At 33.5% G+C, this 61,905-nt stretch overlaps 7 protein-coding genes and 1 pseudogene across 11 annotated transcripts; 5 read left to right on the top strand and 3 right to left on the bottom strand.

The window, feature by feature from the left end:
* Nucleotides 1–2,279: 2,279 nt before the first annotated feature.
* LOC148599240 (opioid-binding protein/cell adhesion molecule homolog) lies at nt 2,280–23,649 on the top strand. 2 transcript variants are annotated; one of them, XM_088558936.1, is made up of 6 exons: nt 2,280–2,399; nt 18,013–18,348; nt 20,862–21,140; nt 21,485–21,751; nt 21,937–22,206; nt 22,429–23,649. In XM_088558936.1, the coding sequence occupies exons 1-6, from the start codon at nt 2,309–2,311 to the stop codon at nt 22,812–22,814; spliced, it is 1,629 nt and encodes a 542-aa protein (XP_088415062.1). In that variant the 5' UTR covers nt 2,280–2,308; the 3' UTR covers nt 22,815–23,649. The 2 variants fall into 2 exon arrangements, with proteins under 2 accessions (XP_088415062.1, XP_088415063.1); XM_088558937.1 differs by lacking the exon at nt 21,937–22,206.
* On the top strand, nt 2,640–4,678 carry LOC148599242 (uncharacterized). The gene is made up of 2 exons (XM_088557116.1): nt 2,640–2,841; nt 4,407–4,678. Exons 1-2 carry the CDS (start codon nt 2,640–2,642, stop codon nt 4,676–4,678), a joined length of 474 nt encoding a protein of 157 aa, XP_088413242.1.
* Nucleotides 7,097–9,541, top strand: LOC148599241 (uncharacterized). 2 transcript variants are annotated; one of them, XM_088558938.1, is made up of 3 exons: nt 7,097–7,413; nt 8,003–8,299; nt 8,843–9,541. In XM_088558938.1, exons 2-3 carry the CDS (start codon nt 8,053–8,055, stop codon nt 9,028–9,030), a joined length of 435 nt encoding a protein of 144 aa, XP_088415064.1. In that variant the 5' UTR covers nt 7,097–7,413; nt 8,003–8,052; the 3' UTR covers nt 9,031–9,541. The 2 variants fall into 2 exon arrangements, with proteins under 2 accessions (XP_088415064.1, XP_088415065.1); XM_088558939.1 differs by lacking the exon at nt 7,097–7,413 and having other exon boundaries at nt 7,621–8,299.
* Nucleotides 23,650–24,218: 569 nt separating the features above from the next.
* On the top strand, nt 24,219–28,963 carry LOC148599239 (uncharacterized). Its single transcript, XM_088558934.1, has 2 exons — nt 24,219–27,523; nt 28,089–28,963. The coding sequence occupies exons 1-2, from the start codon at nt 27,292–27,294 to the stop codon at nt 28,697–28,699; spliced, it is 843 nt and encodes a 280-aa protein (XP_088415060.1). The 5' UTR covers nt 24,219–27,291; the 3' UTR covers nt 28,700–28,963.
* An 8,405-nt stretch (nt 28,964–37,368) lies between these two features.
* LOC148599238 (uncharacterized) lies at nt 37,369–43,512 on the top strand. Of its 2 annotated transcripts, none has more exons than XM_088558933.1 (7): nt 37,369–38,541; nt 38,886–38,993; nt 39,209–39,236; nt 40,691–40,731; nt 41,278–41,361; nt 41,979–42,028; nt 42,259–43,512. In XM_088558933.1, exons 1-7 carry the CDS (start codon nt 38,331–38,333, stop codon nt 42,481–42,483), a joined length of 747 nt encoding a protein of 248 aa, XP_088415059.1. In that variant the 5' UTR covers nt 37,369–38,330; the 3' UTR covers nt 42,484–43,512. The 2 variants fall into 2 exon arrangements, with proteins under 2 accessions (XP_088415059.1, XP_088415058.1); XM_088558932.1 differs by having other exon boundaries at nt 37,381–38,541; nt 41,278–41,439; nt 42,259–43,511.
* Nucleotides 43,513–44,727: 1,215 nt separating this feature from the next.
* Nucleotides 44,728–45,306, bottom strand: LOC148599237 (uncharacterized). Its single transcript, XM_088557189.1, has one exon. It carries the CDS (start codon nt 45,304–45,306, stop codon nt 44,728–44,730), a length of 579 nt encoding a protein of 192 aa, XP_088413315.1.
* A 74-nt stretch (nt 45,307–45,380) lies between these two features.
* On the bottom strand, nt 45,381–47,630 carry LOC148599236 (uncharacterized). Its single transcript, XM_088557188.1, has one exon. The coding sequence runs from the start codon at nt 47,628–47,630 to the stop codon at nt 45,381–45,383; it is 2,250 nt and encodes a 749-aa protein (XP_088413314.1).
* A 604-nt stretch (nt 47,631–48,234) lies between these two features.
* LOC148599235 (uncharacterized) lies at nt 48,235–50,267 on the bottom strand (annotated as a pseudogene). Its single transcript, XR_015918071.1, has 2 exons — nt 50,178–50,267; nt 48,235–49,689 (listed from the first exon to the last, which is right to left on the bottom strand). The product of XR_015918071.1 is annotated as an uncharacterized LOC148599235 (transcript).
* Nucleotides 50,268–61,905: the final 11,638 nt, after the last annotated feature.

The following is a 61,905-nucleotide window of genomic DNA, read 5'->3' as shown; positions in this document are numbered from 1 at the left end:
ATCTCGATAGAATATAGGCTCTGCTATACTGTATGAGGAAAAATTCACATAGCATGAATACTACTTATTGCCAGTTTCGGTGTCTGTACTAATTACATACAGAGTATCACTTAGTGTGGTAAAGGTATACAGCTTTGAGTTAGAAAATGTATCCTTTTCTTATGAGATTTTTGTTCATATGTTTTTAAAATAATATAAACATTGTCATGGTCTTTTTGAATATGTAGCACTTTGTATTAATCTTGATGATATTGTTCTTCCTAACGTCAAAATAACTGTATTTGATATTCAGTCACAAACTTCCCATTTTCTATAAGTGCTAAAAATAGTGATAATTGAAACATTAAAAATGAAAATATAATTTCCGTGAGTCATATATGTGGTTAAAGTTGGAACCTTTATCTGTTATCCAGTTTTAGTGCTAATTTCGTAATATTTTTCCACAAAATCTATACGGCCGGGATGTTCAAATTATATAGGTAGGATAGCAGGAATCGAGTATATTTTCTATTTGGTCCCTATGGAAAGCCTTCCTAAACAAAATGCCAATGTATTGGTTAAAACATAACATTAAATTTTATCATATGTGGATGTCACCTTCAAATATGCAAGGGACAGATCTTGTCATATAACAGAATATGTTTACTGAAAGTTAATTAGTGTGACGGTTTACTGATAAATTAAATTCTCACTGCTGAGATAAAGATCCAGATTTATGGAAAGAAGGTCAAGAGTAATCCAGTGATTTTAGACTCGAGGAGATGTAAAATAAATTACAGCGATAAAGGCTAGACAGAGAACAGCAATTGAAATAACCATAGTAGTAAGAAAAAAAAAAGAAGTAAATAAACAACCAGTACTCAAAAAGTAGGAACTTGGTTCTGATGCACCAGTAGTGTTGACTTCTTTTTCTATAGAAGTCAAGGGAATCGTTATTCGACTAAAAATTAAAAAAAGAACAAAATCAAGGGTCAACAACTAGACGTACATTAAGAACAAAAAATCATAAAAAAAACATTGAAGTAAAAGTAAATAAGCTACCCGGACTCAACTTACACTAAAAAGGGAACAAAGCGTACTGGTAGGTTCAGAGTACTGTGCTTTTCAAGAAATACAAGCCTAGGTCTCACTAACCACTTCCGGGTCAAATGGCCACTCCCCTATGTTGTTCCAAAAAAAAAAGAACTTTGAAATATGCATTGTAAGTGCACTTTTGGTGTGTATTATGATAAAAAGTAGTCAAAATAAGGCTGAGAATGTGTACTTTAAAATCATATATTTTATAACCTACAAAATGACGACTTTCAGTATTATGTATTCAAGAAAATTTTGTGAAGAATTTCTACAATCATCGTAGATTAGCATAATGTGTTTGGAAGCCTTATTTTCCAAGCTTCGCAATGGTATGCAACTTTAAGATGTCATTCGTCCTGGGAACTCACAGTGAAACTTTGAAAATTACTTTTTTAACGTGTAAAGTAATGAACACATTAGAAGTGGTTAGTGAGACCCTAGGCATTCATGAAATTATATGCCCTCGGAATTCAAAACATTTGAACAATAGGTTTTCATGGTGCACATGACGATCATTAACGAGTACACCAAGACTAACATAAACGCATGAAATAACGAATTAATCTTTAGCAAAATTAACCTGTTACAGGAGCCTAACTGTGAGAAATCTAGCACTGTATTGGATGTCTGGTTATTATCGATGAACTATGGCATAATGTATGAGTGGTTATATAAATATTCCATTCGCAGGTGATGAAATTATGTCATAGATGACAGGAATGTTAACAATGCAAAATTTGAAGTCATCGTGATTGTCGTACAGTCTTGACTAGAATTCTTGTGCGGCTTTCCATTGATCTTAATATGTAAAAATTTTAAAATGTTTGTAATACCCTGTATATCAAGTTCTGTGGGTATAGATGGACCGTATAAAATGCCCACACCTAGATTATTTAAAAACAAAACTTTTTGATATATAGTCAAAGACAACATAAATCACATAAAAGGAATTAAAGGATTCGGCGCAGCTTTGCAGTCACCCCGTCTTTTCGCTTAATCCTTTTATTCTGTTTTATGTGAAGTCAAGACAATATTTCTTGTCTGTGTTATGGCCTATATTACTTTATAATAACCTTTATACATTTGGTGTCACATATACTGAGAATTTACATTTAGTCACAAACTTCCCGTTTCCTATAATTGCTGAAAATAATGCATTAAAAAACAAAAACAAGGACAATATAATTTCCGCCAGAACCAAAAAAATGTTGTTCTAATTTTCCCATAATGCTGAATGGTGTATTTTGTTTTGGAGATGCGTGTTTCAGTTAATAATTTTCTGTTCAAACAGTTCAGTTTTCTGTTAATTGCCAGCATTATCTATTGTAAGTACAATTATAAAACAATATCAATCTTTTAATAAAATGGGCATAGCGATGAATAAAAGTTTACGTTTTAAAGTAATCATTTAAACAAAGTTATCGTTATAGTACAGTTCCTAGGAGATCAAACTTTGTGAACAGTTGATGGGGTGATATTTATAAATGCGATATATATTTGAATTATTGCACTTAAAATATAGCAAAATCGGACCAGATCTGAGCACCAAAGGATACAGTACGCGTATGCCTTATTTTCATGGTTTAGAGAAGAATCCAAATCTAACGAGGCTAATTGGACTAAAGTATGATAAAGACATCAGACAAAGAACAAATCGTTATGATTTACAAATATACAATGCGGCAATACAGAACGAAGGGGTTTATAAATGCTACGGACTTGGAAACGGTGTTCCAATCGACAAAATGTATCAACTTATATTTAAAGGTATGTTTTTAACATCTTACGTGCACAACTCTTTGTGGACGCCACTATTGGTCATGATATAAATGACAAATATTGTGAACGGTCGGTTAGAGAGAGTAAAAATCTCTTTGGTACATGTACTCACGTTTGATTTACCAAAAATGAACAGTAAGGAAAGAAAAGAATCAACTTGTTCTCTACATATCTGTATTGAGATCTTATCCAATACATATATGATGTAGTACGTTCACAATCTATACTCTTCCTTTTGATGATAAAAGATACCATTCGTAGTCTGCAGAGTATAGATATATATCACAGTTGACCCATTTTTGTAGTGTATATGATGTATACACTGAAATGTTTACGTAACTTACCGTTGTTTAAAAGATTATTATCAAATAATCTTCTAACAAAGGGGAATGTTAAGCATAAAACAACTATCACTACACAAGTTATCACAATGTGATTGACCAAACGATTTGAAATTTCTAACGAACAAATAAAATAAACTATCTTCAGTAAGATTACCGTATTGACAACCCTTAATTACAATTTAATTTTTGCCGTTGGCGGCGGAGTGCATGCCAACCCTTACAGAGCACCTGCTATTAAATAGCCGATGTGGTATGATTGCCAATTAGAGAGTCATCCACCAATTAGAAAAAAACAACGAAAGACTCACTTCATAAAGCCACTACAATTTTTTTCGGGTATTTTAAATAACGATAGCTATGACCTGAGAAAAAACAGTACGCTGACAGTATACTAAGTATTGTTACAAATAATACAACTATGTGTAACGATTACTTTGTCACTGTCCTATACATGTATCTTTATTGTAACCTTTTTGTATATTTCAAGTATATATTGTTAGACATTGTACATCAACAACACTAAAGGAAATACTAAGTCAATTTAGTCCCTAGCTATTAGTTATTCAATGAAAAAAACGAAATGTGTTTGCATGATGGTAAGCCATGTAGAAAGTGTATGACAAAAGCCTTTTTCTCATGTATAAAGTTATTGTCAACATTTTTTAATGTTTATCCTAATATAAAGCTCAAACTTTAGCATGTACAGGCATATTTGCATCCATTGAGTGTTTACTCAGCACTGCTTAACAGGTATTTCGAACGAAAGTTTAAAAAAAAATTGCTAAGGGAATGTTAAAAAAGCATTGATTGAAAATAAAATGGTAGAATGCTGAAATAAGTTAATTTAGTCAAATAACAACACCTTACACACTAGTTATAGTAAATAGCATTCTTTGCTCTAATTTTAATTATATGATACTTGGATATCATTGATATTTAACGCAAAATGTTCCCTCAAAATTCTTTAAAAAATCGAAGTAATAAATGGTGTTTACCAAGTGATAGGAAATTAATTGAATTGGTAAAATTCAAATTGTGAAGTGTTATTTAACTTCAATGATACTTTGATGCCATGTCTGCGTAAAGAAGTTTTTTAGAAGTCACGTTTATTTGGTTCTTGAAGTTGATACACACTTTCGAATAAACATTAAAATCATTAAACATGTCCATAACACAATGTTCTTTTCAAAACTTTTTTTGTGTTTGCAGGAAATCCATCCATTCTACAGATTGATAATATGGTAGATGGTAAAATCAATGGAACTATGAATGAATCTTTAGAACTTGTGTGTTCAGTAAATCCAGTTGTTGTGATATACAATATATCCTGGTACATATATGGTTCTGACATCAAAACAGGGAAGATAAGGGAACTACCGTACCCATTTGTGGCAAGACGAGAAGATCATAACAAGACTTTTACATGTGTAGTTCATGTTAAAGATGGAGATGTACCCTTTGAAAAAAGCGGTGACTCTTGATATAAAATGTTAGTATGTTCAGGTTTTGAATGTTTTATCATTTAAAATCATTTGTGAAAATATTTTTATTAGATTCTGTTTCTATTGTGATAAATATTATATTTTTTTATCTGAAATATTAATACAACATAACTTTACCATTATGCATTATACTACATTTTGTACTAAGAATCATTTTCTCTTTACTATTTTCCTGATCAGTAAGACAAACCGACGCAGTTAAGTCGAATGTTAAAAATAGTAAAATCTTCCAAATTAACAAATATAAATATTCGCCTATGTAACTTTTTCAAGGAACAATCACATGTTATCTCACTATGCTTTTCCTTTTTTCCTTTTTCTATTTCTATAGATCGTCCTGTTGTACACTTCACAAACACACGTACAGTAGTAATAGAAGGACAGGACTCCGAACTTAACTGTTTGGCAGACGGCAACCCGCCTGTAAAACTACTTTATATCATGAAAGTTGGTAATGCAATTGTTCAGGCATCGTGTAAAAAAAGCCAAACTGTAGAATGAGATTAAGTGGTATACGTCTAGACAGGGGAACATACAGATGTATAGCTCAGAATGAAATGGGAGAAGCGAAAGTAAACACAACAGTCAAAGTTATGTGTATGTAAAGTTCATTGTTTTATCATCACTGAACTAGACGTATTTTATATCTCTAAGGATATATTTATATATTTGGCAGTTATTTAATTGTATCGGAAAAAAAAAAAACAGAGCAAACACAATAAGTTGCGTCATATCTTTACTGAGTTTAAGTAGGCTTGATCTCATCCATGCAGGGATATCGGATAATCAATGTTCTTATCGAGTGGATAACCCCGACCATTTTTCAAGTGGTTTTATCACTAAATCTACATGTGTATCATCATGATAGCAATGATATGACATGTTGTGATGTCTGCAGATTTCGCAGTTTTGAGAACAAACAGTAGATCTTTGGTCCTAACACTGGGCTTTGTGGCACTCCATATTTAAGTTGCATATCATTTGAAAGAATATCATCAATTGTCACACTTTGACTTCTGTTTGACAAGTAATATTGTATCCAAGATAGAGTTTTGCCAGATATTCCAAATGAACATTCCAGCCTTTTAAGAAGTATTTTGTGATCAATCACATCAAAAGCAGCTGGTAAGTCAAGCATCAAAAGGACGGTGCAGCAGTTGTTACAGTCCCTGAACCGATCAATTTTAGTTTAGTGGATCGTTTCAGGTACTCTTTCCAAGTCATAAGTTATATCAGGATGGACGCGTAAAAGTGTGGTCTCCGTTGAATGACAGACTCGATAGGCTAATTGAACTCGTTGAGAGATTTAGATTCCACGTGACACTATACGCGATGCTACTATTTTGTATAATATTTTTTTTGACGCAGATATAGGTTTAACACAGGTCGGTAGTTTTACATTACCTCTCTATTTAAGTATGGTTTCTTGTGCAGCGGTCTTAGAGTAACTCTCTTAAACGCTCCTGGTACAGTGGTTTCAACTAACGATTAGTTAACAATACTTGTAATGGTAGTAGGCAAATTATCTAGACACATTTTCAGGAGATAAGTTAGTTTCGGATCAAGTTCAAATGATTTGCATGGTGTTACAATTATGATCTTACGAATCTCTTCACATGACGCAGGTAAAAAAGCATTCAGTCTCTCGCCAGTTAATTTTATGTCCACTCTGAAGACATCTCCAGTGTTATTCTTCTCACTTAATTAATTACAAATTGTTTCTATCTTTCTTAGGAAGAATAATCTGAATTCGTTGGGTAGGTCCTTTTTCACTTAAGAAACGAACGGGTTTGCACACATTGTTTTTTATACAGTTCACGATGTACAGTAAGTTTTGTTTTCTCACCAGACGTTCAGCTTTTCGTCTATTTGCCTTTGCATTTCGAACCTCATCGATATACCACTATGTGTTTGAACGAACTCGTACATGTTGTTCACATGTCGTACAATATTACCAATTCATCAACAGATATTTGAATGTTTTGAACACATGGCCGACATTCTAGTTCACTAATGAAATCGATTGTCACAATCCAGCGATACTTGCGAAATAAAACTTGTTTGGTTTGAATTGGTAGCTACGAAATTTCAAGTTTACAAAAAAAGAGTAAGATTATCACACAATAATATTCCCTGATTATCATACAGATCTTTGATAGATTGATTTGATTGATATGTCTGATAGTATTTTAGGGTTCTCTCTTGTAATAACAACGTCGAGTGTATGCCCACGGATATGGGTTGCATCTTAAATATGCTGAACAAAACCATGGTCTTCTAGTGATTCGACAAATCGCCATGTGTCAAGGTCATTTACATGGACTAGATGATAGTTCAGATCCCCAGTTATAATAATTTCATCGGGGATAATTGTTAGTTTATCAAGAAATTCGCCCCATTCATCGACGAAAGTAGAGTTCCTAAAATTGTGTGTTCGCGATGGTTGGGGAAGATATATAACACATAGTTTGAAATTACATTTACTTGCACTCATGCTACATTGTACAAGTTCGAAATGTATAGAAGTGTTTTGAGATTTGATTGTTTTTACTTCAAGGTTCGTGGTATAGACCAGAGCATCACTGCCACTTTTCTTTCCGTTCCATTGTTAATCGCAAAGCCATCTGGTGTTAGTTCTGACACGACACTTTTGTCTATTCCAACTACGAGCCAAGTTTCCGTTACTGCTAACTAATTAGCATGACTAGATATAAGTAAGTCAGAAGGTGATATCAGTTTTTGACTGATCTGGCATTGAGTGAGACGAGTGTTACTTGTTGTCTATCATTAAAATTTATCGTCCTTACTAGTTGGGAAAGGTTAGATATCCTACAACTATATTATACCATTCTTTAACAAAGGCGAATGTAAGATAATATTAATCAATGACAGTTGTGTGGTTTTTGTGAAGCGTGATATGATGTGTAGAGGAAACCTCAAATGAAGCCAAGTAAACTTTATCGAAAACACACCCATGAAAAAAAATAAATCATAGAATATGCTCATTGCTGTAACTGTATACTTATCGGACATAACATCGAAGTGTCAGCTGTGAGATAAATCAAATACGTTAAAATCCAAACAACATTGCGTGAACGTGAAAATTACACGAAGAGCTTTGGCAAGATAAGCATTTTTTTCTCTTCGAACGACACCTGTTGTATTGAAAGGCTCGTTCATATATTTGTTGCAGATTTTTTTAAATTGTATTCCCATGTTCTGTCGATTGTTTATGGCATGCAGTTTCACTCAATTTCTCGGCATTGAAGATTTTTGTCATTTAAACCAATTTTCTTCCTACAGGTACACCCCATGCTCCTACGATTGAACGCATATTTGTTCATGGACGAAACATGACGGTAGTTTTCAAAGGAGAATTCAATTGTGGGGCACACCAGCACTTTGTGGTTGAATATAGAAAACAACATGACTACAATTGGACCCATGCTACAAGTTTACAAGATACATATCAGGATTTATTTGTATACAGAATACGCGAACTTACACCTGACAGAAAAGACTGTGTGCGTTTATATTCCATAAACTACATTGGCAGAAGTAAAGCTTCAGAAAAGTGTTTATTAGGTAAAGAAATGTCAGGTAAGTAAGATTTCGTACGTATAATGGATATTAGAACAATACGAAAGAGTCAAATCGGAAACGCTATAATGCGGATATGATTTATTAACCAATACTTTGTCAATGACAATTTGTGCATTTTTGCAGTTTCAACAGTGGTTACCGAAACCTTTCTATGTTTCTGGTTATGAAAGTGTATTAGTGCTATAAGTAGGATTGTAATAGAGGCGATATCTTACAGATAAACCTTAAAAACTCGTACTGAATACGAACTATTCAGTTCATACAATATTAAAAATCTTATAGAGGCAGTAGTGAAAATTAACAAAGCTAATGACGGATGTATAATATTTTTAATCGATCACTTTCAGTAAATAATGCATCATTATTTGTTTGGTTTGTGTATACAACTTTGCTATGACGAAGACCCTTATATGTGAAATTGCCATTTCTTTTAATTGAACAGGTTACATGTATCTTCTCCTCTAAGTCATTTAGATTGATAATAATAAATAATCCGAAGTAAATAATATTAACATTTATTTTCTTAAAAATACATTGCAGATGATGACGGTATCGATTTATGCAAGCCAGCAAGCCTTATTGGAATAACAATTGGTTCGGGTGTTCTCTGGGTGTTACTTACATCTTGCCTATTGCTTTGCCACAGATTAGTGAAGACGAAAACAAAAAGGCAAGTTCTTTCCGCAAACATTACCAGTAACATTCTAATAGAAGACCTGAAACTTTAGATTTATCTAGTATCAGTCAACCGGTACATAGACAACCTGGGGTCAGTGATAGAGTGAACGACTATTTAGTTCCTATAACACCAGGTGTTTGTCAATTCACGAGAGACCAAAATGTGGACATTCATGTAGATAGTACAGATAATGACGACTATAGTTCTAACAGTGCAAAATCAAGCTACAAAGCGAGGAATAGTTATATCAATATAAATGCGAATGTACGATCTTCATACCAATCTCTGGTAGGAGACACTGCTGAAGAATATGATACCAACAGTTATGGCGAGCTTAATGAAGATCAGACTACAAACACTCATGACATCAATTTGCGCATATAATGTTATTGGTACTTTGCATATCTATTGAACTAATTTTTTATTTCATTTTGTATTGTTCATATTGTTAATGTCTTTAATTTTAGAGAATTTGTCATTGTACATATATGAATGACGACATTGATTAGGCAAATGATGAATTAAGGGCGGAAATAATAATTTCCTGAATTGACGAAGGTATTAATGAGTAAAGAAATTATCGTGTTGTTTATTTTCTTCTGCATTTTGTATGAGAGTTTTCGTTTTCGTCATCCAGTAATCGTTTTAATACAATATAAACCATCTGAATAAATATATGGTTTGCGTATCAGGCCTTTCATTAAACGAAGTCAATTAACACATCAGTGATTCTATTGTATACGTTCATGTCTCACGACCTTTGGCTGTAGTTTTGGCCTCCTGGAATGTAAGGCCACGAGCCATAATGTTTCTGGTCAGTATGTCTGCCGTTGTCGTCATTCTTCCCTGTGCCATCGACAGATGCAGTGTTCCAATCATACATTCTCGTAGAGAATTGCTTATCTTCCATTCCCGTCATCACACTAACAATAGTTCCCAAACATTGTCATCGAAAAAAACGTATAACAGTAATCAACGGAACATATATTTGAGAGGAAATATCACAGGAATAAAGAACCAAGGATAAACACTAGACCGGTAAAATAGATAAACATGACGTATCAAAAATGCCACGAACAAAGAGAAGAAAGTAAATACTGTGAAAGTACTTTAATTCGTGGAACCCGATTTCCGTGAATAAGGGAAGAAACACAAGTTCGTGGATTCCTGAATTAGTAGTTTGAGGCTTTCAGTATACACATCAATGCAAATCTCTTTTCGTTGGGAACCAAATTTTGTGGTTTGGCATAGCCTTTAATATACTTAAAAACTTAAGACAAATTAAATTTTAAAGGTAAAATGAAATATGTTTATGTCATTTACTAAAAAATTGGGATGATGCACAACGGTCTAGTGAAGATTGCGGGGAAAACTTTTCTTGGGATATCGAAGATGAGATGATTGTTTATTGAACTTGAGACAGCTAATTTCACGGTTAGGCCATTGTATTTCATAACGTCATGACACAGGTACGCTAATATAATACCAGAATGGATAACATCAATAGTCGTATGGTGTTTGGTCGTTTGGGCCTTTGGGTGGTCACTGATCAATTAGACAACGAGTCATTCTGAATTTTGTATGGGCCCCGCAAAAATGAATTTTGAATTTATCATATGTATATACACGATAGTGAAGAAATTTATAAAGGACAAATCCTAATCCATTAATTCTGTTACATGAATAATCCTCAATGATTCTGTATCTTATTAAGATGACTGTGATTTGAGATTTAAAAGTAAAAAATATAACAGGAATATATTGGGTAGGGTTATCGGGGAAGGCGAAGCTGTTTATCGAAAAATAAACATATAGAAAGAACAAAAATCTCTATATTTGAATTTGTTTCAATCAACTAGAGAACAAGTATTCAATAAAAAACCCCGATAAAATAGATTCAAGCCCGATTCAAAGCCAAGGTATAATACCCAATGTTATGACCATAGAAAACAGTTCCACAAGGCTAGGAAACAATATAACGAACACAAGAGTGAGCCAAATCGGCTGAGTATGATTCGGTGCAGTAAACTGTATAAAAAAGTCACAACCAAGGCATACAATAACTTTCAATTGAAATTTGAGACAAACATTCAGAAAACTGCAAAATCAAGCAGTAAAGAATTTTGGAAGATACTTAACAATTGTCTGAAAACAAATAAAAATAACCCTAATGATATTGATTTGAAGGTGTTGACTGAACATTTTAAGAAATTAAACCAAAATGTACATGAGGATGAGAGTGTTGATGTTGATATTAATGTAAATGATATAACCCCAGAAATGGATTAGATACTCAACTCTCCGATTACTAAAGTTGAAATTCAAAAAGTGGTAAAATGTTTGAAGAATGGGAAGTCTAATGGAACAGATGAAATGCTAAATGAGTATATTAAATATTCCATTGACGATGTGAGGCCCATTTATGTTTCTTTATTTATTTTGGTTTTAGATTCAGGGGTGATACCGGAGAGTTGGGGAGAAGGAATTATTATCCCTATTTTTAAGAACAAGGGGTCTACATTTGATCCGTCATGTTATAGAGGTGTTACATTAAATTCATATTTGAGTAAATTATTTTCAGCAATACTGAATAACAGATTGAACACTTTTTTTTAAAAGAATTCGATCTTATAAGCAATGCGCAAGCAGGATTTAGGAAAGGGTTCTCAATCATTGACAACATTTTTATTTTACACTCTCTTTTATCTATTTATTTTTCACTTGGAAAAAAGTTATACTGTACTTTTATAGACTTTTAGAGCGCTTTTGACAAAGTATGGAGAGTAGGTCTATTGACAAAAGATGCATAGATCGAACATACAAGGAAATATATTTAAGGTCATTTATAATATGTACCAAAATATTAAATCTTGTGTGAGAATAGGGGATGATTGTTCTGACTTTTTTGGTTGTGATATTGGCGTGAAACAGGGGGAAAATTTATTGCCTTTCCTATTTTCTTTTTACCTCAACGATTTAGAAACCTTTTCTAAAGAAAATGATGTGATTCAATGCGACAGTTTCACAAGGAATCCATCTAGCACTTCATAGATAAAGATCCCTATTGAAAACAAAGTCTACTAGTGTCAAGTTTCAAGTTTTATCAATTTTCTCTGACAGAAATTACATTGTAACGAGAGGCAGATAACTAACGCATTTACAATATAACAGAGACGGACAAGGTAAATTCATACAAATAAACAGAAAAGTCAGGAACAACGACTGTCCAAGAAAAAAAAATGTACACAAAAACATATGGAACACAAAAAGACACACATACACAAATAAAACTAATTGAGCAACTCGGACTCCACTATGAACTTGGAGATGGACGAAGTCCAACGGTAGAATAAAGGTTCTTTATTTTCTCAAAGAATAACCACCGAATCGCTCATAAAAAAATACCAGAAGCCGAAAGAGAAAACTAGACAAGAAATCGATTCTGATAGTGAAAATGAATATACCATACGATCTACGAATTCCTAAAACCGACCATAAACATTTGGTAGTGATGAGTGTATTCTTATACAGAACCGTTGCAGAAGCCTCAATGTAAGAAGTCTGGCATGATAAGTCTCCATCTCTCTGTTTCTCCAAATGTTTTGCTACTATTAGTTCATAATTCTACATCCATTTCCAATAACAAACATTAGATATAAACGTCTTGCAGACAATAAAAAAGAAGCTAGATATATAAATGGACAATTGTGAAAAGAACAGCCAAGTCGTTAAGGCTTTAAATCCTTTATCTTAATATAAGGTCCTGTTTTACCCTTTTATAGTAAGCTCAAATTAATGGCATCTACTCTTTGCTGACAATGGTGAGTGGTAGAAACAGACTGTTTTCGTCCTCGTGACGTTTATCACCACTCTAAGAGTCTTAAATAATCAATATCAAGAACAATGGTCACAAGTCTAAACAGTGGTGACTTTAGCACAGAAACGTGAAAAAAAAGTCAATTGAATTAAAACAATTATTTCATTATGTTCTTTTACAATCTGAGGTACCTACATTTGTCATGACGTTGTGGGGGATGTTACGCTATATTTGTTTAAAGGTATGCAATTTCTTGTCCATTAATGTTATCAATATATGTGAAGACATTGTGCGGTCATCGTTCGGGTATTAATGCCACCGAATTCCCGATAGTTTATCAACATTTCAATCAACAGGATCATTCAATCCTCTTTATCAAAGTTCATATTCATGTTGAAACCATGTACCATCCTACGAACTGTCATGTCCCAAGTAAAAGCTATCGTTGGGTTGGGAAAGAGAGGATAACTGGACAAGTAAACTAGGTACAGCAATATCTTACAGATGCAATGACAACATTAACAAGACAGGAGACCGTTTAAGCCAATATGAATGTGATGAATGTAATTCACAAAAATCCAAGACGGATAAGGAGCACCCAAGATACATAATGACACCATAGATGGTCTTCTTCCGTTCACATCTTAGAATTCATCACAACTCTACCTTACATCTCTCACCCTACTACACTTCCTTTTCAAGACAAGTCCTTACTCCCCTGTTTCTGAACCTAACTCATACATACCTGTGGTTATCATTTGGGATATTGGTTTCCACAGGCTCTTTAAAACAGTTTGTGTTAAGAGTCAAGCTGAAGAAAAAAACAGTCATTTCTTCCACTACCGTTTATTAACAAAGATCTAGATGCAATTAATCTGGATAAAATCATCCATCACAAAAACGTCACAAAGAAAATTCAGCCGTATTTCAATACCGATTATTTTTATATTCTTATACTCCACCTATTGCATCAAACATTTTCAATTATAAAAGGCTATTGAAGTACTTCGACTTTGAGGACGTCAAAGCTAATCTACCTGAATGTTCTTCCAAACATTTTTCATTCGTTTATGGACCCCCCGATTAAGTCATCATGGGAGATTTAAACATCATCAAAAGCGAATCCGTAAGGTCCTTTCTAAAGTTCCCATGCACTACAAACCAGGCTTCATTAATTGGAATTTTTACTTTAAAGTTCTTATGGATACCGTAGAGGACTACGTTAGAAAAGATTATTATCAGATGTAGATGTACAAAGAGTAATCACGGGAACCAATATTCTAGCAGAAATCAAAAGAATGTAATCCAGGGACAAAGACTAGACATCGAAAACAGACACACGCAACAAAGAACATAAAACAAAAACAAAATAATATACATACAAAGAAACAAAAGTACATGAACAACTCGAAATTCACTCAAAACTCCATGAAAAATGACAACACTAAAAAACTCTATACTCTTTCATCACTCTCCAGTGAAAGTGGAAAACCAAATCTGTGCTTTTTTCGTTGACCATAGACGACGATACATACATAAAACGAAATATGGATTTGTATTTGCAGTTGGATCTACAAAATGTTCCACCAAACCTCTTTTAAAACTTTTAACCTCGATAATCACAGCTGTCAAAGAGTGTCTCCAACCTACCACGACACTTTGAACAAACCTATTTATTAATAGTGTAGGTCCTATTAAAATCGCAAAATATTTACTTATTATGTTTCCCGTAATGCCGCCTAAGGTCATGATATCGGACATTAAACTATTTTGGAAACCTGAGTGTTTCATATTGTTGATACACTTGATATTTCAATGTTGAAAGAGTTGAATAGGAATACTGACATGCATAAAAATAGTACACACAACGTGTTGCGGGGTTGAAATTGGCGATTGCTTGCAATAGCAATACTTGTTTTAATTTCTTTTTAATACAATATGTTAAATGATATTAACACCAGGAACGTGTGATGCATGGAACAAATCCTGTTGTATACTAGTTATACACACAGTACAGATTATCTATTGTACTATCTGAAAGACGCCCATGCCTGCACGTTGGTATTCCATCCCACTTGATAGAGTAATCAAGGGAACCAAGGTTATAGTGATAATCAAACGAATTTAATCCAGGGACAAAGACCAGACATGGAAAACAGACATGCACAACTAAGAACATTAAATAACTAAAATCATACATACGAAGTAACAAAAGTTAATGAGCAACTCGGACTCCACTAAAAACTGGGATCATTGACCAGGTGCATCGGTATATATGTTTAGATGGTTTCACGTTATAACATGTCGCGATGATTGGTTTATCTGTTGATGAAATGTTTTTGTTGTTTTGTATTTTCTGTTAAGTCCAGAAAAAAATGTTTCCTGCTTGCCTTCATCATTAAGTTAATGCAATCGTTTCCACAGACCAAAAACAGCTTCTTGATTCACTATGCATATCTCAATAGAATATAGGCTCTGCTATATTGTATGAGGGAAAATTCACATAGCATGAGTACGACTTATTGCCAGTTTCGGTGTCTGTACTAATTACATACAGAGATTAAAGTATCACTTAGTGTGGTAAAGGTATACAGCTTTGAGTTAGAAAAAGTATCCTTTTCTCATGAGATTTTTGTTCATATGTTTTTAAAATAATATAAACATTGTCATGGTCTTTTTGAATATGTAGCACTTTGTATTAATCTTGATGATATTGTTCTTCATAACGTCAAAATAATCGTATTTGATATTCAGTCACAAACTTCCCGTTTTCTATAAGTGCTAAAAATAGTGATAATTGAAACATTAACAAGGAAAATATTATTTCCGTGAATTATATATGCGGTTAAAGTTGGAATCGCCATCTGTTATCCAGTTTTAGTGCTAATTTCGTAACATTTTTTCCACAAAATCTATACGGCCGGGATGTTCAAATTATATAGGTAGGATAGCAGGTATCGAGTATATTTTCTATTTGGTCCTTATGGAAAGCCTTCCTTAACGAAATGCCAATGTATTGGTTAAAACATAACATTAAATTTTATCATATGTGGATGTCACCTTCAAAGATGCAAGGGACAGATCTTGTCATATGACATAATATGTTTACTGAAAGTGAATAAGTGTGACGGTTTACTGATAAATTAAATTCTCACTGCTGAGATAAAGATCCAGATTTATGGAAAGAATGTCAAGAGTAATCCAGTGATCTTATACTCGAGCAGATATAAAATAAATTACAACGATGAAGGCTAGACAGCGAAAATTGACAAGAACAGCAATTAACTTGAAATAACCATAGTAGTAAGAAAAAAAGAAGTAAATAAACAACCAGTACTCAAAAAGTGGGAGCATGGTTCTGATGCACCAGTAGTGTTGGCTTCTTTTTCTATAGAAGTCAAGGGAATCGTTATTCGACTAAAAATTAAAAAAAAGAACAAAATTAAGGGTCAACAACTAGACGTACATTAAGAACAAAAACATAACGAAAACATTGAAGTAAAAGTAAATAAGCTACCCAGACTCAACGTACACTAAAAAGGGAGCAAAGATAAAGTGTACCGGTAGTTTCAGAGTACTGTGCTTTTCAAGAAATACAAGACTAGGTCTCACTAACCACTTCCGGGTCAAACAGCCATTTCCCCCTTATGTTGTACCAAAAAAATACAATGAACTTAGACATATACATTGTAAGTGCAATTTTTTTGTGTATTATGATTAAAAGTAGTCAAAATAAAGCTGTACTTTAAAATCATATATGTTATAACCTACAAAATGAGGATTTTCTGTATTATTTATTCAAGAAAATTTTGTGAAGAATTTCTACAATCATCGTACCATTAGCATAATGTGTTTGAAAGCCTTATTTTCCAAGCTTCGCAATGGTATGCAACTTTAAGATATCATTTGTCATGGGAATTCACAGTGAAACTTTGAAAATTACTTTTTTAACATGTAAAGTAATGAACACATTAGAAGTGGTTATTGAGACCCTAGACATTCATGAAATTATATGCCCTCGGAATTCAAAACATTTAAACAATAGGTTTTCATGGTGCACATGACAATCATTAACGAGTACACCAGGACTAACATAAACGCATGAAATAACGAATTAATCTTTAGCAAAATTAACCTGTTACAGGAGCCTAACTGCGAGAAATCTAGCACTGTATTGGATGTCTCGTTATTATCGAGGAGCTATGGCATAATGTATGAGTTGTTATATAGATATTCCATTCGCAGGTGATGAAATGATGTCAAAGATGACAGGAATGTTAACAATGCAAAATTTGAAGTCATCGTGTTTGTCGTACAGTTTTGACTAGAATTCTCCTACGGCTTTCCATCGATCTCTTACAATATGTAAAAATATGTGACTAATTTTAAAATGTTTGTAATATCCTGTATATTAAGTTCTGTGGGTATAGAAGGGCCGTATAAAATGCCCACACATATATCATTTAAAAACAAAACTTTTTGATATATAGTCAAAGACAACGTAAATCACATAAAAGGAATAAAAGGATTCGTCGGAGCCTTGCACTAACCTCTTTTTTTTTCGCTTCATCCTTTTATTATTTCTATGTGAAGTCAAGACAATATTTTTGGCTATGTTATGGCCTTTAAGAATCTATATTAATTTCTAATAACCTTTATATATTTGGTGTCCTATTTATACGTCATATATACTGCGGATTTACATTTAGTCACAAACTTCCCGTTTCCTATCATTGCTGAAAATAATGCATTAAAAACAAAAACAATTAAAATATAATTTCCGCCAGAACGAAAAAAAAAATGTTGTTCTAATTTTCCCATAATGTATTTTGTTTTGGAGATGTGTGTTTCAGTTAACAATTTTCTGTTCAAACAGTTCAGTTTTCTGTTAATTACCAGCATTATCTATTGTAAGTACAATTATAAAACAGTATCAATCTTTTAATAAAATGGGCAAAGCGATGAATAAAAGCTTAGGTTTTAAAGTAATCATTTAAACAAAGTTATCGTTAAAGTACGGTTTTTAAAATCCTAGGAGATCAAACTTTGTGAACAGTTCATTTTACATTTCCAAAGTATCGCAAATTATTGACATAGATGGGGTGATATTTATAAATGTGATATATATTTGATTTTTGCACTAAAAATAATAGCAAATTCCAATCTTTAGCATTTCCAAATATTATGAGAAACAAGTTTGTATACTAATTCTAGTAAGCAGCTTCGGATACCCTAAATCAGTATACGTTGATGTTGGTGAAAACATAACGCTGCCTTGTTCAGTCCACAACATCTCCAGCGCTGTATGGAATGGACCATATCTGAGCACGGAAGGATACAGTACGCTTATGCCATATTTTTATGGTTTAGAGAAGAATCCAAATCTAACGAGGCTAATTGGACTGAAGTATAATAAAGACATCAGACAAAGAACAAACCGTTATGATTTACAAATATACAATGCGGCAATACAGAACGAAGGGGTTTATAAATGCTACGGACTTGAAAACGGTGTTAAAACCTACAAAATGTATCAACTTATATTTAAAGGTATGTTTTTAACATCTTACGTGCACAACTCTTTGTGGACGCCACTATTGGTCATGATATAAATGACAAATATTGTGAATGGTCGGTTAGAGAGTAATCAAGGGAACCAAGGCTACAGTGGCAATCAAAACAATGCAATCCAGGGACAAAGACCAGACATGGAAAACAGACATACACAACAAAGAACATAAAGCAACTAAAATCATACATACAAAGTAACAAAAGTAAATGAGCAACTCGGACTCCACTAAAAACTGGGAGCATGGACCAGGTGCCCCGGTAGGGTAAGCGTCCTCTTCTTTTGTAGAAACACCCGCCGAGTTGGTCATAAAAAGTCAAGTCCGGGGTAGACAAACGAGGAAAGGAAAACTATGACCCGTTGAATAAATCAGTTTTCATGGTGTTGATGGATACACCATAACGATACACGAGTTCATGATGACGACCATAAAACGTCTGTAGTGATGACTTCAATCTTGTAGCAACATAACCCTGTTCCAGAAGCCTATTTGTTAGAGTTCTAGCGCGATACGAAAAGTTTACGTAGTTTCGGCAAGCTCTGGCATAACGTATGAGTTGTGATATGAACACTCCATACGCAGGAGCCGAAGGGATGTTGGCACAGATGAAATGAAAGTTGACAATTCTGAATGAAAAGTCATCACGTTTGTCGTACAGTTTGGTCAATAGTTTACCTTGACCATTGATTTCTAAGTGTAGGTCAAGATATGAGGCTGACTTCACAGTGTCTGTAGTATCCTTTATCTCAAGTTCTTTTGGGTAGACGCGATGTATCAAATCCCCGAAATTAGGATTGTTTAAAGATAACACATCATCTATACAGCAGAAACTGAGATTGAAGGATCTAGCATTCATACAAAGTATGAGGAATCCATATACCAAGAACTATATACTTGTATCTAGGTGTACCATCTTTTTTGGAAAAACAACGATGTATAATGTTTTTAAGTCGGGATTTTAACTGAGTATGGGGAATAGAAGTATACAGTGTTGAAAAATCATTGGTTTTAATGCTATTATATACAGAGAGTATACAAGTGAGAGTAAAAATCTCTTTGGTACATGTACTCACGTTTGATTTACTCAATATGAACAGTCAGGAAAGAAAAGAATCAACTTGTTCTCTACATATCTGTATTGAGATCTTATCCAATACATATATGATTTAGTACGTTTACAATCGAAACTCTTAATGATAAAAGATACCATTCGTAGTCTGCAGGGTATATATATATATATCACAGTTGACCCATTTTTGTAGTATATATGATGTATACACAGAAATGCTTACTTAACTTACCCTTGCTTAAAAGATTATTATCAAATGTTAAGCATAAAACAACTATCACTACACAAGTTATCACAATGTGATTGACCAAACGATTTGAAATTTCTAACGAACAAATAAAAACAACTATCTTCAGTAAGATTACCGTATTGAGAACCCTCAATTACAATTTGATTCGTGCCGTTGGCGGCAGAGCGCACGCCAACCCTTACAGAGCATCTGCTATAAAACAGCAGATGTGGTATGATTGCCAATTAGAGAGTCATCCACCAATTTGAAAAACAACGAAAGATTCACTTCATAAAGCCACTACAAGTTTTTTTTCGGGTATTTTAAATAACGATAGCTAAGACCTGAGAAAAAACAGTACATTGACAGTTTACTTAGTATTGTTACAAATTATACAACTATGTGTAACAATTACTTTGTCACTGTCCTATACATGTACCTTTATTGTAACCTTTTTGTATATTTCAAGTATATATTGTTAGACATTGTACATCAACAACACTAAAGGAAATACTAAGTCAATTTAGTCCCTAGCTATTAGTTATTCAATGAAAAAACGAAATGTGTTTGCATGATGGTAAGCCATTTAGAAAGTGTATGACAAAAGCCTTTTTATCATGTATAAAGTTATTGTCAACATTTTTGTTACTGTTCATCCTAATATAAAGCTCAAACTTTAGCATGTACAGGCATATTTGCATCCATTGAGTGTTTACTCAGCACTGCTTAAAGGGTATTCCGAACGAAAGTTAAAAAAGAATTGCTAAGGGAATGTTAAAAAAGCATTGATTGAAAATAAAATGGTAGAATGCTGAAATAAGTTAATTTAATCAGTCAAATAACAACACCTTACACACTAGTAATAGTAAATAGCATTCTTTGCTCTAATTTTAATTATATGATACTTGGATATCATTGATATTTAATGCGAAATGTTCCTTCAAAATTATTTAAATAATCGAAGTAATAAATGGTGTTTACCAAATAATAGGAAATTAATTGAATTGGTAAAATTCAAATTGTGAAGTGTTATTTAACTTCAATGATACTTTGATGCCATGTCTGCGTATAGAAGTTTTTTAGAAGTCACGTTTATTTGGATCGTGTAGTTGATACACACTTTCGAATAAACATTAAAATCATTAAACATGTCCAAAACACAATGTTCTTTTCAAAACTTTTTTTGTGTTTGCAGGAAATCCATCCATTCTACAGATAGATAATATGGTAAATGGTAAAATCAATGGAACTATGAATGAATCTTTAGAACTTGTGTGTACAGTTAATCCCGGTGTTGTGATATACAATATATCCTGGTACATATATGGTTCTGTCATCAAAACAGGGAAGATAAGGGAACTACCGTACCCATTTGTGGCAAGACGAGAAGATCATAACAAGACTTTTACATGTGTAGTTCAGGTTAAAGATGTAGATGTACCCTTTGAAAAAGCGGTGACTCTTGATATAAAATGTTAGTATGTTCAAGTTTTGAATGTTTTATCATTTAAAATCATTTGTGAAAATATATTTATTAGATTATGTTTCTATTGTGATAAATATTATATTTTTTTATCTGCAATATTAACACAACATAATTTTACCATTATGCATTCTACTACATGTTGTACTAAGAATCCTTTTCTCCTTACTATTTTCCTGATCAGTAAGACAAACCGACGCAGTTAAGTCGAATGTTAAAAATAGTAAAATCTTCCAAATTAACAAATATAAATATTCGCCTATGTAACTTTTTCAAGGAACAATCACATGTTATCTCACTATGCTTTTCCTTTTTTCCTTTTTCTATTTCTATAGATCGTCCTGTTGTACACTTCACAAACACACGTACAGTAGTAATAGAAGGACAGGACTCCGAACTTAACTGTTTGTCTGACGGCAACCCACCTGTAAAACTACTTTATATCATGAAAGTTGGTAACGAAATTGTTCAGGCATCGTGTAAAAAAAAGCCAAACTGTAGAATGAGATTAAGTGGTACACGTCAAGACAGGGGAACATACACATGTATAGCTCAGAATGAAATGGGAGAAGCAAAAGTAAACACAACAGTCAAAGTTATGTGTATGTAAACTTCATTGTTTTATGATCGCTAAACTAGACGTATTTTATCTCTAAAGGATATATTTATATATTATACAGTTATTTAATTGTATCGAAAAAACACAACAAAACAACAACAAAACAAACAAAAACAAACAAACAAACAAATAAACAGATATGAATTATTCTGGTTCTATTTTTTTCAGATCCTCCTGATGTAGCTGTTAAACAGGATATGTTTTCATTACATTGTATTGCCAAAGGAGAACCAAATAACTCGACCATCTTGTCGTGGAAACACTACACTGAACAAGGAGAATTTATAAGATCATTCATAGGTTCAGAGTCACTCGTTCTAAATTCTTCCTACAAACGATACATGCTTAATGGCATTTATACGTGTGATGCAACTAATGGAATATTAGACTCTGCCGGAAATTCAATTAAAACGGGAAATGTGTCCGTTCAGTTAAACGGTAAGACATTCCTTTTCACAACGTAATAATATATCTGCATTTACACTATGACAAATTAATTTAGTTTGAAAAATATATAAAACCTTCTTTTATCTGATAGGTGAGACAATGTTATTGGGTAAACATTTAATGAGTTTAGAGTCATCTTGTTTTAGTATCTATATTGTCTAAACTCTTTCGTTCTCTTTCAAACTCTGCAGTCTTTATTTTCTTTCCTTTAAGGTAATCCGGAAATACTGCCAAACCACAAAGTAACTCAGTTTGGAAGGTACAATGAGTCAACAACAATAGATGTCTTTATCTATAGCATTTCACCCATACTCCAGAAAAACGTTTACCGGATTGTACCTGGTGTTGAGGAGACGGCGCAAATAAATGAAGAAAATACTGCTGTGGAAATATACGTCTACGGGAAGAATATTTTTGTCAAAGGATACAGGATAAGTTTAAAGATAAACCGGTTAGAAGAAAAAGATTTTACAAATTATACTTTCCTGATCGATAATGGTAAAGGATACACATACTGTAATATAAGTTTAAAAGCCAGTGGTAAGATTAACAGTTATCTTGAAATTTGTTTAAAAAAGATAATATCTGGTAAATTGTAATATAAAGTTTATAAAAGGAGCATATGACAGATATTATAAGTTTTTGAACCAAACATATGAACGATGGCATTACTTTATTGCATAAAAAGTGGACGTAAATAAATATATACACATATTAATCACTATTTTAGCGTTCTGATAGATAATATATAGGAAATATAACAAGATATGAATCGGAAAAATGTCAACGAGTAAACAAGGGAACAAAGGTTATAGCGGTAATCAAAAGAATGTAATCCAGGGACAAAGACCAGACATGGAAAACAGACATACACAACAAAGAACATGTAGTAACTACAATCATACATACAAAGTAACAAAAGCAAATGACATACTCGGAGTCCACTAAAACCTGGGAGCATGGACCAGGTGCACCGGTATGGTAAGCGTCCTCTACTTTTCTAGAAACACCCGCTGAGTTGCTCATAAAAAGTCAAGTCCGGGTTAGACAAACGAGGAAAGGAAAACTATGACCTGTTGAATAAATCATTTTTCATGGTGCAGATGGATCCACGAGTTCATGAAGACGACCATAAAGCTTCTGTAGTGATGACTTCAATCGTGTAGCAAAATAACCCTATTTCATAAGCATATTTATTAAATTTCTACCGCGATAGGCAAGCTCTGGCATAACGTATCAGTTGTGATATGAACACTTCATACGCAGGTGCTGAAGGGATGTTGCGACAGATGAAAGGAAAGTTGACAATTTTGAATGAAAAGTCATCACGTTTGTCGTAAAGTTTGGTCAATAGTTTTCCTTTACCACCGAGTTTAGAACAAGATATGAGGCTGACTTCACAGTGTCATAGTATTATTTATTTCAAGGTCTTTGGGGCAGTGCGATGTATCAAATCCCCGAAATTAGGATTGTTTAAAGATAATACGTCATCTATATAATGGAAACTGAGATTGAAGGATCTGGCTGAACGATATTCTTTCTTTAGGATCAGATCAGCTATAAAGTCAGCCTCATAAGAGTGAAGGAAAAGGTCAACAAGTAAAGGAGCACAATTTGTTCCCATTGACAAACATATGTGATCGGAAAGCCAGCAGATTTTCATTACTTCGAAGTACTCATATAGTACTGCTCAGTGGCGATCATTTGAACACCGACGAAGGTTGAAAACATATGCCAGTTACAAGTCGGCTAAAAATTATAGAACATGTGTAGTTTTGTTGATAGCTCTTCCGAAATTAAATAAGTACATGTACTTGTTTTCGTAATTGTCTGTCCACTTTACATTTTCATCTTGATTGACACTGGTATGGCCTGTCCGATGACACAGGTCAATTAATATGCTATATTATTATTACATAATATTTGTATAGTGCATTTTCATATTATACCATTATTCTAAGCGCTTCACATGTTAAAAACATATGAAATACATTCACAGTTTATCAATATATAAAAATGAATAGGACATATAACAATTGTGAGCACAATTGATAAAAATTATTAAGTGGAGATATATTTAACATAATCAATCGAAAAACCACAATGAGTAAAATCAATACTTGAGTCCAAAATAAATTCAGTGAAATACAGCAACCGCTCTGAGGTGACATGATGAGATCACCGGTTTAACGGATCGGTTTGACGAATTGATTCCTGATCGTAAACTGATTGGTGATCGATGACTGATCGTAAAATAATAAGTGATCGATGATTGATCGCAATTTTAGTTGAGTGGATCGTTTCAGGTACTCTTTCCAGGGCATAAGTTATATCAGGATGGACGCGTAAAAGTGTGGTCTCCGTTGAATGACAGACTCGATAGGCTTATTGAACTCGTTGAGAGATTTAGATTCCACGTGACACTGTATACGCGATGCCACTATTTTTGTATAATATTGCCCCGTGCAGGTCCGGGTGTTAAAAGAATAGGCCTGCAGCAGCGCTAAGCTTGTCGTAAAAGGCGACTAAATAGTGCTCAGAAACCTAGCCGGGGGCTAGGCGCTCTGCCCACAGAGCAACTGGGATGTGTGCCCCAGGTGGTGGAATGGGGTATCCCTGGCGTGTTACATGATGGGGTTGTCAGGCTATAATACGGAAAACCTGACCGCAAACCATAGTGGTGCACCGTGTTGGGAAAGATGCCACGTTCCTCAGACGTTAAAGAACCCTGCTGTGGTATTCGATAGGAGTAGGAACCTTTGCGCTCCGCCACAGGAGGCTAAATTGCCCGACCTTACCCATCCCCCTTTTTCCAGTGGCAATCAAAATTTGTCGACCCTATTATCCTTGTGACCCATCCTTTTTTTATTTCATGTTCATTTTATCACCCATTTCATGTTCATTGTCTGAATATAGCTGAAATATTGCTGCTCGGACATTAAACCCCAACAAGGAAGAATTCTGTATACTATTTTTTGACGAAGATTTAGGTTTAACACAGGTCGGTAGGTTTACATTACCTCTCTATTTAAGTATGGTTTCTTGAGCAGCGATCGTACAGTAACTCTCTTAAACGCTCCTGGTACAGTGGTTTCAACTAACGATTGGTTAACAATACTTGTAATGGTAGTAGGCAAATTATCTAGACACATTTTCAGGAGATAAGCTAGTTTCGGATCAAGTTCAAATGATTTGCATGGTGTTACAATTATGATCTTACGAATCTCTTCACATGACGCAGGTAAAAAAGCATTCAGTCGCTCGCCAGTTAATTTCATGTCCGCTCTGAAGACATCTCCAGTGTTATTCTTCTCACTTAATTCGTTACAAATTGTTTCTATCTTTCTTAGGAAGAATAATCTGAATTCATTGGCTACGTCTTTTTTTTACTTATTTGCGTGATGAGAACCGTTTGATGTTTATTTACAATGAGATTATTTAGTAAGTTCATAAAGTTGATTTTGGTCGTTACCAATGTTGAATAATAGTCTCTCTTACTTTGGAGAAGACGTTAACTGGTTTGCACAAATTGTTTTTTTTTTCAGTTCATGATGTACAGTAAGATTTGTTTTCTCACCAGACGTTCAGCTTTTCGTCTCTTTGCCTTTGCAATTCGAAGCTCATCGTTGTTCCACTCTGTGTTTGAACGAACTCGTATATGTTGTTCACATGTCGTAAGATATTACCAATTTATCAACAGATCTGTCAATGTTTTGAACACATGACCGACATTCTAATTCACTAATGAAATCAATTGTCATAATCCAGCGATACTTGCGAAATAAAACTTGTTTGGTTTGAATTGGTGGCTTCAAAATTTCAAGTTTACAAAAAAAGAGTAAGATTATCACACAATAATATTCCCTGATTATCATACAGATCTTTGATTGATTGATTTGATTGATATGTCTTATAGTATTTTAGGGTTCTCTATTGTAATAACAACGTCGAGTGTATGCCCACGGATATGGGTTGCATCTTAAATATGCTGAACAAAACCATTGTCTTCTAGAGATTCGACAAATCGTCTCGTGTCAAGGTCATTTACATGGACTAGATGATAGTTCAGATCCCCAGTTATAATGATTTCATCGGGGATAATTGTTAGTTTATCAAGAAATTCGCCCCATTCATCGACGAAAGTAGAGTTCCTAAAATTGTTTGTTCGCGATGGTTGGGGAAGATATATAACACATAGTCTGAAATTACATTTACTTGCACTCATGCTATATTGTACAAGTTCGAAATGTATAAACGTGTTTTGAGCTTTGATTGTTTTTACTTCAAGGTTATAGACCAGAGCAACACCGCCACCTTTCTTTCCTTTCCATTGTTAATCGCAAAGCCATCTGGTGTTAGTTCTGACACGACACTTTTGTCTATTGCAATTACGAGCCAAGTTTTCGTTGCTGCTAAATAATCAGCCTGACTAGATATAAGAAAGTCAGAAAGTGATGTCAGTTTTTGACTGATCTGGCATTTAGTGAGACGAGTGTTTCTTGTTTTCTATCATTAAAATTTATTGTCCTTACTAGTTGGAAAATGTTCGATATTCTGCAACTATATTATACCATTCTTAACAAAGGCGAATGCAAGATAATATTACCCAATGACAGTTGCGTGTTTTTTTTTTTGTGAATCGTGATATGATGTGTAGAGAAAACCTCAAATGAACCAAGTCAAACTTATCGAAAACACGACCATGAACATACATAAATCACAGAATATGCTCCTTGTTGTACATATACACACATTCCGGACACAACATAGAAGCGTCAGCTGTGAGATAAATCAAATACGTTAAAATCAAAACAACATTGCCTGAACGTGACAGTTACACCAAGAGCTTCGGCAAGATAAGCATTTCTTCCTCCGCGAACGACACCTGTTCTATTAAAAGGCTCGTTTATATATTTGTTGCAGATTTTTTTTAAATTGTTTTCCCATATTCTGTCGATTGTTTATGGCATGCAGTTTCACTCAATTTCTCGGCATTGAAGATTTTCAACCAATTTTCCTCCCACAGGTTTACCCCATGCTCCTACGATTGAACGCATTTTTGTTCATGGACGAAACATGACGGTAGTTTTCAAAGGAGAATTCAATGGTGGGGCACATCAGCACTTTGTGGTTGAATATAGAAAACAACAGGACTACAATTGGACCCATGCTACCAGTTTACAAGATACAGATCAGGATTTATTTGTATACAGAATACGCGAAGTTAAACCTGACAGAAAATACTGTGTGCGTTTATATTCCATAAACTACATTGGCAGAAGTAAAGCTTCAGAAAAGTGTTCATTAGGTAAAGAAATGTCAGCTAAGTAAGATTTCGTACGTATAATGGATAATCGAACAATACGAAAGGGTCAAATCGGAAACGCTATAATGCGGATATGATCTATTAACCAATACTTTGTCAGTGACAATTTGTGCATTTTTGCAGTTTCAACAGTGGTTACCGAAACATTTCTATGTTTCTGGTTATGAAAGTGTATTAGTGCTATAAGTAGGATTGTAATAGAAGCGATATCTTACAGGTAAACCTTAAAAAACTCGTGCTAAATACGAACTATTAAGTTCATACAATATTAAAAATCTGATAGAGGCAGTAGTGAAAATTAACAAAGCTAATGACGGATTTATATTTTTAATCGATCACTTTCAGTAAATAATGCATCATTATTTTTTTTGGTTTGTGTATACAACTTCCATGTTTTGCTATGACGAAGACCCTTATATATGAAATTGCCATTTCTTTTAGTTGAACAGTTTACACGTATCTTCTCCTCTAAGTCATTTTGGTTGATAATAATAAATAATCCGAAGTAAATAATATTAACATTTATTTTCTTAAATATACATTGCAGATGATGACGGTATCGATTTATGCAAGCCAGCAAGCCTTATTGGAATAACAATTGGTTCGTGTGTTCTCTGGGCGTTACTTACATCTTGCCTATTGCTTTGCCACAGATTAGTGAAGACGAAAACAAAAAGGCAAGTTCTTTCGGCAAACATTACCAGTAACACTGATGCCCAGTATGAAGAAATTGATGATCTTGCTCTCCATACCATGTCACCTGGAAGTGGCCAATCAGAGCGTCAAAACGTTGAACATTCTAATAGAAGACCTGAAACTTTAGTTTTATCTAGTATCAGTCAACCGGTACATAGACAACTTGGGGTCAGTGATAGAGTGAACGACTATTTAGTTCCTATAACAGCAGGTGTTTGTCAATTCACGAGAGACCAAAATGTGGACATTCATGTAGATAGTACAGATAATGACGACTATAGTTCTAACAGTGCAAAATCAAGCTACAAAGCGAGGAATAGTTATATCAATATAAATGCGAATGTACGATCTTCATACCAATCACTGGTAGGAGACACTGCTGAAGAATATGATACCAACAGTTATGGCGAGCTTAATGAAGATCAGACTACAAACACTCATGACATCAATTTGCGCATATAATGTTATTGGTACTTTCCATATATATTGAACTAATTTTCTATTTCATTTTGTAAAGTTCATATTGTTAATGTCTTTAATTTTAGAGAATTTGTCATTGTACATATATGAATGACGACATTGATTAGGCAAATGATGAGTTAAGGGCGGAAATAATAATTTCCTGAATTGACGAAGTTATTAATGAATAAAGAAATTATCGTGTCGTTTATTTGCTTCTGCATTTTGTTTGAGAGTTTTCGTTTTCGCCATACAGTAATCGTTTTAATACAATATAAACCATCTGAATAAATATATGGTTTGCGTATCAGGCTTTTCATTAAACGAAGTCAATTAACACATCAGTGATTCTATTGTATACGTTCATGTCTCACGACCTTTGGCTGTAGTTTTGGCCTCCTGGAATGTAAGGCCACGAGCTATAATGTTTCTGGTCAGTATGTCTGCCGTTGTCGTCATTCTTCCCTGTGCCATCGACAGATGCAGTGTTCCACAGAGAATTGCTTATCTTCCATTCCCGTCATCATACTAACAATAGTTCCCAAACATTGTCATCGAAAAAAACGTATAACAGTAATCAACAGGACAATAAACATATAGAAAGAACAAAAATCTCTATATATGAATTTATTTCAATCAACTAGACAACAAGTCTTCAATAAAAAAACCCCGATAAAATAGATTCAAGCCCGATACAAAGCCATGGTATAATACTCAATGTCATGACCATAGAAAACAGTTCCACAAGGCTAGGAAACAATATAACGAACACAAGAGTGAGCCAAATCGGCTGAGTATGATTCGGTGCAGTAAACTGTATAAAAAAGTCACAACTAAGGCATACAATAACTTTCAATTGAAATTTGAGACAAACATTCAGAAAACTGCAAAATCAAGCAGTAAAGAATTTTGGAAGATACTTAACAATTGTCTGAAAACAAATAAAAATAACCCTAACGATATTGAATTGAAGGTGTTGACTGAACATTTTAAGAAATTAAACCAAAATGTACATGAGGATGAGAGTGTTGATGTTGATATTAATGTAAATGATATAACCCCAGAAATGGATTAGATACTCAACTCTCCGATTACTGAAGTTGAAATTCAAAAAGTGGTAAAATGTTTGAAGAATGGGAAGTCTAATCGAACAGATGAAATGCTAAATGAGTATATTAAATATTCCATTGACGATGCGATGCCCATTTATGTTTCTTTATTCATTTTGGTTTTAGATTCAGGGGTGATACCGGAGAGTTGGGATGAAGGTATTATTATCCCTATTTTTCAGAACAAGGGGTCTACATCTGATCCGTCATGTTATAGAGGTGTTACATTAAATTCATATTTGAGTAAACTATTTTCAGCAATACTGAATAAGAGATTGAATACTTTTGCAAAAGAATTTGATCTTATAACCAATGCGCAAGCAGGATTTAGGAAAGGGTTCTCAATCATTGACAAAAATTTCATTTTACACTCTCTTTTATCTATTTATTTTTCACTTGGAAAAAAGTTATACTGTACTTTTTTAGACTTTTAGAGCGCTTTTGACACAGTATGGAGAGTAGGTCTATGATAAAAGACGCATCGATCGAACATACAGGGAAAGATATTTAAGGTCATTTATAATATGTACCAAAATATTAAATCTTGTGTGAGAATAGGGGATGATTGTTCGGACTTTTTTGGTTGTGATATTGGCGTGAAACAGGGGGAGAATTTATTGCCTTTCCTATTTTCTTTTTACCTCAACGATTTGGAAACCGTTTAAAAAAAATGATGTGATTCAATGCGACGGTTTCACAAAGAATCCATTTAGCACTTCTTAGATAAAGATCCCTATTGAAAACAAAGTCTGCTAGTGTCAAGTTTCAAGTTTTATCAATTTTCTCTGACAGAAATTACATTGTAACGAGAGGCAGATAACTAACGCATTTACAATATAACAAAGACGGACAAGGTAAATTCATACAAATAAACAGAAAAGTCAGGAACAACGACTGTAAAAGAAAAAAACATTTACACAAAAACATATGGAACACAAAAAGAAACACATACACAAATAAAAGTAATTGAGCAACTCTGACTCCACTATAAACTTGGAGATGGACGAAGTCCAACGGTAGAATAAAGGTTCTTTATTTTCTCAACGAATAACCACCGAATCGCTCATAAAATAATACCAGAAGCCAAAAGAGAAAACAATACAAGAAATTTATACTGATAGTGAAAATGAATATACCATACGATCTACGAATTCCTAAAACCGACCATAAACATTTGGTAGTGATGACTGTATTCTTATACAGAACCGTTGCAGAAGCCTCAATGTAAGAAGTCTGGCATGATAATTCTCCATCTCTCTGTTTCTCCATATGTTTTGCTACTATTAGTTCATAATTCTACATCCATTTCCAATAACAAACATTAGATATAAACGTCTTGCAGACAATAAAAAAGAAGATATATAAATGGACAATTGTGAAAGGAACAGCCAAGTCGTTAAGCCTTTAAATCCTTTATCTTAATATAAGGTCCTGTTTTACCCTTTTATAGTAAGCTCAAATTAATGGCATCTACACTTTGCTGACAATGGGGAGTGGAAGAAACAGACTGTTTTCGTCCTCGTGACGTTTATCACCACTCTAAGAGTCTTAAATAATCAATATCAAGAACAATGGTCACAAGTCTAAACAGTGGTAACTTTAGCACAGAAACTTGAAAAAAATCAATTGAATTAAAAAATAAATTATGGATGTTCTTTTACAATCTGAGGTACTTACATTTGTCATGAAGTTGAGAGAAAGCAAGTTGTAAGGGATGTTACGCTATATTTGTTTAAAGGTATGTAATGTCTTGTCCATTAATGGTATCAATATATGTGAAGACATTGTGTGCATACCTGGTTTTATACAGAAATATTTAGAATTCACTTGAGTTAAGTTTTTTAGATTTTTATGTTTAAGTGTACCCAATCACATGATCAGTCTGCTGTCGATTTATTCCAGTACATATATTCTGAGTTGGTCAAACAAATCAAACCGTGTACTATCACTTTAAATGATATATTTGACTACAACGATGACGAACCATTAAATCAAAATTTTCAAGTAAAAATTACAAAACATGCAACATTGTTATAAACGTCTCTTTCTTTCTTTAGTATCCTTGCAAATCTTTCACACAAGAAATCATGATGGCCTAAGTTGCAAATCGACGAGCTAAATCTACGGATTATAATGCAACTAATACGGTCTAGTATATGTCACTGAAACACTAGACGGATTAATCAAACGACTGTGCGGTCATCGTTCGGGTATTAATGCTACCTTATTCCCGACAGTTTATCAACATTTCAATCAACAGGATCATTCAATCCTCTCTATCAAAGTTCATATTCATGTTGAAACCATGTACCATCCAACGAACTGTCATGTCCCAAGTAAAAGCTATCGTTGGGTTGGGAAAGAGAGGATTACTGGACAAGTAGACTAGGTACAGCAACATCTTACAACTGCAATGACAACATTAAAAAGACAGGAGACCGTTTAAGCCAATATGAATGTGATGAATGTAATTGACAAAAATCCAAGACGGATAAGGAGCACCCAAGATGCATGATGACACCATAGATGGTCTTCTTCCGTTCACATCTTAGAATTCATCACAACTCTACCTTACATCTCTCACCCTACTACACTTCCTTTTCAAGACAAGTCTTTACTCCCCTGTTTCTGAACCTAACTCATACAGACTTATCATTTGGGATATTGGTTTCCACAGGCTCTTTAAAACAGTTTGTGTTAAGAGTCAAGCTGAAGTCATTTCTTCCACTACCGTTTGTTAACAAAGATCTAGATGCAATTAATTTGGATAAAATCATCCATCACAAAAACGTCACAAAGAAAATTCAGCCGTATTTCAATACCGATTATTTTTATATTCTTATACTCCACCTATTGCATCAAAAAGTTTCAATTATAAAAGGCTATTGAAGTACTTCGACTTTGAGGACGTCAAAGCTAATCTACCTGAATGTTCTTCCAAACATTTTTCATTCACTTATGGACCCCCCGATTAAGTCATTATGGGAGATTTAAACTTCGTCAAAAGCGAATCCGTAAGGTCCGTTATAAAGTTCTCATGCACCACGAACCACGCTTTATTAATTGGAATTTTTACTTTAAAGTTCTTATGGATGCCGTAGAGGACTACCTTAGAAAAGGTTATTATCAGAGGTAGATGTACAAAGAGTAATCAAGGGAACCAATATTCTAGCAGAAATAAAAAAAAATGTTATCCAGGGACAAAGACCATACATCGAAAACAGACACACGCAACAAAGAACATAAAACAAAAACAAAATAATATATACAAAGAAACAAAAGTACACGAACAATTCGAAATCACTCAAACCTCCATGAAAAATGATAACACTAAAAGACTCTATACTGCTACAACACTCTCCAACGAAAGTGGATAACCATATCTGTGCTTTTCTCATTGACCATAGACGACGATACTTACATAAAACGAAATATGGATTTGATTTTGCAGTTGGATCTACAAAATGTACCACCAAACCTCTTTAAAAACTTTTAACCTCGATAATCACAGCTGTCAAAGAGTATCTCCAACCTACGACGACACTTTGAACAAAACTATTTATTAATATTATAGGTCTTATTAAAATCGCAAAATATTTACTTATTAAGTTTCCCGTAATGCCGCCTAAGGTCATAATATCGGACATTAAACTATTGTGGAAACCTGAGTGTTTGATATTGTTGATACACTTGATATTTGAATGTTGAAAGAGTTGAATAGGAATACTGACATGCGTTAAAATAGTACACACAACGTGTTGCGGGGTTGAAATTGACGATTGCTTGCAATAGCAATACTTGTTTTAATTTCTTTTTAATACAATATATTAAATTATATTAAGACCAGGAACGTGTGATGAATCGAACAAATCATGTTGTATACTAGTCATACACACAGTACAGATTATCTATTGAACTATCTCACAGACGCACAACCTGCTGGTCTGCATGCCATTCCACTTGAAAGAGTAATCAACGGAACCAAGGTTATAGTGGTAATCAAAAGAATTTAATCCAGGGACAAAGACCAGACATGGAAAACAGACATGCACAACTATGAACATTAAATAACTAAAATCATACATACACAATAACAAAAGTTAATGACCAACTCGGACTCCACTAAAAACTGGGATCATAGACCAGGTGCATCGGTATATATATGTTTAGATGTTTTCACGTTATGACATGTCACAATTAATGGTTTATCTGTTGATAAAATGTTTTTGTTGTTAAGTCCAGAAAAAAAATGTTTCCTGCTTGCTTTCATCATTGAGTTAATGCAATCGTTTCCACAGACCTAAAACAGCTTTTTGATTCACTATGCATATCGCAATAGAATATAGGCGCTGCTATATTGTATGAGGGAAAATTCACATAGCATGAGTACTACTTATTGCCAGTTTTGGTGTCTGTACTAATTACATACAGAGATTAAAGTATCACTTAGTGTGGTAAAGGTATACAGCTTTGAGTTAGAAAATGTACCCTTTTCTCATGAGATTTTTGTTCATATGTTTTTAAAATGATATGAACACTGTCATGGTCTTTTTGAATATGTAGCACTTTGTATTAATATTGATGATATTGTTCTTCCTAACGTCAAAATAATCGTATTTGATATTCAGTCACAAACTTCCCGTTTTCTATACGTGCTAAAAATAGTGATAATTGAAACATTAACAAGGAAAATATAATTTCCGTGAGTCATATATGTGGTTAAAGTTGGAACCTTTATCTGTTATCCAGTTTTAGTGCTAATTTCGTAATATTTTTCCACAAAATCTATACGGCCGGGATGTTCAAATTATATAGGTAGGATAGCAGGAATCGAGTATATTTTCTATTTGGTCCCTTTGAAAAGCCTTCCTAAACAAAATGCCAATGTATTGGTTAAAACATAACATTAAATTTTATCATATTTGGATGTCACCTTCAAAGATGCAAGGGACAGATCTTGTCATATGACATAATATGTTTACTGAATGTGAATTAGTGTGATGGTTTACTGATAAATTAAATTTTCACTGCTGAGAGAAAGATCCAGATTTAAGGAAAAAGGTCAAGAGTAATCCAGTGATCTTAGACTCGAGCAGATGCAAAATAAATTACAACGATAAAGGCTAGACAGAGAAAATTGACAAGAACAGCAATTAACTTGAAATAACCATAGTAGTAAGAAAAAAAAAGAAGTAAATAAACAACCAGTACTCAAAAAGTGGGAGCATGGTCTTGATACACCAGTAGTGTTAGGTTCTTTTTCTAAAGAAGTCAAGGGAATCGTTATTCGACTAAAAATAAAAAAGGTACAAAATCAAGGGTCAACAACTAGATGTACATGAATAACAAAAAACATAAAAAAACATTGAAGTAAAAGTAAATAAGCTACCCAGACTCAACTTACACTAAAAAGGGAGCAAAGATAAAGTGTACCATTAGTTTAAGAGTACTGTGCTTTTCAAGAAATACAAGCCTAGGTCTCACTAACCACTTCCGGGTCAAACGGCCATCTCCCCCCTATGTTGTACAAAAAAACACAATGAACTTAGACATATACATTGTAAGTGCAATTTGTGTGTGTATTATGATTAAAAGTAGTCAAAATAAAGCTGAGAATGTGTACTTTAAAATCATACATGTTATAACCTACAAAATGAGGATTTTCGGTATTATTTATTCAAGAAAATTTTGTGAAGAATTTCTACAATCATCGTACTATTAGCATAATGTGTTTGGAAGCCTTATTTTCCAAGCTTTGAAATGGTATGCAACTTTACGATGTCATTTGTCATGGGAATTCACAGTGAAACTTTGAACATTACTTTTTTAACATGTAAAGTAATGAACACGTTAGAAGTGGTTAGTGAGACCCTAGGTTTCATGAAATTATATGCCCTCGGAATTCAAAATATTTAAACAATAGGTTTCCATGGTGCACATGACAATCATTAACGAGTACACCAGGACTAACATAAACGCATGAAATAACGAATTAATCTTTAGCAAAATTAACCTGTTACAGGAGCCTAACTGTGAGAAATCTAGCACTGTATTGGATGTCTGGTTATTATCGAGGAGCTATGGCATAATGTATGAGTTGTTATATAAATATTCCATTCGCAGGTGATGAAATGATGTCATAGATGACAGGAATGTTAACAATGCAAAATTTGAAGTCATCGTGATTGTCGTACAGTCTTGACTAGAATTCTCCTACGGCTTTCCATCGATCTTAATATGTACAAATATGAGACTAATTCTAAAATGTTTGTAATATCCTGTATATCAGGTTCTGTAGGTATAGATGGGCCGTATAAAATGCCCACACCTAGATTATTTAAAAACAAAACTTTTTGATATATAGTCAAAGACAACATAAATCACATACAAGGAATAAAAGGATTCGTCGGAGCCTTGCAGTAACCCCGTTTTTTTTTCGCTTCATCCTTTTATTCTTTCTATGTGAAGTCAGAACAATATTTTTGTCTATGTTATGGCCTTTAAGAATCTATATTAATTTCTAATAACCTTTATATATTTGGTGTCCATTTGATACGTCATATATACTGAGAATTTACATTTAGTCACAAACTTCCCGTTTCCTATAATTGCTGAAAATAATGCATTAAAAAACAAAAAAAAGGAAAATATAATTTCCGCCAGAACCAAAAAAATGTTCCCATAATGCTGAATGGTGTATTTTGTTTTGGAGATGCGTGTTTTAGTCAATAATTTTCTGTTCAAACAGTTCAGTTTTCTGTTAATTGCCAGCATTATCTATTGTAAGTACAATTATAAAACAATATCAATCTTTTAATAAAATGGGCATAGCGATGAATAAAAGCTTAGGTTTTAAAGTAATCATTTAAACAAAGTTATCGTTATAGTACAGTTCCTAGGAGATCAAACTTTGTGAACAGTTGATGGGGTGATATTTATAAATGCGATATATATTTGAATTATTGCACTAAAAATATAGCAAAATCCAGTGGTAAGGTTAACAGTAACATAGAAAATGTGTATCTTGCAAAACAAAATAAATATTTTTTTGGTTAAGAGTAATACAAAATTTATAAAATGAGCATATGACAAATGTATTTTATATTAAAAACTTCATGAACCAAAGATTATATATATATATATATATATATATATATATATATATATATATATATATATATATATATATATATATATATATATATATATATATACATAATAATAAATAAGTTAAAGTTCTAGTAAGTAACATCTAGGCAATAAATATAAATAGTTAAGAATCAGATGTCAAAGAGTAATCAAGGGAACCAAGGATATAGCGGTAATCAAAAGAATGTAATCTAGGGACAAAGACCAGACATGGAAAACAGACATACACAACAAAGAACACAAATTAACTAAAATCATACATACACAGTAACAAAAGCAAATGAGCAACTCGAACTCCACTACAAACTGGGAGCATGGACCAGGTGCACCGGTAGGGTATGCGTCCTCTGCTTTTCTAGAAACACCCACCGAGTTGCTCATAAACAGTCAAGGCCGGGGCAGACAAACGAGGAAAGGAAAACTATGACCCGTTGAATAAATCAGTTTTCATGGTGCAGATGTATACACCATAACGATCCACGAGTTCATGATGACGACCATAAAACTTCTGTAGTGATGACTTCAATCTTGTAGCAACATAACCCTGTTCCTGAAGCCTATTTGTTAGAGTTTTAGCGCGATACAAAAAGACAGGGTAGTTTCGGCAAGCTCTGGCATAACGTATGAGTTGTGATATGAACACTCCATACGATGGTTCCGAAGGGATGTTGCTGCAGATGAAAGGAAAGTTGATAATTCTGAATGAAAAGTCATCACGTTTGTCGTAAAGTTTGGTCATTAGTTCGTAGGATGGTAATTTTTTTTTCTAAGATACGAACTTTCATGGAGAGGATTGAATGATCTTGTTGATTAAAGTGTTGATGAACTGTCGGGAATTTGGTGGTGTTAATTCCGGAACGATGACCGCACATTCTTTTATGTAATCGTTCTTGCGTTTATCCGACATATATTAAACCACATAAGTTGCATTCTAATCCATATATTAAGTTTGTTGATTAAGTCATCGTGATTTCTTATATGGAGGTTTTGTTTGTAAGGGAACTGGAGAAGTAAGGGTTGGTTTTAAGAATGTTGCATGTTTTGCAATTCTTAATACCACATTTTATATGGTAAAATCCAAACAGCATGGCCTGAACGTGAAATCAGGCAACAAAATCGATCTCCATAGACAATAAAGCGAACCGAATAAAATAAATTGCATTTTAAACTGCAAATGAGGAAAACACTAGCACAACAAGACCTAAATCACTGGCAATGTAAGGAAGTTACATCATTATATCCGGCAGGATAAACTTGTCTTTCTCCGCCAAAAACGTTTTATTCATACAGAATGTCCCCACGTCCCTACAATTAAGAGCACTGTCGTGGAGGGAAGAACTATCAACGTCATCTTCCAGCGAACTTTTGATGGTGGAATGCCTCAACAATTTGTAATAGAATATAGAAAATACCATGCTCAATATTGGACCCAGGCCACCATTCTGGATGATACATTGAAAGACTCAAACTCATACAGAATACTCGATCTTGAATATGACACAAACTATTGTGTTCGATTATATTCCGTAAATGATATGGGCAGAAGTAATATTACAGAAGAATGTTCAATAATTACAGATTTATCAGGTAAGTAGGATGTCTTAACAATTTAAGATAGTAAAAGGTAAATCAGAAAAAATGAACATTATGTCGGGTTTTAGGCATCATGTTTCCGACCACCCATATAGAGAACATCGCCTCATTCAGCTTATTTTATGTTGACGATCTTAAGATTAGGCGGCAACGAAGAGAATGCCTTGCAGGGTGTCTTATCGATTGATGAAAATAAATGGAACCGTTTCCAAAACGGGATGTCGTAATCGACACCCCAGATACATTAGTATCGTATGTTAGAAGGTTCGAAATAATGATTATGTTTTTCCTGTTGCTAATGAACATATTTCTTTTTCAAAATATTTCTGTATATTCAGGACATGTAACATCAAATACAGCATATAATCGAGGAATGTTTTCATACATTGTGATCGCTGTTGGTACATTGTTAGTTCTGGTTTGCATGACAATGTTATATAGAAACGGTAAGTATCATTTTTTTAATTTCTAAACATAACTCATTGATTCTTAGTGGCGAGGTAAATGAGATGTTTCCTAAAATTCTAGAAATATAATTCTAATTTGTTATTATTTTAAATACATTGTTATCTTAGCAGATTAATAGTTTGTTGATAGCTATGGATGCATTCAAGTAAGAGCATTTCGACAATTTATGTTGTAATCTCTATGTCTCTTTCAGGAAGACAAATACGGAGCTGGTTTGTAAGGTACATGTCATTTTTGTGATAAATCCTAGCTATTTATAGATTTACGGATAGTTTGTTATTACCCATTGTCCTACATAACAATTGACTCTGCGCTTTATATTCCGCACACACTGCCTAGATGAAAAGTTTACTATTTGATAAGCTTATACCAGGGCTGTCATCAAAAAAGCAAAATGAGATTCCACGTGATTTTGCATGCCATAAGGTCATAAGATTGGTGTGTATGCCCATAAACAATATATTCTTAAAAAAATCGTGTCTAATCTTCAACTAGAAATCTTGTCATTCACAAATTATAACATTGAGTTGATTCACTAGTAAATCGTTGTTATGGTTTCAATACACATATAATGTCTTATATGTATGAGTTAAAAAGAACCGTTATTTTGTTACACAAATATAAATATAGTCACGAAAAAAAAAAACGAAACTATATTCAGATTATCATAAATAATTCAAATGAAGGGCAATTAAAGAGTAATTCAGGGAACCTAGATTCCAGCTAAAATCAAAATAAAGTAATTCGATATACAGACATATACAACAAAGAACATAAAATAACCAGAAAAAAATACATACAAGGTAACAAAAGTAAATGAGCAACTCGGACTCCATTAAAAACTGGTAGCATTGACTAGGTGCACCGGTAGGGTCATCATCCTCTGCTTTTTCAGAAACACCCACCGAGTTGCTCATAAAATTCAAGCCCGGGATAGAGGAAAGGAGAAAGGAAAACTATGACACTTTGAACAAACCAGTTTTCATGGTGCAGATGGATCCTCCGTCACGATCCACGAGTTCATGATGACAAGCATAAAACTTCTGAAGTGATAAGTTCACTTTTGTAGGAAAACATAATCCTGTTCCAGGTTTTCAATTTGTTTGCTATACCCCCCCCCCCCAAAAAAAAAAAACAAAAACAAAAACAAAAAAAAACCAAACAAACAAACAAAAAACAAAAAAAACAGGAACTCATTATTTTATATTGACATAAGGTTCGAATTTCTGCAAATTTGTCAGGTAAAAACACTAATCAACCTTCTATTAACAATCTTTTACAAATTCCTCTTAAACCTATTATGATATCACATTGTTGAATGAAACGGGTGTCAGCATTAAAAAAAATGGTATGTTATATTTTTTTCATGAACATAATAATGATCTGAAAATATTTAAATTCACTTATCAAACGCATTTGTGTAACAATTACTACTAGAATTGCTTTGTATAGCAGTTTGAAATTGATATTTTATTATTTTTATGGGTTTATTTGTGTCCATTTGATGATTCACTCCAGTAATTGTGAATGTTTTATCATGTATTCAAGCCATCTAAATTGAGGGAGGGTACATCCTCTTGTAAACATTTTGTCTGAATCATATTATTGTATTCATATTAATCTAAATGCCTGAATTGAATCATTGCTACACATCAGTTATCTCATTTGTTGCCAGAAATTATTTCTCTAACGATGTTTTCGCCGCGGAAATACACGGTAAGTGTTTAACATCTAACTGTTATCAATAAAATATTTGAATATTTGTCTTCCTCCCTTGTGTATTCTTGTACGTTTTTGTATAGGCAGGCATTAGATAACATGAACTAATATACACACTATAATAAGTTTAATTTAATTTCAAATTGCAAATATTCCTGCTATAATGAAGTATAAATACAAAAAAAACAAGGAAGCACGATAAACCAAAAAAAAAAAAAAAGAAAAAAAGGAAAGTTGTATCATTTGTCTGTTTTATTTCTTATTTTAATTATTTAATTAATCATAAACGATTCTTAGCTAGACGAAGACTGAGTAGACCTTATTGTAACACATACAAGTTTTTTTTATTTCTTATTTATTTGACTCGTTAGAAACTATCGTATTTCATACTCGATTGTGCTGATGAACCTATGAATACATGTTGTAGTTTATTGACTTGTATTATATTAAATGTTCTAAAATATTTATAATCACCGATATTATTATAATGTAATGAATTGAATAAAATGTTACTTATGTTAATTTGTAATATTTTATTTAAAGATCAAGGAAATGATGTAGTGGTTGATAACCAATTACACGATGCCAATGATTCCTTACATGTACCAAGAGTATTGCAAGGACAAGGTATTTTGACAGGAGAGGCAGTTGAAAATCTTCTGTATCAGTCACATGGTTCTCTACACAGAGTTTTGCTTCAAGAAGGTTTGCTCAAATACATATATTTAACCTATCAAAGCATTATCGTTATACGTTTAATGTATCTTTTTGGGACAAAAAGGCTGTATGTTTTCTCCTGCAGTAATAAAAAGGGAATACAAGTAAACTATATGTTTAGACATATATAGACACATTTATATTTTTTTCCAAGAAAAGTTGTAATAGCATTCTTTTTGGTATAGAAGGTTTTTGTCAAAATATGATTCAAAAGGGTGTACGAAAAGCATGAGGCAGACTAGGTGCAACATTAGTGACCATACATACTCATATTGTATTACATATAAAAAAAAACCGTAACAACCAAAACTGGTCAAAAGCGTTTCTTTCAAAAAGCCACATATTGCGACTTTTGTGAATTTGTTATTCTGAAACAATAGTTCTTGAAACAAGGTAATTACGATTGTAGCCTCATCAAGAAACAGTATTTAAATGGTAGACTTTTCTAAATTATTCGGTAGAGTTTGAAATGCTGTTGCACTTCAATTGAGATATTAAAACAGTTCAGAATAATTTGTTTATTACAGGAGACCATATTTCTAATGAAAATGAACATATTCAGGAAGAGCTGCAAAGGGTATAATCTTTTTAGTTTTGTTACACATTTTCTATCATGTTTACTACTTTCATGATTTAAATGCTGTATTTCCTATTTTCAATTTGCACATGGGTCTTTAGTGAAACTTTAACTCCAGTCGAACATGTTAGAAAGTGAGATCGAAATAGTAATAAACCATCAACTTCATATTAGTTTCGTATTACATCCAACCTCGAAACATCCATTTTCACATTTTCTGTCAATTTCAGCCAAAACAAAATCTAATTTATGTAGAGTTGGAGTTAAGCGAAAACAACCGGCGGTTTGAGTTTCGGCAGGAAGACAGAACCATCTATTCTGAAATCAATCACTCAGTAGTTGGGCCACCACCATTGTCATCTAGTTCTGAAGACGAGGACGATGGCAATGGAAATGGCAATGATGACTTCATGACGCTTGATGAAATAACCGAAATGATGGAAGACCGTAGTTAAATCAACCATAATGACAAAAGAAAATATTGTCCTCTACACAATATTTTCCAATGTGAAAGTTGGCTTTAGAAAACTTTACATATAATAACCAAGAAATCAATGCTACCATTTGTAAAAATCTAATTGTCATTATTATTTCAAACACTGCACCTGAAAATAGTTCTGTATATCTTTGATTGTCATTAGAGTATCAGTTTCATATTTTCAAAAAACTCATCTCTTCAAAATATTTGTTTCAAAAATTTTTGATTTTATTCTGCATGGACGGGTATCGTCCATGCAGCGCCATGCAGTGAGTTACCTGAATTTAACCCTGATCCAACATGCAATCAAATCACTCGTAATAGAAACTGATCGATATAACTTTAAAAATGGCTTCACATAACGTCTATTTTTTGCTAAAGACTCTAAATATAATCTACAGTTTTCAATTTTGCTCATATTGAATCATTTATGACATTCTATAAATATCAGATACTATATCGGATCGTCCATTACACTGTGTTATTGTTTACCCTTCCATGGTTGTTATATGTTAAATCCATTTTCATTGGTGCTTCGTACCTGGAGAAGTAACCAATCGGAATTGGCCACCCACTAAATATGAATCAGTGATGTCATGGGTTTGAGGGAGCGAAGGTAGACTTTATTCTAGACTTCTCGTTTTATAATGTTGACAATTATTATTTGAGAGACATAAAGCGTCTAAGGAACATTTATTGAAACGGCTACGAACAATTGCCAATAAAAATGCTTAAGCGAATTCTCCGAAAATAAAAAAAATAAAAACCATGGAAACGGAACGATTACATTTCTTCAAAATAAAATTTAAAGGGAATTAAACGACACAAACACAACTTAATGACCAATTTCTCCTGGCTCTGGGCGGCAAAGAAAAATAAAAAGGCGAGGGTGAAGAAACTTTATTAGGCCTTCATCATTCCCACCTATGTGAGAACAAACATGGAAACTGGAATAACAAGCACATAATAAAATTCACCTAATTACACACCCAATTCTCTCAATAAAATACCCGAGCATGTACCATTATAAAACCCCCTTGCGATATAAAACGTTAACACATTTGATATCCTATATTCAAGTGTTTGCTTTGTCCAATAACACACACACACAAATATATTTCCGTGTATTCCACCTCGTAGCCAGACAGGTACAGACAGATAGATAACCATCTATGGGCCTCAATCAAAAAAAAAACATTTGAAGTTCACTTTTATTTGATGAATGCACATAGTGTGTGGTAAAAAGCTGAAAATATACAAAAAAAGGATTTTCCTAAATAATTGTCCAATCAAAATTATCATACATTCAAAATATCAAAGATATTTATCAGAATCAAAATACAGATAACAAATAATACATCACACAATATTTTAAAGAAAAGTGTTATGAAATAAACTTGAATTATCTCCCTTTATGATGCAGGGGTAAGATCAATTTTTCAAACAGGAAAGTCTCCCCCTCAAAGTATCTCAAAATATCTCAAAACTGGTGAAGGGAATGTGGGATGCATAAATAATTATGATATATCATATTTCACGTCACAACATCATTAATACTGCAAGTGGAATGAAAACAACTCAAAATACCTATCATAAACTATAAAGGCATGGCTTATCTAGGCAAAATGTAAGAAAACAACATGTGTGCCAGTTGTGTAAAAAATATCATTAATTTCTCTTTTCCCATCAAAAATATGTATGCAACTATAAAATGTAAGCATTAAAGATAATAATAAGACTTACATAGTGGTCTGTCATGAAAAGATTGACACAAAAATCATGATGGAAAACGCATTGGTTCAATGCTCTGACTTATGTGGTTCACATTTAATCTCAAACCCGGAAACAGGAAATGACTCAAAAATGAAAGTAAAAGTACAATATCCAAAATAGAAATCAAGCGTACCCTATGGTCATGAAATAGGACATAGGAATTGGTTAATTATTAGAACATCTAAATATATCAAATGTTAGATATACCCAATGAAAATATAACTAAACAATACCTATTGGGACAAGGGAAAAATATCAAAATTGTAATTGAGAACATTATACTCCCCGTCTGATATGAAAATATCACTACTTAAAATTGAATACAAAGACACAAAGAAAAATCCCAAACATATAGTTTACCTAACTATAGTTAATCATAAAAAAAATCAAAAACCATAATACAACAAATGTAAAAAATAAAGTCCGTGATTCACAGTTCTCATAAAGTTCACACCTCATTATGGCTTAAAAGAATAGTTTGTGTGATAGGTCTCACATACACACGAGGTTGACCATCTTTTATTGTCCTTAACAAAACTTTTCGAACGTGACTGTCTTTACTTGGAAACACATGCTCGACAATAGCAAGAGGCCAAAAGTTTCTATGTTGTTCATTGTCTTTTAGAATCACAATGTCACCTTCTTTTATATCGATTTGAGTCTGTTGCCACTTCCTTCTAAGTTGTAATGTTTGCAAATATTGTCGTTGCCACCGAGTCCAAAATTGGTCTGCCATAATTTGAACTAGTTTCCACTGTGAAGTATACACATCTCGGATGTTTCGATTGTTAAAGTTTTCAACACATGCATCTGTTTTAGTAGTTAATAGAGAATTAGGTGACAAAACATCAGGAAATCCTGCATCAGTTGAAATAGGAATCAACGGACGAGAGTTCATTATGGCTGTTGTCTCTGCCATAAATGTACTTAGAACCTCATGTGTTAGCTTCTTGTGTTTATTTTCATACAAGATTGAATCAATGATGCGACGTTCTATTCCAATGAGTCTTTCCCAGGAGCCACCCATGTGAGACGAATATGGTGTGTTCAACCTCCAAACAGTACCTTGATTGTTGAGAAAGGTCTGAACTTCTTTGTCTTCTACACATATTGTAGGGATACCAAGTTCTTTGGCGCCTCCAACAAAATTTGACCCTCTATGTGAAAAGATGTCCATGTAGGACCTTTAGTCCATCTTTCAACGAGAGTCAATTTTGCTGTGTTTGAAAATCTTGTACCGATAACAGCGGTGTTCTTTTCTGATGCAACATAGGACCATTGTGACGGTTTTGAGACTTTATGTATTTTTTCAACACGATTTGAAACATAAGTGAAGAATCTTTGAGTTGTATTGCAAATATAACCTAAAGTTATTTGACTATCTGTGTAGTAGTGAAATACATCATGAGATAGATTCATATGATCACAAATAGCTTCTCCTAGCTCAGTAGCAAGTACAGCACTACATAGTTCCAATCTGGGTATTGTGTGACCCTTTACTGGTGCAAGTTTTGACTTTCCCAAAATGAAACCTAAAAAAGCAGTACTATCATTGTCAATTGCTTTCAGATAGGCAACTGCAGATATTGCTTGTTCACTCGCGTCACAAAAGATGTGGATTTCAGGATTGTGTACAGACGATATTGAAATAGGAACGATCATGCGTGGGATTTTAAAGCTATCTAACGATTTAAGTGATGCAAGCCACAAGTTCCATTTTTCCTCATGATCAGGACTTAGAGGTTCATCCCAATCAGTGCCAGGGGGAATAACTTGACGGAGGAGAATCTTTCCACTAATAGTAACAGGTGCAATGAAACCTAATGGATCAAACAAACTATTGTTTGTTGATAGCATGCTTCGACGGGTAGCTGGTCTGTCAGTGATATGGTGTTGAAACACAAAACTGTCAGATTGAAGGTTCCAAGATAGTCCTAAACTTTGATGAATAGGTAACATGTCATGACACAGATCTAGATTTTTAAGCTCTTTACCAAGATCATCATTTGGGAAGGCTTTCATAACTTCTACACTGTTAGATACGATTTTATGAAATCGGATGTGTCCATTTTGCTTCAATCCGTCCTGCGTTCTTTTCACAAGATCAATTGCATATTTGGCATTTGTAACAGAGGTTAGACCGTCATCAACATAAAAATCATTCGAAACAAAGTTTTTGACGTCATTCTCAGAATTGGAAGCGGCAAGTCGTAAACCATAAGTTGCTATAGCAGGAGAAGGTGTATTGCCAAATACATGAGACGTCATTCGGTACTCAATGAGTGGTTGATTGAAATCATTGTTCTGGTACCAAAAGAATCTCAAATAGTCTCTATGATTCTCTATTACACGGAAACGGTAAAACATTTGTTCAATATCGCCAGTTATGGCTACTTCATTCAAACGAAAACGCGAAAGAATACCAATCAAGCTATTGGTAAGATCAGGTCCTGTCATTAAAAGACTGTTTAGTGATACACCCTCATAAACAGCTGATGAATCAAATACACCTCGGATTTCATTCGGTTTCTTTGGGTGGTACACCCCAAATAAAGGAAGATACCAACATTCTCCAGCAAAGGTAGTTGGTGCTGTTTCTGCTGCACCGCTCTTTAATACTTTATCCATAAAGGTCATGAACTGATCACGCTTCAAAGGATTTTTATGCAAGTTTCTAACAAGTATCAGTGCTCTTTTGTGGGCTTGTTGGCGATTGTTAGGTACAGGTGGTTTAGGTTGTTTGAACGGTAGTGGTGCTGTCCAGAAACCTGTTTCATCCTTAACAAAACTACTTTTCATCAGAGAAACAAATTGCTTATCTTCTACAGAAAGATCAATTTTGTTGTCATGTGGAGTTTTTGCAAATATTTCATCCTGAATATCAAGTTTAGGTTGACTGATTTCAAAGTTGTACTCACATAGTGGAAATGTTGTATGCCTACCATTGCTGAGAACATTTGTCTTACGAACATTAATAGAAGATGGTGCATGTACCTTACCAAGACAGACTTCTCCAATGACAACCCAACCAAGTGGGAGTTTCTGTGCAAAAGGTTGACCTTTACCTCCAAGGATTTGATCTTGAACATGGTGGATTTCAGGAATGTCACGCCCTATAAGAAGTTCAACTTTGACATTAGTATCTAGTTCAGGTAAGTATTGAGCTATTCTACTGAGATGTGAGTGTGCTGAGGCAACGTCAGCTGTTGCTATTTCAGGTAAGTTATTAGGAATACATTCACATTCAATTACGTCAGGTAGATCAAAAGAGCATTTGTTGCTTACTGATTTGACAACTAACCCGTTGACAAGCCGACCAGTTAAGGTGGATTTACCGGAACATGAAGACATATTAAATGTTTCTGATGTACCTACAACACCAAGTTTATCTAATAGATTAGGCGACGCAAGAGATTTATTGCTCTGGTCATCTATGGCAGCGTATACTCTAACAGAGTTTTCGGGTGCGGTAACGCAATAAAAATCTACGAGAACCGTTTTTCCACATGAACGTCCACCAAGAAGATTTCCGCATAATGTAGTACATTTTGTAGAAACAATGTCTTTGACTGACTCCCCGCCATGATTGTCTGAAGTTTCATTGTGTGAATTCAGTGACTTATCTATATGCAGTGCAGTGGGGTGACGTGTATTTCCACAAATCTGACATTTAACAGAAACCTTACAGTTTACAGCTACATGTTCACTCGATTGGCAGCATTTGAAGCAAATGTTCTTTTCACGAAGAAATTTCTTACGGTCTTGAAAGGTAAGCTTTCTAAAGCTGCGACAATCATTTAAAGAATGACCCGCTTTATGTAACGGACAGCGTACTAAACTACTTGAGGTAACGTCTAATCTTCTAGAAACAACAGAAGTACGAGGTTTGGTAGTGCCTACTTGATTAGTGCTGGTGTATGCAAAAGCTGGATCATTTCGAATATTACAGGTATCTCTAATGAAGCTGACAAAAACACTGAACGGAGGGAATATAACAGAATGTGATTTTTTTGTAAGCTGAAGCAACAGTTGTCCATTTCTCTTGCAACAAGTGTGGCAGTTTAGAAATAATAGGGATAACACCAGATGATGTGTTGTAATAACTGAGCAAAGTAGCGTATTGTGGATTTAACATCGCTGATTCTATCTCCGTAAGAATGTCTAACAAATCATAGAGTTTTACATGTTCTTTAACAGTGATTGACGGAAACGAGTTAAGCTTTCGTTTTAGGGCACTTTCTATCATTTCGGGTCTTCCGTATCGTTCAAACAAACGTTCATAAATTCGCTGAAGTCCTTTAACAGGATCATGAGCATTGGCAACACGGATACTTGATGCGAATTTCGAAGATTCAGACCCTAACCACTTTACAAGAAGATCTATTTCTTCAAATGGAGAAACGCCTAATTCTCGGGTAATACTTTGAAATGAAGCTCGCCAAGATTCATATGACTCAGGTTTATCGTCAAATTTCACAAATCTCGACAGCAGAAAGTCTTTTCTGAAAATAAGTTTCGAAATATCGGACATGGCATTATTTGTAGTCTGACTTTGTGGTATTTGACTGTTTTGTACGCTATTCAAGAATGGCAACTGTTTCTGTTGAGAATCCATTTCTACAGTGTTTGTTTTTGGTAACTTGAGATTTTGCACATATTCATACGTGTCTTTTTGTTTTGTATCACCAAGATTGGAGAATACATCTTTTTGTTCCTCATCACCTTGTTCTAGAATGCGTGCTTCTGTTTCGGCTGCTGCTACTTTACTTTCCTGTTTTATTACAATGATATCTGCCTCTAAGGCTGCTTTTTGCTTCAAGAGTTCGCTTTCTTTTTTAATGTATTCTAAGCGTACCTTTTCGGATTCAGCCCTTGCTCTTTTATGACTTGCTGTAGTACCCGAGGATGATCCACTAATTTCTGACATTCTCTCTACCATATCTAACTTCTTATTCTTGATTTCTAAAATTACTTTTCGAAAAGTTTCATTACATCTTTGAAAATTGTCACTATGATCAACCAAGATTCACTAGTGTTTGCTCTTTGAAGGAAACCTTTATATTCCTCTGATCTTCTACAAAAGTTTTTGTACAATGTTTCAAGATCTTTTTGAAATTGTCTTATATTGTCTATTGCATCTAATGATGGCACTTTCAGAATCAAATTTTCGATTTTGTTCCATAAACTGTCACATTTACCTTCAAAGTCTTCTCTCTGTTCTTCGAACATGGCTTTACCTTTGGCAGTTTTTCTGCGTAGTCTCTTCTCTGACATAAATCCGGTATCTTTTTACTATTCCGCCTCGTAGCCAGACAGGTACAAACAGATAGATAACCATCTATGGGCCTCAATCAAAAAACATTTGAAGTTCACTTTTATTTGATGAATGCACATAGTGTGTGGTAAAAAGCTGAAAATATACCAAAAAGGATTTTCCTAAATAATTGTCCAATCAAAATTATCATACATTCAAAATATCAAAGATATTTATCAGAATCAAAATACAGATAACAAATAATACATCACACAATATTTTAAAGAAAAATGTTATGAAATAAACTTGAATTATCTCCCTTTATGATGCAGGGGTAAGATCAATCTTTCAAACAGGAAAGTCTCCCCCTCAAAGTATCTCACAATATCTCAAAACTGGTGAAGGGAATGTGGGATGCATAAATAATTATGATATATCATATTTTACGTCACAATATAATTAATACTGCAAGGGGAATGAAAACAACTCAAAATACCTATCATAAACTATAAAGGCATGGCTTATCTAGGCAAAATGTAAGAAAACAACATGTGTGCCAGTTGTGTAAAAAATATCATTAATTTCTCTTTTCCCATCAAAAATATGTATGCAACTAAAGCATTAAAGATAATAATAAGACTTACATAGTGGTCTGTCATGAAAAGATTGACTCAAAAAATCTCGATGGAAAACGCATTGGTTCAATGCTCTGACTTATGTGGTTCACATTTAATCTCAACCCCGGAAACAGGAAATGACTCAAAAATGAAAGTAAAAGTACAATATCCAAAATAGAAATCAAGCGTACCCTAGGGTCATGAAATAGGACATAGGAATGGGTTAATTATTAGAACATCTAAATATATCAAATGTTAGATATAACCAATATAAATATAACTAAACAATACCTATTGGGACAAGGGAAAAATATCAAAATTGTAATTGAGAACATTATACCGTGTTTTTATTTATTTGTTTCTAAATACCTGGCGTACAAAAAGTAATATTTCGAATGTGATTAAAATAAAAAAATAAGGATCCGCATAAGCTACGATAAGTAGAAAAAAGTAACAATGCTGCTTAATATGCTAAACATTTATTTTCCTTGGGGGCAACACGTTAGGCATTCTATGTCTATCGTAAAAAAAATACAGACAAAATCAATAAAAGAGGATATCATTTTTTCAAGCAAAAGACTTGAATAAAATGATCAGAAAAAACACTCCTTTGAACAGGTGACACTTCATTTACATTTGTATGGTCGATCATTAATCAACCGCTTAGTGACTCTAGGTACATCACACTGCAAAAAGGGGGCGGGGTTGAAATGAATGAAAATATAGTATTCTATTCCAAAGGCATATAAAATTATAATTTAGTAAAATGAACTCTCGTATGAAGCAGCCACTTTGAAACAGTCGGGCGGTAATTGATTAGTTAATATTATGTTTAGAATCGTAGTCGGGAATGGCCAAGCAATCCGGGTGGAATTTGATCCCTTTTCCGCCCAACATCCCTCCATAGACTCTATATTGGTGGCATAAATAAGAATACTTGAAAAATTAACAATGAATAAGTCAGAGCGGATCCAGAATTCAACTCTTTTCATTTAGTAGAAGTGTCGTTTTTAACTTTTTTAACTTTCAAAACGAAGGAAGCAATTTAATACCCATGCAAAATTTATCGCAAGACACAACAAAAATCATAGCAATCAAGGTGTAACAGTAAATACTCAAAATGATCCAAAATCAGCAATTCAATAATTATGGTATTTATGTTATATACATCTAATTTTAGCGAAGAGATTCTGTGTCATTTTTACGTCCAATAAGATTTAAGATCTTAAAACAGATTGTAATGATGCGAAGTGTCCTCAAATGTTGATTTATATGAATTGTCACGAAAATCAGTCTACATGCAAACACTACATTTGTGGTTTATAAGGAATGACTTTTTTTCTGAAGATAATTAACCTCAATCACATGGTTCACACTAAACAACGTGTGTAGCAGGTTATATTCAAGTGTGCACCGAGGGCATTTAGGTTATTTGAAATAGACCGATTAATTATATAATAGTCATTCATAATATAATTAATTTTAGTATCAGAATTAAATTTTACGAGTAAATCATCAAAAAGGTTGATGACGTCACAGTCATATTCAAATATTTGATCACATGTTTGTATCCAATTAGAAAGTGTGTTACATCTGAAATTAAATATCTTTTTTTAAATATCCCTTTTGCAAGTAACATTCATATTCAAAAAATGTTTTGCTTGTTCCTCTAAGTTAAAGGACGCACTATTTGCGATTAGCATCAAGCTGTTTGGATATTTACGAATGAGGACTTGAAAAAATAGTACTCGTATTTGCTTTGTAACTGCAATTTGTTTTTTTTTTTAAATATTTTTTTTGGCAATTAAGTGCCTTCATTTTACACACTCTTTCATTAATAATTTAATCAGCAGGCATATTTAGTATAAATTGTAAGGTACAAAATATAGTAAAATATAAAATATAAAATATATACAAAATATACTAATATAGCATTATTACTGATATAAGTAATCTTAAAAAAAGAACAATTACATATGATGCCGCCTGAAATTCATCACAATTGATTTTTGACACAACAAATGAAAATATATTTAGAACAAATCCTTAATACAAATCAATTAGGGCCCACACTAGCGTAATAATTATATATGTAATAGCAAAACTAAATGAGGTCCCAAATTTTAATTTGTTTTAAAACATTACTTTATATAAGAACTTATTACCGACGATTATTTTGATAAGAAATGAACAAGGACAAACATTCCTGTTGACAGTCTCAAACATCAAACTTCTGGCATTTGTTTAGTCAAAGGTTTATAGTCATTGCTTATATATAAATACTAAATATTACAAAAACAAATTTAACCATCTCTTGTTATTTTACTTTATTTACACTGTACAGTGCTTATACGCATTTTGCCAAAGCCTGAGAATAAAAGGATACGTTGCCATGGAAACCATCAAACATTTCTTGGAAGTTCATACAAGTTTTGTCATTTCTAATTTTACTCGAAACAATAATTAACAAGAATTTGAATAATGTTGATATGCATTTCCCGGCTATTAAAGTGCTTATACAGAGCGGGTGTAAAATTGTTACTGTAATCAGTATTTCATAGATCACATGGTCCATGCTCCCAGTTTTTAGTGGAGTCCGAGTTGCTCATTTACTTTTGTTACTTTGTATGTATGATTTTAGTTACATTATGTTCTTTGTTGTGTATGTCTGTTTTCTATGCTTGGTCTTTGTCCCTGGATTGCATTCTTTTGATTACCGCTATAACCTTGGTTCCCTTGATTGCTCTTTCATTTGATTCGTGATTCCGCCAAAGCCATTCTTTCCAAAGACAAACGTTTCACAATAACTAAGCAATCGATGCAATCTCCCCAAAAGACCTCCGCTTGAAAATAGGCTCTGCAATACGGGATGTAAAAAAACAAATACAAAGCGGAAGATCATTAATATTACTCATCGAAAATCCGCAAAGCTGTTTCCGATGCAGTGAACTTATTTGCATAAAAGGATAAGGTCTTTTATGAAGTGTAGCAGAGATGTAATTTTTTTAAATTGCGAATATACCCTCTACTCAGGAAGTCGAAGTTAATGAGTTATATTTTGTTGTAATTATAATTATATTGTCACCCGTTAAGAATATGTAGTGCCGTCTTTTAACTTTTATCAAAGTGTTGTCCAACACGCCAAATATACTGGGAGTTCAAATTCAGTCGCAAACTTCCCGTTTCCCATCAATATAAAACTATTGACAATAAGGAACAAGGAAAAAATAACTTCCATCAGAACCAATTAATTATTATTGTAACTTTCCCATACCGCTAAATAGTGTATGTTATTCTAGAAATGTGTGGTTCATTTCTTGATTTTTTATTCAAGCTGTTCAATTTTCTGTTACTTGCCAGCAGTACCTGTTGTAAGTAGAGACAAAATACATTTTATGATATTTATCTTTTATTCAAATGGACAAAGTGATATATGAAATAAATAAAGCTAATTTTGAAAGAGTAATCAAGGGTACCAAGGTTATAGCGGTAATCAAAAGAATGTAATCCAGGGACAAAGACCAGACATGGAAAACAGACATACACAACAAAGAACATAAAGTAACTAAAATCATACATACAAAGTAACAAAAGTAAATGAGCAACTCGGACTCCACTAAAAACTGGGAGCATGGACCAGGTGCACCGGTAGGGTAAGCGTCCTCTGCTTTTCTAGAAATACCCGACGAGTTGCTCATAAAAAGTCAAGTCCGGGGTAGACAAACGAGGAAAGGTAAACCATGACCCGTTGAATAAAACAGTTTTCATGGTGCTGATGGATACACGATAACGATCCGCGAGTTCATGATGACGACCATAAAACTTCTGTAGTGATGACTTCAATCTTGTAGCAACATAACCCTGTTCCTGAAGCCTATTTGTTAGACTTCTAGCGCGATACAAAAAGTCTGCGTAGTTTCGGCAAGCTCTGGCATAACGTATGAGTTGTGATATAAAGTAACCATTTTAAACAAAGTTATCGGCAAACAAGTATAGTTTTGTTTAAAAATCATTGTAAGATTCAGTGTTAAGAGATCATACTTTGTAATACTGTAATACTGAAAAGTTCATTTCGCCCTAAAATTATACTTAAAAACTGTTTTGTTGCAATTAACTGTTACATAAGAATATGTGTAGTACACGTTTTAAAGAATACGAAATGTATTCATCTGAATCGCGTGCACGTTTCCTTAGTTAATCTTTATTTTATAAAGATTTCCTATTTGATTTAGTTAAGTAGCAGTCCATATAAGAATCATGCAAAATAAGGAATAAGGAAAATATTATTAATGACTAGAGTGTTGTTTTATCTTAATTTCTTTATTTTTGTCCAAAAATTATCTTACAGTGATTAAAGCTTCAACTGGATTGCGATCCTTAGAATTATGATTTGACTGGTTAGTATTAAAGGAGAAAAGATTGGGATTGTCTTCCCGCCAAGATGCCCGTATAAAACCAGTCAAGAACTATATTCAATGAACGGGAGCATCTGAAGTTTTTAACAGTGAAGGATTTGTTTTTAGACCAAATTGAACATAATACAAATATACACATATAGGCTGCATATATTGTACGTATGATCCTGATCTGTTTGCCATTATCGTGTAAATATATTAGATGTCTGCCTGTCGTAACAATGTCTTTGAAAATAAGTTTTGTCTTTGTCTTTGATTAAACCATTAAAGCGTATTTATGCATAAATCGACCTTTGCATAATTCTAAGCTGGACTGCTACTTAATTATTTTATATAAAGTTTCATTGATAAGTCAACATGGACATACATTTTGTTTCATTTTTTCAATTGTTTCTATAATGAAATGTTTAACCAACCCCATTCTGATTATACTTGATATTTGTGAATTGTAATGAATTAAGTTTGACAATGATGGGAACTGCATATAGTTCATTGTCATTGCAATTGTAATAGATTAGCTTTGATGAAAAAGAAAGAGGGATATTATGTACTACATTTAAAAGTTGAAAAGTGACATGGAAGAGATTTACAATAGGGTGAGTTTGTGCAAATAAACATAAATAAGTATTAATAAGTATTGTAGTGTATTTGATTAAGTAAATTCCGTTCAAACTACTTTTACTTGATACTCTTCTGGTATACTTTGTGAATAATTTCATTAATCTTAACGAAAACATATATAGCCATATAATCAAGAATAGTAACCTTGATAGTTGTCTGTAAGATAGCTTACTAACACATAATCTGAGTTATTTGATTAAGTGAACAAATGCTGTCCCTGGATTCCATTCTTTTGATTACCGCTATAACCTTGGTTCCCTTGATTGCTCTTTCCTTTGATTCATGATTCCGCCAAAGTCATTCTTTCCAAAGACAAACGTTTCACAATAACTCAGCAATCGATGAAATCTCCTCAAAAGACCTCATTAACACGTAATCCGAGATATTTGATTAAGTGAACAAATTCTGTACAATAAATCGTTTTGTTGAAGAAGGTTTACAGTGTAGATAAAATCAAATAAATGAAGCAATAAAGTTAATGCACACGTCCTGAAATACAATTTGTCATACGCTTGTTTTTTTTTTCATGACTTTGTAACTGATAATTGCCAGTCTACGTCTTATGTCTACGTCCCGATATGTCGAGTAATGTCAAAATGCGATTGTTCTCTATAAGAACTATCCAATATTTATCTTTTTCAAGTTTTTATGAGATACGTGATTTTTTTTTTCTGATTCCATTATAGTGGACAGCTTTGGGTATCCTATACCAGTATATGTTGATGTTGGTAAAGACATAACACTGCCTTGTTCCGTCAACAACATCTCCAGCGCTGCATGGAATGGACCATACCGGAGCACCAGAAGTTCGGTCCATAACATCTCCAGCGTTGTATGGCATAGCCCATATCGGAGCACCAGAGGATACCATTCATTCATGCGTTATTTCAATGGTTTAAAAAAGAATCCAAAGCTAACTAGGCTAATTGGACTGAAGTATGATAAAGACATCATACAAGGAACATACCGTTATGATTTGCAAATATTAAATGCGTCAATACAAAACGAAGGGATTTATAAATGCTTCGGACTTGGAAATGGTGTTAAAATTTATGAAACGTATCAACTTATATTTAAATGTATGAAAATACTAATAACTAATTTTCTAAGCAAAAGTATATTAAGTCCATGGAAACCATCACTTCACAGTTCATCACAATTTTATTGACCAAACGTTGTGAAGTTTCTAACTCTCATATGAAACAATTATCTTCAGTTAGATTACTGGAATGACAACAACATGAATTTTATCCTCAAATACAATTTTATAGATATCGTTGGCGTCGAAGTACATGAAAACCCTTCCAAAACCCCTAATGCCACCACCGAGTTTTGTCTTATTTTTTTATCTATTTTCTTATGTAATTCAAATTGACACTGATGTCTTTCCGATGTATGAAGAGCGTTTCTGGTTCGTTTTTATGAATTTGCAAGTACAACTCTTCATTGTTTAATGAGACCAGTTTTTTAGCGGAGAGTGTCAATAACAGCAAAAGATGTGACCTTAGAAAATACAGAAGGCTGACAGAAAACTGAGTAACTTTTCAAATTGCACATTTATAAGACATGCAAAACCGTCCGAAAGTGATGTTAGCAATAACATATCAATTTTAGTGCATCTGATAGGAACCCATGACAAACTTATAATAGCAAAAATTAAAGATGGCGGACATATGGCCGCCATTTTGTTTTAAGGCAATTCCCTTAAAAATTGGGGACATACAAACAAAAAGATAAAAAAAAATAGGTATTAAACCTATAATTGCCTAAATCTAAACCAAAGTCTTTTATCAAAGTGTATTAACCTCTATATCAAACTTAACAAAAATAAAGGTTAGAAAAATACATTTGACGTGGTTATTGAATAGATTTGTTGAAGATTTGTTAATGACGAATTTTAGCAAAGTTAAGTAAATTTAGAAAATGGTCATTTTAACCAGTTTGTAATGGGTGTCTTTTTTTTTAATAATTCTTTCAACAAGCTGACTTGTTTATACCAAATGAGATGCACCCTTATATAGCACCAAGACAGTTGTTCATATTGAACAATTCAGAAATTAAAAGGTCACTTTGAAGTAGCCAATATCCAGTGGATGTGTGAAAATGGGAAATCAGCAGTTTTTTTACCTCCTGTGTTTATGATTTTTTTTAAGTTTTAAGGGTTACGAAAATTGTTGGAGAAGGTGAAACATGATAATATAAACCTACTAAGATCATAAGTATAGTCCAATTACAAAATACGATGAATATTTCTGAACGTCCATCTGTCTGTTACCAATCATGTTAACGCTGTTTCTCCTTAGCTTATTCTTCTTAAAAGTTAAGCTGTTGGAATGCGGGTAGGTACAACTTCATTTTTTTGGTATTAAGTTGCAAAACAAAGGAGATATTAAACTCTGCTCACTTTGGGTTTTGCGGACACAATGCTAATTTATCAACAAAGGGATTTACAGTTCATTATTGCGACGACAAAATATTGCACAAATGTTGAAATTCAATTTAAATTAAAGCTTAATCAAGAGAACCAAGCTTATAGCGGTAATCAAGACAATGCAATCCAGGGACAAAGACCAGACATGGAAAACAGACATACACAACAAAGAACATAAAGTAACTAAAATCATACATACAAAGTAACAAAAGCAAATTGACAATTCGGACCCCACTAAAAACTGGAAGCATGGACCAGGTGCATCGGTAGGGTAAGCGTCCTCTGCTTTTCTAGAAACACCCGCAGAGTTGCTATAAAAGTCAAGTCAAAAAAAAAAAACGAAATGTCTTAAAACAGCCATCTAGCAGGTGTACACAAAAACTCCTTTCTTACTTATAATGTTATTGTCCTAATGCAATAGTTTAACGAGATTCGAAGCTCAATATTTGGCATGCACAGTTATATGTGTATCAGTAGAATATTTCACAGCAATACTTATGGTTGATGGCATGTTAAAATGTGTTAATTGAAAAATAATGGAAGAATGCTGAAACAAGTTAGATTAGTGAAATAACAAAAACCAAAGCTAGTAAAATTAAAGTAAATTTGATTCTTTGTTCTAATTGTTATTATATGATACTTATGAACGTACAATGACATTAATAAATGTGTTGCTTTTTTGTGAAACTGTTCATTCCAAATTCACAAAATAATGGGAGTAATAAATTGCGTTTGCCAAGTTATTAACCACTTTATTATGTGATGCCATGTCTGCTCAGAATTGATGGGTCTATTTACATTTATTGGATCACATAGTCAGTACACACTTTAGAATAAATCTCAAGATCATTAAACGTGGCCACAGCACAAAGTTTTGTTTTGAAACTTTATCTTTTTTTAAGGATATTCGTCCATTCTACAAATAGATAATATGGTAGATCGTAAAATCAATGGAGCGATTAATGAATCTTTAGAACTTGTGTGTAGAGTAATTCCAGGTATTGAGATAAACAATATATCCTGGTATATAAATGGTTCAGTCATGAAAACAGAAACACCATAACAAGACTTTTACATGTGTAGTTCAGGTTAAAGATGTAGATGTTTCCTTTGAGAAATCGGTGACTCTTGATATAAAATGTAAGTATGTTCACACCTGGGACATTTGGTCACGAGGTAAAGTACGCTTTGTATAATATTTTGTTATTCTGATAAATCTTATTTTTAGACATACTATGAAATCGAGTTGCTCATTTCCATATGCTGTATGTTAAACAAAACAGAAGGGGAAAATCGTCCAAATTAACAAGCAGTTTTAAACAAATATATTTTCATAAGTAACGTCTACAGCAAGCAAATTTCTGAAAAATCTCACCTGATTTCTCACAACTTCTTTCCTTTTTTTCTATTTCTATAGATGGTCCTGTTATTCACTTTGCAACCACACGTACAGTAGTAATAGAAGGATATGACTCTGAACCTAAAATTATTGACCAAACTTTACGACAAACGTGATGACTTTTTCTTCAGAATTGTCAACTTTCCTTTCATTTGTGGCAACATCCCTTCGGCTCCTGCGTATGGAGTGTTCATATCACAACTCATACGTTATGCCAGAGCTTGCCGAAACTACGCAGACTTTTTGTATCGCGCTAGAACTCTAAAAAGTAGGCTTCTGGAACAAGATTATGTCGCTACAAGATTGAAGTCATCACTACAGAAGTTTTATGGTCGTCATCATGAACTCGTGGATCGTTATGATGTACCCATCAGCACCATGAAAAACTGATTTATTAAACGGGTCATAGTTTACCTTTCCTCGTTTGTCCACTCCGGACTTGACTTTTTATGAGCAACTCGGCGGGTGTTTCTAGAAAAGCAGAAGACGCTTACCCTACTTTTCACTTTTCACTCAAAAGTTACTTTGTCAATCGGATGCCTTTTTTACACTTAGAACAGAATCATAGACGTATGATTATATATAAATAAATTTAATTTAATTACAGGTCTTTGACAGAATGTACAAAATAAACAATGATAATTTTTGAACGATGAGTCACGAATATTGGAAAATGAATTACGGAGTGATCGTGATTGTTGGTTGATGATTATGATCAGCTCTATATGATTTGAAATTCAATGTAAATATTGAAATATTGAAATCATTTTTTTTTTCTAATCAGATTTGCTAATTTACATTACTTCACATAGTTTCCATTATTAATCGCATTCATTCTGTTCTAAATGTCACGCAGAATAGATTTAGTGTCAGGTACTGTCTAGGGGTATGACATTTTAGAACAGCTTTTCGTATATTCTTTGTCGAGACCCAGGACAGTTTCTGTCAGGGAATAGGGCAGAGTGGGTCCTGACCTGGACAGCCTCTGTCAGACCCTGTCAGGATCTGTCAGGATTTTTCTTCTATCTGCTGTCGTAGAACAGTTTTCCTGACAGATTCTATAAGAACTAAAAAGCGGTTAGAGGTGATCACAAAACTTTACTTCAAGTATGGTCTGTAAAGGAGTGTGATATAGAGTATGTAATATAGGTCACGGGATGTGATATAAGGTATACGATATAGGTCTAGAGGTGTGGTATAGGTTATACGATATAGGGTAGACGATATAGGGTAGACGATATAGGGTTAAAAAAACATTTATAATGTCTATACAAAAAGATGTTATATTTTAATCTACATATATGATATTAGGCTATACAATTTGAGAAACAATATGATAGCAATGTCATTCAAGATGGGCTAAAATCTAGGCAATATAGGACTGGTACAGATGTAAACCTATGTAATGACGATCATGTCTAGATCGATGAAGATGAAAAATATACTTTGTGATTGCTAGTCACAAATGGAGTGAAAGATATGCAATTTCGAAATCAAATAAATACACTTTCGTTATCGAAAACATTGCTAAATTCAGGAAACGTTATTTCCCAGTGCAAGTGCTATATGTTATGAGGATTTTTTAAGGCATGATAAGTGAAGGTTGAGGAATCCTCAAATGATACAAATGTAATTATTTTTTTTTCTCGGAAGCTCATACATATTTCTACACGTACGTTTATCGCAGTGTGGGCTACTTGTACAACTGGAAGGTCCGTTTCTGCCTGCGTGTGTTCTATATCATGCAGTGTTCTGTCTATATTTACCATGTTCTGTCATCTCATAACCTTTCACATATACAGAAAGTCCGAAAACGCAAGTAAGCATTATTTATCTCATATGAAGCTTTATCAGTCATATGATGTTATATGATAAAACATAACCTAACATATATTGAGCAAGTATTTATCAAAACATAAGGTTAATTGTCCATATGTACATTGTATCCCCGCAATCCAATCTCCTGGTAGCAAATATCACTGTAGTGAGAGAACGTCAATATGTGTGTGTATTTTATGGCAGTTATAGCATCTACATCCTCAGTATTCTAGATTTTAGTCATCTGAAATAGATTTCTCCCCACAAAATATCCACTCACGCCTACGATTGAAGGAATTTTAGTACAAGGAAGAAATATGACTGTAGTTTTCAAACGAGAATTCAACGGGGGATCACCGCAGCAGTTTATGGTAGAGTACAGACAAGAATATTCTTTTTATTGGACCCATGCTGCCATTTTAAAAGATACCTTTCAAGACTTATTTGTATACAGAATAGGAGAACTTGAATATGAGAGAAAATATTGCGTGCGATTATATTCCATCAACTACATTGGTAGAAGTAATTTTTCAGAAAGGTGTTCATTAAGTATATAAACATCAGGCAAGTAGCATTTCGTACCTGTAAGATATTAATTGCACATTGCAAAAGAGTAAGATTTACGACGCTTATCCGGCAGTGGCAATTAAGCTATTAACCACCTTTACAAGTCGTCAAACGAACAGAAAAAAAACTTTTAATCGGCTTCTTATGCAGTTAGATGGTTAAAAGAGTTTTGAACCGCTCAAATCTACTATGTTAGCGTAACAGTGAACATATAGGAATGTAATTAGTTAGGATCATTATAATTGTTGGAAAGGGGTATATAAAATTAACATGTTGAATCCGTACTTAAATAAAACTGTTAATTTTATATGATATCAAAACTAAAAGTAGGTGACATAATATACTATTTTATTATTGTATAAATGTTAATAAAAAAACTACAACGTTAATGACGGACATTCATTTTCAATTGATCACTTTCCATAAATATTCCCTCATCAAAGTATTGGTTGTACCTTTCATTTCAATTTTACGTCATCAAAGGCCAGTGATATTGCTTTTTCG

The sequence above is a fragment of the Perna viridis genome, chromosome 13 (genome assembly GCF_037379345.1).
Source record: "Perna viridis isolate PV_CMFRI_1.1 ecotype Kerala chromosome 13, ASM3737934v1, whole genome shotgun sequence".
Classification (NCBI taxonomy): Eukaryota; Metazoa; Mollusca; class Bivalvia; order Mytilida; family Mytilidae; genus Perna; species Perna viridis.
The sequence above is the reverse complement of the archived record's forward strand: the minus strand, read 5'-3'. Positions and strand labels throughout refer to the sequence as shown.

Bases quoted from the DNA above. Each gene is read 5' to 3' on its own strand.
- LOC148599238 (XM_088558932.1), top strand. From the start codon at position 38,331: ATGCCTCAACAATTTGTAATAGAATATAGAAAATACCATGCTCAATAT. The intron at 40,732-41,277 runs GTAAGTGTTTAA...TTTTATTTAAAG, and splicing joins TTTCGCCGCGGAAATACACG to ATCAAGGAAATGATGTAGTG. The intron at 42,029-42,258 runs GTATAATCTTTT...TGTCAATTTCAG, and splicing joins TTCAGGAAGAGCTGCAAAGG to CCAAAACAAAATCTAATTTA.
- LOC148599241 (XM_088558938.1), top strand. From the start codon at position 8,053: ATGACGGTAGTTTTCAAAGGAGAATTCAATTGTGGGGCACACCAGCAC. The intron at 8,300-8,842 runs GTAAGTAAGATT...AATACATTGCAG, and splicing joins ATTAGGTAAAGAAATGTCAG to ATGATGACGGTATCGATTTA.
- LOC148599237 (XM_088557189.1), bottom strand. From the start codon at position 45,306: ATGGGTGGCTCCTGGGAAAGACTCATTGGAATAGAACGTCGCATCATT.
- LOC148599240 (XM_088558936.1), top strand. From the start codon at position 2,309: ATGGTGTATTTTGTTTTGGAGATGCGTGTTTCAGTTAATAATTTTCTG. The intron at 2,400-18,012 runs GTAAGTACAATT...TACTAATTCTAG, and splicing joins AATTGCCAGCATTATCTATT to TAAGCAGCTTCGGATACCCT. The intron at 21,141-21,484 runs GTTAGTATGTTC...CTATTTCTATAG, and splicing joins GGTGACTCTTGATATAAAAT to ATCGTCCTGTTGTACACTTC.
- LOC148599242 (XM_088557116.1), top strand. From the start codon at position 2,640: ATGCCTTATTTTCATGGTTTAGAGAAGAATCCAAATCTAACGAGGCTA. The intron at 2,842-4,406 runs GTATGTTTTTAA...TTGTGTTTGCAG, and splicing joins GTATCAACTTATATTTAAAG to GAAATCCATCCATTCTACAG.
- LOC148599239 (XM_088558934.1), top strand. From the start codon at position 27,292: ATGACGGTAGTTTTCAAAGGAGAATTCAATGGTGGGGCACATCAGCAC. The intron at 27,524-28,088 runs GTAAAGAAATGT...TATACATTGCAG, and splicing joins TTCAGAAAAGTGTTCATTAG to ATGATGACGGTATCGATTTA.
- LOC148599236 (XM_088557188.1), bottom strand. From the start codon at position 47,630: ATGTCTTCATGTTCCGGTAAATCCACCTTAACTGGTCGGCTTGTCAAC.